This window comes from Sciurus carolinensis, chromosome 19 (genome assembly GCF_902686445.1).
Source record: "Sciurus carolinensis chromosome 19, mSciCar1.2, whole genome shotgun sequence".
Lineage (NCBI taxonomy): Eukaryota > Metazoa > Chordata > Mammalia > Rodentia > Sciuridae > Sciurus > Sciurus carolinensis.
In genome coordinates, this window is record NC_062231.1 from 8,910,981 (window position 1) to 8,983,069 (window position 72,089).

The window sequence follows — 72,089 nt, forward strand, 5'->3', positions numbered from 1 at the left end:
ACATTCTTAGAGAATACATCCTCATTGTACTGTACAGAGTTCAGTCCTCTGGGCTGGGGAAGATGTTGGATCTCATGTCTCCTTCACATCTACAGGAAACCTTACTAGTATCCTCAAATTCCCTCCTTCCATAGCCTTTCTAGGACCCACCCACATACTAATTCTGAATCTGAAGACACAGAGACACTTACCCAGATGGCTGAGGCAGGGGAGGACTCTGTGCATTGAGAGGAGTCCAAACTGCTGTAAGTTTTAAGGAAAGGATGTCTTTAAGTCCTATCTCTGCAGCCCTTATAATTATAATGTGTGTGAAAAGATGACAACTCTTGTAGCCAATCTTAATATCTTTTCCACAAATTGTTATTATTGTACTGATTATCACTGGGATGAATGTATATATAGCTCTACCAAGAGGAAGTGTTCATACTGAGATTGGAGATATTGATTTCATGAGGAGAATACTCCTGAGAAAAGGCAGTGGGAATATCATACCAGTTGATTTTTGGATAACCTTAAGGAACTCATTTTCTCTCCCTGAGTCTTACTTATATATTCTGTGCATGGATTGATCATAATTTTGAGCACCTATTCAGTGATAGGGGTCCCAAATATTAACTTGTATTGAACACATGTAGTAATATATTCCCTGTGGTAAAGATAAAGGCAATGATGACAAGCAAGTCAAATTTAGAATGCTGCAAGGTTTAAGACTCAAGGTTAGTATTCTAGTCAATAAAATAAATTATGTAACTGAGTATTGTGATATCTAATAATTTTGTATTTATTGAATAACATTTAAAAAGATATGCAGATAAGTTCAATTTCACCTTTTTCCATTGTCATCTGAAGGCCATACCTGTGAGTTAACCACCCTTATTCATCCATTTAATATACTTCAGACATTTCCCTCCATTTATATCCATATATGCATATTTAGATTGCATCATGCATGAAGAAAGTCACATTTTATGTATATGAGAGTTTTGAAGACAGAATCTAATGCATTATACACAGAACTTGAGTGAATATAAAACATCTGAAAGAGCTTCATTGTGACATAATTCAATTATTCTAAAATTCAACAGTTAAAATTGTACAGTTCAACTTGTATTATTCACAGATTTTTGAAATCATCTCATATCAATTTATGAAGGATTCCATTATTTGAAAAAACATGTCCTTTGTTCATGTTCACCTAATAGTATGCACAGTGGAAATCAGTTGCCCTCACTTTCTATAGATTTTCCTGTTCTGGCATTAAATATAATAAATTGTGGGGTCAAAATATTCTCAGCAGCACTGTCCCAATGTGTGACAGACTCTAAGATGCAAGGGACTCGGGTCCTACCTCTCATATATGTGGACACAGAAGAGAGCTAAAAGAGTTCAATGGAAATTTAATTTTATTACCTTTTATTCATGAATAGCACACACAATAAGTTAATTTGACCTTAAAATCAAAATTAAATGCAAATATCATCCTGGTTAGTCTAGATCCAACTACTGCAAGGAAACCCAACATTAAAATAGCTGCAATCTGAAGCTCTGGGTTCAATTCTTAGCAACTCAAAAGTGAAACAAACTGGACTGGGGATATAGCTCAGTTGGTAGAGTGCTTGCGTTGCAAGCACAAGGCCCTGGGTTCAAATCCCCAGCACCACAAAAAATAAATAAATAAATAAAATGAAACAAACAGAGAAATAATAGCCAGGTGTGGTGGGGTGTGCCTGCTCTCTCAGTGACTGAAAAGATTGAGACAGGAGACCACTGTGGTGATGCACTCCTGTAATTCCAGTCACTTGGTTACTGAGGTAGGAGAATTGCAAGTTCAAAGCAAGTCTCAGAAACTGAGCAAGGCCTTGAGCGACTTGTCAGACAAGTCGTCTCTAAATAAAATATAAAAAGACTTGGGGATGTGGCTTAGTGGTTTAGCATCCCTGGGACCACTCCCTGGATGCTCCACCCGCCCGCCCCCCCCTCAAAAAAAAAAAAAAAAACCCAGCATTCCCATAAGACCGGAGATCAGAGACATTATTTGGAATTTAAAGTAATTTTCCATTATATCATTTCCATTCATGAGCCATATGTACATACATAATTCATAAGTCATTATGACCATATATACATTATAACCATATATACAAAGATAAATACAAATTTCCACTACTGCAAGAAAACCCTGCCTTAAAGTCGCTGAAGCTGAAGTTCTGGGTTCAATTCACAGCAAGTGAAACACAAAAACTAAAGCCAGGTGTGGTGGTGGCATGCCTCTGATCCTGAGGACCAGCCACGCAAATTCATGAGACCCTGTCTAAAACATTAGAAAGGAGTGGGAATTTGCTTCAGTGTAAAGTGCCCTTGGGTTGAGTCCCTAGTATAGCAAAAATCAAAAGCAACAGCCCAAAGTCTGTGATCTGTTCTCATTAATTCCTGGATTGGCCACATTGGACTGTCACTCAGAGGTGGTTCACTAGGCTCAGAGTCAGGGGGCAGGACCTGAGCACCTGTCCAATCAGAGGCACCTGGGTGAGAACTGCCCAATCCCCATGCAGCCAGTGAGGAGGGCGGGCTTCTGAAACCTAGCGCTGGCCTTGGTCTTGGAGCCGCCATTCTCCGGATCCACTTCTGGCTTTTCCTCCTGTGCTCAGGAGCCCCAGGTTTCTGTGTGACACAGGGAAGGAGAGACTCCAAGGGAGAACATGGGGCAGAGTGAAGAGCAGGAAATGGTGAGTGTGCTTCAGGCAGCTGGAGACGGGGTGAAGCCCAAGTCCTTGGGACTGTTGGTGGCGGGAGTGGAAATGGCGGCGGGGCTGCTCCTGGTCCTCTCAGTCAGTGGTCCATTGTCTTCCTCTCTGGGGCTCAGCCCTCAATCCCCATGTCTACATCTAGTGAGTCTGGTAGGTGGACCCTGTGCATCTTGTCACATGAGTGCATGGTGTCCTCAGCCTCGGCCTGAAGCCCCAAGAGAACATCAGGGTGCTGGCAGCCCAGCGTCTCCTGGAGTTCAGAGCAGAACATGTGGAGGATCATTAGAGGAGGACGAGGGTGTCCCTGTGCTGGCAGCCCAGCATCTTCGCAGGCTTTGTGCTGTAGACTGAGAGGATGGTGAAAGGAGGACCCCAACTCCATGGTGTTCCTGCATGAAAGGAGCTGTGGTCTCTAGAGGCCTGGGTTCCTCCTTCCTGCTGAGGTAGCTGAATATTCAGGAAGCAGCATCTCAAATTCAGAACCCTGGGCTCCATCCCAGCTATTCAGTGGTCTGTGAGTGAGTTACTGAATTTTATTTTTTTAATTGGTTCTTTTTAGTTGCACATGACAATTCATTTTGGTATAATTTTTCAAGTATGGACTATATCTTTAATTATGTCCCATTTCTTGTAGATGTTCATGACTGTGAAATACACTATCATATATTCATGGCTATATATAGGAAAATTTTTTAAATTTTCAGCTCCAGTTCGTATTACCAATGTCAATTTTCCAACTCAACATTATCAGTTTGTTTCCCAGGCTAGGTTTCAATTTGACAAAATATTTTTTATTTCTCAACTACCATGTGGCACATGTTGAAGTTTTTGTTTCATATTTGTGAACAATTTATGTGAGAGGGAAGCAGAGAAATATCACTTGACCATTTGAACAAACTTTGTGCCTCTCATCCACCTGTCTTCCAAGGCACAGACACATTATCACAATATTTTGTGTTAAGATTCACCAGTGAAAAATTGACTGTGTGATCCTTGTTATCTCAAACTCTCATGTCTTCCTAATCCTGTCCTTCAGAATTGACCGATATAAGATACCCACATCTGCTGCATCCATAACTCCATGGGGTATGTAGTGAATTTCAGCCTCTGAGTCTTGTTCTCTTGGAAAGCAGTTTGAATTGTTGGTGGAGTCTCTCAAGAGAGTAGCTGGATGCCCTAGAGCCTGGAGGAATCTCTTGACATTAAGTGACTCTAAATATAATTCCAGTGGCTCAGGAGGCTGAGGCAGGTGAAGCACATTTCAAAGCCAGCTGCAGCAATTTAACCAGGCACTGAGCAACTCAGCAAGACCCTGTCTCTAAATAAAATGGAAAAAATGTGCTGGAGATGTGACTCAGTTTTTAAATGCCCCTGGTTTATTCCTCTATAGCAAGAAAAAATAATTCTTCTAAAAGACTTTTGTTTTTAAATTTTTGCTACCATGAATAGTGCTGCAATGAAATTGAGTTCAGCTATTTGACAGAATGATTCCAAGTCTTTTAGATGTATACTCAGAATTATTAATGAATCACATATTTCTGTTTTAATTTTTTAAATGATTTTGCAAATTATTTTTGAAAAATTGTTACCAAATTTATATTCTCATCAACAGTTGTACAAAGGTTTCCTTTTATCCATTTCCTTAAAATCTAGAGCTTGTTTATTTTTCATGTGTTTTATAATATCCATTCCTACAGCTATAGTCAAGCTGCAGGAAATCTGTTTCCCTGTTATCTTTAATCCCTGATACAAGTTTGTTGGATCCTAGGCTTCCAAGAAACCACTGTACACTGTAAATAAAGAGGAATCTGTGATATTCAGATATTTCAGATATGCAGATATTTTTCTGCAACTGCTTTTGGGTATTTTCATCCACCTATGTGCTTGCAAGACAATGCTAATTTATTTGATTGTAATCTGTGGAGATTTGAACATGTTCAGTCACATTTACTCCAGAGATTGGAGTTTAAGGTTGTAGTCCTTTGAAGGAAAGGTGTTAAAGTTAGACTTTCACTTCCTGTACAAATCCTAGGAGTAATTGTTAGACCAGGAGATATTAGTGGGTTGAGTAGTGGAAGGATAGTAATCAGGAAGTGAAATGTCACCCAGGCTATCAATGGCATACTGTATTTCCCCCTATTAAATGCATGAATCAAGCTAGATAGAAACTCTGGTATCAGCAATAGCAGGTGGCAGAATATTCTGTCAAATTTCTTGTAAGGAAAAACTCACACCTTTGACATATAAGTCCACTTTCCTGATTCCTGTTGATGAACTCCATGGATATTCTTGAATACTCATAGAAAAATCTGTACTTTTTATCATTTGATATTGTGTATACTAGTTGCTTCTCTTTTCTGATAAAGGGTCAAAGTTTCAATACTAAAGCTGAGAAGGGGAAAGCAAAGATAAAGAATTGTTGAAACTTGCAGAGGAAAAAGAGAATAGCAGCATTTGGCAACAATTCAGAAATCAGGATACTTCCAAGTTTCTTTAGAAAATACCCCCAATGACTCAGTTAAACCAAGGCTGATTTCTTGGTCACACTAATTATTTGGTGTGTGTTGGGAAAAGGATCTACTTCTTGTGGTCACCCAGGCACCTAATGTGAGAAAACTCCATCTTAGCATAGCTGTTTCCAATACGGAGGCAGGAAATATACTGTATGGAATGATCTAGTCCATCTTGATATTATGGGCAGTGGCACACATCATCCATTCATTGTTTGATTGTCAAATAAGTCACAGATCACTGTCTTAACCTCTTTCATTTTCTATTTTCAAAACCCCTTATTTGCATCTTTGGAGATTTGAACATACTCAGTGAACTTTGACCCCAGAGCTTGGGAGTTTAGGATGTAGTCCACAGAATGAAAGATGATAGAGATGAGCTATCCAGTGAATAGAAAGCCTTCTTCCAAGAGGAGTTGGCAGGGCTGCAGTTACTGTAGAGGCAATCTGGGAGAGGGAGCTCAGGAAGTGCCAAATACCCACTAAGGCTGCAAGTGTGCCGTGGATTTTCCCTTTGAACTCTTTGATGCAGGAGAGGACAGAGAGTGACCCAGTTGTCATCTACATTAGTTGCATAAGTACCCTAACAAATCTCTTTAGGCATATAACATGTCCCTTGTGATTTAACTTCCCCTCTCCCCTGATCCCAGATGTTGAAGTCCGTGGAAGTACTTGCATAACCATAGAAGACCACCACTCTTTCTGTGGTCTTGATACTTATTACTGTCTAGATTCTTCCCCTTAAGTACTAGGTAAATTGAGATCTCTACCACAGGAAACTTTAGATTTTGGGTGTGTATATATGGTCACAATGTTTCTCTCCTCAGGGTGACAGTGACTATTGGTGATTCGGTTCCAATTATGCAGTATTTGCTAATCCTGGGCTAATGCCCAAGGTGACCCTAGGTTTTCTTCCACATTTGATGGCACATATTTTCTCTGTGGTCCAGTGTACCTAAGTCTATTGACCCATTTATTATTTTGAAACACTATGTTTATGCAATGTGTTCCTGGAGGAGGAATGGTCACCAGCATCATATGGCATTTTATTTCCAATGTCATCCTCCCTCTACTGTGAGCATAAGGCTTTTATTTCTGTGCTGAAGTTTGAGCCCATCATCTTGCATATTCTGTACACACACTTTCAGTGAACTGTGCCCCAGCACAAACATCTACCTTTAGATTTGGTTGTATCATGCCTCCACATTTTATGTTAGTCTCAATGTCATTGGATTTACAAAGTCCCTTCTATTTCTATTTAAAATACAAATAGTTTTTATATACCTATGGATTTCTGTGTTTCGAGATTGCTTGGTCTTTCATTTTTTTATTTTTTCTGGTGCTGGGGATTTGAACCCAGGGCCTTGTACTCGCAAGGCAAGCCCTCTTTGGTCTTTATTTTGGCAAAATTACACTTTAATAATACACATTGGTGTCAGGAAAGGATAATGAGTTTTTTTTTTTTTCTTGGAATTGAAGGTTTCTTGGATAAGCTTATTGCAGGATCTTCCATCTCTGGTTTGATGGTGCCCAGACCCTGTGCAGTTTGAGGGTTGTAACATGTTGTGGTACTACTATGATCTGTGTAACAGTAGATTATGTATCTTCAAGTTTCCATGGCTACATCAACACAAAGGGAAGAGAAGCATTTATGAGCATAAGTCAAGGAGTGCTAGTAGTAATCAGAAGGTAGAATGATTCTCTCCTGAGTCTCTGAAGGCAGTGTGGGTCTGCTAACCCTTTGACATTAATCTACAGCACCAAAACATACATTTGTGTAAAAGAATAAGCTTGTGTTACTTTTATCTCTGATGTTTTTGGTGTTGTCTTTCAGAAAATATAAGACTAGAAAATTTTCTGCACTTTAGACTATGTGACCAAATTGAAATGTGTTAATGTGGTAAATGTCAAAGATAAGCCATAGTTGTCCAGATTTTGCAAATATTTGGTCATCATGATGGACAGGTGACTACTTAGTATCAAAAATAGCAACACCTTGGCCAGGCAAATTCTTCAGTGTGAACTCTTAATAAATTTTGATCCTAAACTGCAGTTTCCTCATATGCCACCCATTCTGGGCATCAATATATCTCCAGAGTTTTTGTAGAGTGACTAAAAAAGTCATGAGGCAAGATTCCAGATAGGCATGTGCTTCCTGTGTAAGAGAAGCTGTGCTCCCTCAGGACCTCAGTTCTTTCTCCCCAGGTGTCACCACTTCTGTGAGACTTTCACAATATCAGAAGGGTCTCAGAAAGCATTCCCCCTAAAAACTGGAACAAGGCGGGGATGCCCTCTTTCACAACTTCTTTTCAATATTGCCCTTGAAACTCTAGCCAGAGCAATTAGACAGACCAAAGAAATTAAAGGGATACAAATAGGAAAAGAAGAACTCAAACTATCCCTATTTGCTGATGATATGATTATATACTTAGAGGAACGAGAAATTCCACCAGAAAATTTTTAGATCTCATAAGTGAATTCAGTAAAGTAGCGGGATATAAGATCAATGCATATAAATCTAATGCATTTTTATACATAAGTGATGAATCTTCAGAAAGAGAAATTAGGAAAACTACCCCATTCACAACAGCATCGAAAAAAATACAATACTTGGGAATCAATCTCACAAAAGAGGTGAAAGACCTCTACAATGAGAACTACAGAACACTAAAGAAAGAAATTAAAGAAAACCCTAGAAGATGGAATTATCTCCCATGTTCTTGGATAGGAAGAATTAATATTGCCAAAATGGCCATACTACCAAAAGTTCTATACAGATTCAGTGCAGTTCTAATTTAAATCCCAATGATGTACCTTACAGAAAGAGAGCAAGCAATTATGAAATTCATCTGGAAGAATAAAAAACCCCAAATAGCTAAAGTAATCCTTGGCAGAAAGAGTGAAGCAGGGGGTATCGCAATACCAGATCTTCAACTCTACTACAAAGCAATAGTAAGAAAAATGGCATGGTATTGGTACCAAAATAGAAAGGTGGATCAATGGTACAGAATAGAGGACATGGACACAAACCCAAATAAATACAATTTTCTCATACTAGACAAAAGGGCTGAAAATATACAATGGAGAAAAGATAACCTCTTCAACAAATGGTACTGGGAGAATTGGAAATCCATATGCAACAGAATGAAACTAAACCCATATCTCTCACCATGCACGAAACTAAACTCAAATGGATTAAGGATCTCGGAATCAGACCAGAGACCTTGCATCTTATAGAAGAAAAAGTAGGTCCAGAGCTTCAACATGTCGGCTTAGGACCTAGACTTCCTCAACAGGTCTCCCATAGCACAAGAAATAAAAGCAATAATCAATAACTGGGATAGATTCATATTAAAAAGCTTTCTCTCAGCAAAGGAAACTATCAGCAATGTGAAGAAAGAGCCTACAGAGTGGGAGAAAATCTTTGCCAATCGTACTTCAGATAGAACACTAATCTCCAGAATCTATAAAGAACTCAAAAAACTCTACACCAGAAATGCAAATGATCCAATCTACAGATGGGCTAAGGAAATGAATAGACACTTCACAGAAGAAGATCTACAAGCAATCAACAAACATATGGAAAAATGTGCAACATCTCTAGGAATAAGAGAAATGCAAATCAAAACCACACTAAGATTCCATCTCACCCCAATTAGAATGATGATTATCAAGAATACAAGCAACAACAGGTGTTGGCGAGGATGTGGGGAGAAAGGTACACTCATACATTGCTGGTGGGGCTGTGAATTGGTGCAGGCACTCTGAAAAGCAGTGTGGAGACTCCTTAGAAAACTTGGAATGGAACCACCATTTGACCCAGCTATCCCACTCCTTGTCCTATACCCAAAGGACTTAGAATCAGCCTATTACAGAGATACAGCCAAATCAATGTTCATAGCTGCTCAGTTCACAATAGCCAGATTGTGGAACCAACTTAGATGTCCTTCAATTGATGAATGGATAAAGAAACTGTGATATATATACAATGGAATATTACTCAGCCATAAGGAATGATAAAATTATGGCATTTGGAGGCAAATGGATGAAATTGGAGAATGTCATGCTAAGTGAGATAAGCCAATCTCAAAAAAACAAAGGATGAATGATATCGCTAATAAGTGGATGATGACACATAATGGGGGTGGGAGGGATTAGAGTTAGGTTTGGAGTTAGGATTAGGGAGGGGGGCAAGAATGTAGGAAGGAAGGACTGTATAGAGGGAAAAGAGGGGTGGGAGGGGTGGGGGGAAGGGAAAAATAACAGAATAAAAAAAAATCCAATTAGAACCCATCAGCATGGGCCAGGGGGACTTGGAGTTGTATGGCAATGTGGACTTGAAAGTCTGATGTCATTCTGTTGTCTTTTAAAAGTCAAGAGGTGAACCTGGGTGGAACTCTCTGGAAACTTCTCTGGGATTCCCAGTAATACTGGAGTTCTGATCCCCTCTCTCCAAGAAAACCCCCTCTCTTTCTTGAGAGTGTCCCTTTTCCCTTTTCCTATCTCTTCAAAAAACTCATGCCTGTTACTCTGAGCAACTGTCAGAAATCTTTCTGACTTGGTTGTAAGAATTGGTGTTTTAAGGGAGCAGGGGGCTTTATGCTGCCTCAACTTCCCAGAAGACCCCAGCTCTGTAAGAGTATGGACAAGCAAGTTCAGTTCCTTCTTCTGATGAAGTGTCCTGAGAGCTTGGGAGAGCCTCCTTAATATATCTTTTCTGGTTCTTTTTTATGCATGGATCTAAAATTAAGCACAGTGCTTTTTTTGGTGATAGTGCATGCCAGGATGACATATCAGAACATTTCATCAGAGCAAACTTGAGACACATCTGTTCTAATCAATTAATTTATTACCAACTTGATTGACAAATTTAGCAGGACTAAAAAATTTAAAAATCATCATATGGATTGAAATACATAATCCCTTTGCCACTACAGTATTAAACTTTTCTTATTATTCCCCAGCATAACATGTGCTAACTTACATCAGGCATTTTGTGAAACTTGTGAATGCTGGGGATTATAACAAGTAAAAGATCATGTGACAAAACAGTTCTTCAGCACATTAAGCACTGAATGACTACAAAGGGAATGAAAAAGTGAGTATTTTTCAAATTTTTTTTTAGTAAACTTAAAAAAAATTCTCAAAAATGTTATTTGCTCTTTTTAGATATACATGATAGTTGAGTGTATTTTGACATACTATACATACATGGAATGTAACTTATGCTAATTGGGATCCCATTTTTGTGGTTGTACCCAATGTGGACTTTCACTGGTCATGTATTCACGTATAAACATACGAAAGTTATGTCCCATTCAATCTATTGATGTTTTTATTCCCGTATCCCCACACTCTCCTTCATTCCCCTTTGTCAAATTCAGTGAACTTCTATTCTTCCTACGGCCCCCCTTAGCATCTGAATATCACAGAGAATATTCTGCCTTTGTTTTTTTGGGATTGGCTTATTTCACTTAGCATGATAGTCTCCAGTTCCAACTATTTACTGGCAAATGCCATAATTTCATTCTTCTTTATGGTTGAGTAATATTCCATTGTGTATATGTGTGTGTGTGTGTGTGTGTGTGTGTGTGTGTGTACATTTTCTTCATCCATTCATCTGTTGAAGGGCATCTAGATTAGTTCCATAGCTTAACCATTGTGAATTGAGCTACTATGAATATTGATGTGGCTGTGTCACTGTGGTATGCTGGTTTTGGGTCCTTTGGGTATATACTTGGGAGTGGGATGGCTGGGTCAAATGGTGGTTTCATTCCAGGTTTTCTGAGGAATTGCCACACTGCTTTCCAGAGTGGCTGCACCAATTTGCAGTCCCTCCAACAGTGTATGAGTGCACTATTTCCCCACATCCTTGCCAACATTTGTTGTCGATTGTATTCTTGATAATTGCCATTCTGACTGGAGGGACATGGAATCTCAGTGTAGTTTTAATTTGCATTTTTCTAATTGCTGGAGAAGTTGAACCTTTTTTCATATATTTGTTGATCTATTGTATTTCTTCTTCTGTCAAGTGCCTGTTCAGTTCCTTAGCCCATTTGTTGATTGGGTTATTTGTAATTTTGGTGTTAGGTTTATTGAGTTGTTAATATATTTTGGGAGTTAACTAATGCTCTATCTAAGGATCAGGTGACAAAGATTTCCCCTCATTCTGTTGGCTCTCTCTTCACGTTCTTGTTTCCTTTACTGTGAAGATGCTTTTTAGTTTGACACCATCATATTTATTGATCCTTGATTTTACTTCTTGTGCTTTAGGAGTTTTGTTGAGGAAGCTGGTTCCTAAGCTGACTTAATGGAGATTTGGGCCTACATTTTCTTCTAGTAGGAGTAGGGTCTCTGGTCTAATGCCTAGGTCCTTGATCCACTTTAAATTGAGTTTTGCACAGGGTGAGAGATAGGGGTTCAATTTCATTCTGCTACATATGGATTTCCAGTTTTCCCAGCACCATTTGTTGAAGAGGCTATCTTTTATTTTTAGTAAAATTCCTGACCCTTGTTATTCATCTACTTATTGTCATCATAAGCATGTTATACAAAATAAAATTTTGAAATTTAGGGGATGACTTTTCTTCTGTCTGTCAGCAAAGGTACCAAGAAGGTAAGCTAGCAATTCGCAAGTATATTTGATGGTATAATATAGTTGTATGTCATAAAAAACAAACAAACTGTTGTCTTCATAGTAAAAGTGAAAGAAAGCACAATTCAACTAAATTAGCATGCTTATGGGACTGTGACTCTGAAAACCCGCCTTCCAAGTCGCAGAGTGAGGTAGGTAGTGTGCTTTTTGTGTTTACTAAATGTAACGTGTTTGTTTTGGTTCTCCATTGTGGTGCAACAGATGACAACTTATTGACTGAAGATGACACACATCATCTCAGTCTCAGTGGCTCAGGAACCTGGGCGTGGTTTAGCTTGGAGCCTCTGGCTCCGGGTTTCTCATGAGCTGCCATCAAGCTGTGGGCTGGAGCTATAGCAGCTTCACTACCTGAAGAGTGTGTGGCTGTGGGCAAGTTTCAGAAGATCCATTGCTGAGTTTGACCACGTGGGGCCTTCCATAGGGACTGCAGGGAGACACAGAAGTTGGCTGCCCTAAGAGTGCGATCCAAGGAGAGTACCAGAGAGCACGGAGTCCGAAGCCACAGGAGTGACCTGCATCACATTTTCTATTTTCTGTTGATTAGAAAAGACTCAGTAAGTTCAGCCCACCTAAGAGGAGTAAATCACCAGGAAGAGATATTGTTGGGGCCTAATTTAGAGGCTGCCTGCTGTAGTCTGCTATTTTAAATGTAATATTTTGTTGTCGTTGCAGTACTGGGGACTAAACCCATGGACTGGTTGGCATAATCTAGGCAAGAGTTCTATGCACTGAGCTACATTTCCAACCTTTAAATGTAGAATTTTAAAATAGAAAATACATTCCCTTGGTTAAAGATTTAAACTGTTCAAGATGATATGTAGGAAGAAGTTTTCCTCATACTCCTATCTGCCAGTCCCCTCCTTGAGCAAATTGTTATCATTTTCCTGTGTATCCTTTCAGGAACATTCTGCCAAACTTGAAACTGGAAGACAGGAGCTCCATGGATATGAGCACAAAGCCACTTTAATCTTCCCTTCTCTCTTGCCAGTTCAAACCTGCTTTGCAAAGATAACTCTTTCCTACTTCTTGGATACAATCTGAGGTGAACACTGTGACTTTTCATCTCCTTGTCAGGGAAAGAGTTCTCCAGTCATTTTCAGTCATAACAGTTTCATTTCAGAAAAAAAAGATCTAGTCCTGAGCAATACATAGTCAGACTTGGAACTATGGGCCTCTCCCCTTTCTTTTTCTACCTCCTTTCTCAGTCTATCTTTATCAGGCTGGGGATGGGAATTCCAGGACTTTCTTTTTCATTTTAGCTCTTTAGGCTTCTTCAGAGATTTTCTCACAGAAAGACTCAACTGTGACTTCTTCGTGTTTGCAAATTCTCTTCTTCATTAGTATTTTCTTCCAAGGACAATTCTCTAGCTCTTTGGAGGTATTGTCACTTCAGCCCTGGAAAAACCTCCTGAGACAGCCCCATGAGAAGCTCCCTCCCTCTCATCCTCCTTCTGGCCCTGGGAAGCTCTCACTCAACCTTGGTGAATCTTAGATTCTTTGGAACACTGGTGCAGACTGCCCTTGCTCTTTGAGGGTTTTTAATTTCTCGAACTACTTTTAGTAATCCTTATGTCCTGGGAACAAGGAATGTTTACCATATCTCTACAGGACTTAAAATCCAAAAGAAGAGATGTATCTGCTGGTTGATCAAATGCTTGTCTTGTATGGGTTGGAAGTGAAAGAGTTGTCTTGTAGAACTTATTTCCCACATGTTGAGATACCTTTGAAGACAAAATAATAACAGTAATTAAGTGTGTGAATTCATTCAATAACCCAGCACTAACCACAGATGGCAGAGAGACTGAAGTGATTTCAGACATGGAGCCTGTACAGGGTTTGTAGGATCACAGTGCTAGAATCTGTTGAGCTTTTTCTTTCCCTTGGAATCATACAGTGTTTTCATCCATAAAGCTGTGTGTCAGCATGGCTCTGATTTTCCAGTTCCCCTTCCTGGTTCTGCTGTGGTTCACAGGCACTGACCGTGACTCTACTCCCAGTGCACACCATCTTGACCTTCCCTAGTGGTTCCATGAGAGGGTCCCCCCCCAACACCTCCACCAACAGCCAGTCAGTCCTTCCCCTGGCTGGTCACTGGCTAGACAAATGAAGCTGCTCTGAGGCTTGGTGCCCTGTCACTGACTGGGACCCTACTCTGGACTTCAGCTGATCTTGCTACAAACCTGACCCTGGATGGAACCCAGACCACACTGTCTCAGATCAGACCCCAAACTACTTTTCTTCTGATAATATATCTGAGTTCCAAGTCCCAGTAGCTTTTTCTCTTCCATCCATCATTTTCATTGTATGACTAGTTCAGATCCACTTTCTAAGTTTCTGGGCTTGGGGGTTGTGCTGGCTATTATGGGGCTTTCCTTTGATCTCCATTTTGGATGTGGAGACCTGTCGGGGTACTGCAGACCCCCAGCCCTTCGGCGTGGCCAAGATGGCGCCTGGCAAGATGCCAAGGAAGTGCTGAGAACAAAACCAGGTACCTCCAGCAGACTAATACTCTCTGCCAACAAGTGGCGTATTTTGAGGAAGTTAATGTGATTGGCCATGGGTCCTCGTGGACACTGCATGATTGCTATATCCACACTATTGTGCTCCATTACTGTCCATGCTTTTCCCTCGTGATCTATAAGCTGATTGGTTGTTGTATGTAATGTAAGGCGCTTGCAAGAGCGGCCCGCCGCTGCCGGCCAGCCAGAAGAAGCAGACTGCAGAAAATAAAGAACTTGCCCTGATCCAGTTTCGTGTTTCTCTGCGGGCAGGGGAACGCGATAGATGGTGCCGAAACCCGGGACCTTTTATTTTTTCTTTCCTATCTGTTGACCCCTTTTTGTTCACATTCTGATACAACTCTTATGAAATTTTTGAATTTAGATAAATCACTCTATTTTAATAAGATTAAATATTTTGTTATTTATAGTACTCTTAATTGAAACACAGGTGAAACTTTTGGGACCCTTTATATATAGAATTCCACTTGTTAGGACATAACTTCTAATAACCTTGTTTTTAGTTTAGTGATGACACAAAGCAAGTTTAAACCCTTTTTATTTACCAACGTATGAAAACACCAATAATGTTTAAGTATGTTACCCCATGTAATTTAAGAAGTTAAAAGTACTTGATGTTATTTAACAATTAGCATTTTAACTTTGTAAATTAACCAGACGTCTCTACAAACACATTTGAGTAATCCCATACATGTTAACTCCAATTTATTTATTTTATAAAAACCAAGATATCAGACAAGTGTCCTGAACAGGATCCGTTGCCTCTTTCCTGCTGAAGAAAAGTCCTAGAAGCAATTGATATTAGACATTGTTTAACATTAACATTTCATTAGTTTGACCACCTGGAGACTTGCAAGTTATTTTCAAAGATATTTTACTTTTATTAGTTTACCCAATTTAAATTGAACCTTTTTAAATCACGTGAATAAAAGTATTTGGATCCATTTTTAAATTTTAATTTTAAGAGCGCTCAGTTTTGACAAAACATGACATTAGACAGCACGACATACAGATAACATAAAATCAAAGGCCTTGTAACTTTATAGGTAAATGTTCATTGCAATGAAACAGATGTTTAAAAATTTCAGTTGAATAAAAAATAGAACTGATCAAAAAGAAAAAAAAATCATTAACCTAGGTATGCAGGATCAAAATTATGAGCTCAAAAATACAGCATTAAAGAAAAACAAAACAAACAAAGAATCCTAGAAAATAAGTTAGTTAAGTTTAAAACGGACACCTTTTTTTTTTTTTCTTCAGGTTACCCCTCCTCCTTCCCGCTGAGACTGCTGTAATTTATATTCCATTGTAGGCTTTGACAAGGCCAGGCAGGGGGGAGGGAGGATCACCCAGGACTTTTTAACCCTTTTTTTACCTGGTTGAGAAATCAGATTAGGTTTGAATGCAGAAAATCATGAAACAATTATCTCCCAATACTTGTGGGGACTATGGCTACTATATTATGTTCCCACTCTTTCTGAAGTCTGAGAACATGATCGTTCCTCTTTAATTTCTTCTAAGATCTGACTTCCTTCTTCTAAAGGCCCCTTTAAATCCCTAAAAGGGTTTTTTGATTTACCTTGCTGCATCAAACAAGATTTAACAAGTGACCATATTGCCAGAGTTCCCATTGGCAAAGGCTCGCGTCTCTCCGCGTCGCGCAAATCCTCTCCTAGCTGTTCCCACTGAGGAAGATTTAATAATCCCTCGTCTAAAAACCACGGAGAGACTTTCTCTACAGTATCTAGGAACTTGAAGGCCGTGTTTGCCTTCAATGGTGTTCTGTGATTTTTTAAAAGTTCTCTAAGAGGCCGCTGCATTCTAATCTTAGACAGATCTGTTCCCATGACTACGAGGTAGTTTACTAGTTTAAACACACAAACAAAAGACAGGCGCGCGCACGCACACACGCTCACTCACACACGCACACAGTTTGGTACCACTTGACTCGTCCCTCCCACGGGGAATCTTTTGTGATGAATCGTCCCTCCCACGGGGATCCTTTTGTGATAAATCGTCCCTCCTGTGGGGAACCTCTTGTGATGAATCGTCCCTCCTCTGGGGAACCTCTTGTGATGAATCGTCCCTCCTCTGGGGAACCTCTTGTGATGAATCGTCCCTCCTCTGGGGAACCTCTTGTGATGAATCGTCCCTCCTATGGGGAACCTCTTTTTATGACTCGTCCCTCTTACGGGGATCCTTTTGTGATAAATTGTCGCAGCTCCGCGAACCTCGAGACGTCTCACCTTTTGAACTCTCAGACTAATTTTTCTTGATTTGAGAACTTATGTGAACTTACCCTTATATTTTTTCTCGTTCCCGGTCTTGATTCGGCACCATCTATCGCGTTCCCCTGCCCACAGAGAAACACGAAACCGGATCAGGGCAAGTTCTTTATTTTCTGCAGTCTGCTTCTTCTGGCTGGCCGGCAGCGGCGGGCCGCTCTTGCAAGCGCCTTACATTACATACAACAACCAATCAGCTTATAGATCATGAGGGAAAAGCATGGACAGTAATGGAGCACAATAGTGTGGATATAGCAATCATGCAGTGTCCACGAGGACCCATGGCCAATCACATTAACTTCCTCAAAATATGCCACTTGTTGGCAGAGAGTATTAGTCTGCTGGAGGTACCTGGTTTTGTTCTCAGCACTTCCTTGGCATCTTGCCAGGTGCCATCTTGGCCACGCCGAAGGGCTGGGGGTCTGCAGTACCCCGACAGCTCCCCCTTTTTTATTTATTAAAAGTTTTAAAGCAGGAAATTTATCAAGCTGCTATTCTCCAGATAAACTTGTCTGTAATGGTAATTTTAAGCTTATAAAGAGTAAATTTCATTGGGGATTAATTTCTATCATTTAGTGTTCTACTAGAGGACCTGTTATCAATAGGATATATGTAAAATTGGTTATATTTTACACTGAGATAAAAAATTTCAAATGTAAATGTATTTCTAAACATTAGAGCCTGACTTGTTTAAAGGTTAATTTTGTGAAACATGAAAATATTTTGCCACTTTGACACACAAAAGGAAAGTTAAAAGCTCTCTCAGCCTTTCTTTGATTCATGTTTTAGATACAATGTTAAATTGTGTTAATTATAAAGTTTGTATAGACTCAGGAAACAGTATATGTAAACTACTTAATGATATTTAAGGAAGAAGCAAAGATCAACATCAGAATTAGAACACTTAAGATCTATAAAGAGTCACGCCTTACCTGAGATAAGGCTCTGCCTCCCACCTTACTGCATGTTAGAGTGACTCCAAAATAAGTCAGACTTCAGCTTATTTAAAGTTATAATCAAAAGATTGGTTTTTGTTGTAAAATTACTATGATCTCAAATAGGAAATATAATGTGGTTCTCAGTCAAAATTCAAGATAGCTATTATACAAGCAGAATATATTTTTACTCTTGCTAATTTCATTTTGTAAAACTGTTACCTGTTAATGTTTTACAAAAGTAGCTGCTTCAAAAACACGCAACCTAGGTAACTTATGATAATAAGCCATCACCTATAGAACAGATAGTGGTAACTTCCAGAACTAATGCAGACTCCAATTAGATAAAAGGGTAAATAACTGTAAAGTTATGAACATTAAAGTTAAAGCCCAGTACTCTCACTTTATGACTGGTGAAACTGGCTTGCTGGATGATTAAGATCAAACTTAGAGATTGGAATTAAATACAGAAGGCAAGATAGGCCAGTATTTGGATCTTTTGCCCTCAGTCAGCCTGAACCCAGGGAATAAGAGGACTTCTCTAAGGAGTGCTGCAACTCTGGGTCACACAACCTCCTGATCAAGGAGATTGTTGAGACTAGAGGATGAAGAATCGCTCAGTGCATCTGCTGCAGAGGAGGGTCATGAAAAAAGGGAGACATCCCTTAATGCTTCCTAAGGAAGTCACCTCATCAAGGAGACCCTGCCTAACCAATGGTACTGGAGGAGCTAAGAAGCTGCTCTTCAGTTCTCTACAAGTGGCCCCTGTGGGAACTCAGCTGACTCTTTAACAAGATAGGAACCAGGTCAATTTGACCAGCTTGGTCCTAGACACCCAGCAAAACAGTAAAAACCAAAATATAGCCATTCTTGGGCATTGAAGAGAAATAATAATTAAATGTAACTTAGGATGTACACTTATGTTAGTCCACTAGAATGAAGACTAGAAGCTACAAATAAAAGAAAGATTCTTCAGCAAATGTGCCTGATAACTATCAAGAGAAACTGCCAGAGTCAGAAGTTTTTAGTCAGTTTAAGGCCTGCAGATCTTCCTAAGCTACACAGGTAGACTTAATCTATGTTTGCTCGTATGATTACCTAGCCCTAAGTAACAGAAATATAGAGCTCTCTACTAAACACAGGTTATACCAATAAAGGGATATTTTACACAATCAGATGACTTAAGTAGCTTAACTATATTTTTGGGGATATCTATGACATTAAAAGTTACATGTTGTGTTTACATTCCTGATAACCTGGACAATGTTAAAGTTCTCAAATAAAGGCCTTGTCCTTTCCAGCCTTTGCTAGGTCTAGTTATGGGAACAATTTCTCAGTTCTTCCACCTCCTGGTGAAAGATTGACTTCTGTCATTTTCATGATACTCAGTGGCATGTTCCAGATGCTGCAACATTTACTTTGTACTAATTTCATTTCAGTACTCATGTCTTTTTGTTCTTCTATCATAGAAGCACCCACCCCCAGATGACTTCAACCTGCTCCTCCCCAATCAGACTTCTACCTCGGACCCCTCGATTGACCCGATTTTTAAAAAAGGAACTCCAAACTGCTTGCCCCTCACTGCCCCCTTTCAGCTTCGAAGCAGCCAGAACGACCGACGCCCCCTTTTCCTTGAAGCAGTTGGGAGTTCCTATAGCTGAAGCGGAGAATGAAGCCAGAATTAAGGACAGGTAGTTAGTGTAGAAATAGGGAATCGGGTCAATTCGAGGAAATGAAGCCATGAAGCCATCTGCCTTTGCAAATGTCAAGGATCTCCGGAGCCCATTGATTACCAAATTTACCTGCCTATAGGGGATGTAGGGTGCACTCACTTCTCGGGACTTTCAAAATATCAGCTTTCTCCCTGCCGGGAGAGGTCTGTATTATTCCCTTTAAACAATTCAAACTATGGTCCTTACTCAACAGTACCAAATGATTAAGCAAACTGATAACCGAGGCAGGATAGACAAATGGATATAAGATTCTATCCATGATAAACAAAAGGGGGAATAGAGGAGACCTTCAGGTCCCCTAAAGATAAACTTTCTCTTTGTCTCTTTGTTTGGATTTTTTTTTAACTCTGGGTAATAAGGGTAACCCGGTGCTTTACTGGAGCTGCGGCTCAGTTTGTGTGTTTCCACGGAATAAACTAACTTACAACCTCTTTTTAGTCTCTTAGGAGGAACAGTTCAACTATGTAAGAAAACAACTGCTTCTCTCAATTGTACTTCAGATTTGTGCTATCTCTCAATGTTAAAATGCTTCTAGGTTCCTGCTGGCAGACTTAATGTGTGTTCCTACCTTCCTACCAGTCCCAGTCTCTGTTACAGATGATGAATTGCCAATATTGCTTTCCAGAAATAAGAGGGACTTTGGAATCACCGTAGCAGTCATTACCACCATAGTTGCATCAGCAGCAGCAGTCGCCGCAGCAGCTGTAGCCTTGACGACATCAGTACAGTCAGCAACTAAGCTTAATGAAGTGGTCCAGCAGACAGCTACTGCTCTGTCTACTCAACAAACAGTGGATCAACACCTAAAAGCAGGACTACTTTTGGTGAACCAGCGTGTGGACTTACTTCAAGAACAAATGGACCTTTTACAAGAACTGTTAAGCGTGGGGTGTATTTATCATCTGCCGGGACTGTGCATTACACCTGTAGCTTATCATAATCTTAGTTATGCAGCAAATTTGTCTAAAATCATATCTACTCAGCTACGTGCCAATTGGTCTTATAAATTTGATAATCTTACTGCCATTCTTAGATCACAAATTGTTAGCCTTAATTCTACTAGAGTTAATGTAGCCCCTATATCTGAAATGCAAAATTGGTTATCTTCTTCCTTCAGTTTTGTAAAGCAATGGGCAGGAATGGGAGCATTGTGTGTGTTAATGATCATTGCAATTATCTTCCTCACACGCTTTATCATGCGTATACGCCAAGTTCATGCCAGAGATCGCATCATTTTCCATCAAGCCATGATGGCCTTAGAGGCTGGCAGCTCTCCTCAAGTCTGGCTGAGCATGCTGGATCGGTAGTCAATGACGGGTAAGGAAGGAGGTAACCGCGTACCGACCTAAGACAGGAGCTGTAGCATGCTCTGCAGTTATCCGATGATGGGTAAGGACGATGGTTGACCACTCCGCCTAAGACAGGGACGATCCCGAGCCAGCATTCTTTTAATAAATAAAAAAGGGGGAGCTGTCGGGGTACTGCAGACCCCCAGCCCTTCGGCGTGGCCAAGATGGCGCCTGGCAAGATGCCAAGGAAGTGCTGAGAACAAAACCAGGTACCTCCAGCAGACTAATACTCTCTGCCAACAAGTGGCGTATTTTGAGGAAGTTAATGTGATTGGCCATGGGTCCTCGTGGACACTGCATGATTGCTATATCCACACTATTGTGCTCCATTACTGTCCATGCTTTTCCCTCGTGATCTATAAGCTGATTGGTTGTTGTATGTAATGTAAGGCGCTTGCAAGAGCGGCCTGCCGCTGCCGGCCAGCCAGAAGAAGCAGACTGCAGAAAATAAAGAACTTGCCCTGATCCGGTTTCGTGTTTCTCTGCGGGCAGGGGAATGCGATAGAGACCTTGTTATCTTAACCAGTGATGAACTTTGGCTGTTCATCTTCTAGATCTTCCACATGTTACTTAAAGTCTTCCAATTCTGCCACTTCAATTCCCAATCCCAAGGACTTTATGACCATCCTTCCCCTGATCTTCTGAGGGAGCCCTGTCCTCTTATGCTGGCACATGGTGCCTGAGATATAGTAGCTCAGTTGGGCTTCACAGAGGTATATATACTAAAATATATATTATAATGAATGATATATATATATAAATGATATATATTATATATAACATATAATACATAAATTATATATATATTAAAATGAATGATATATTAAAGCCAAAGAATATTTGACTTGAGGAAAAAATGATGAAGTCATAAGTATGCCAAGAAATATAATATCCTCACTAAAGAAAAGTAAATAATTTAAAAATGAATGCCATATTGTTTCAATGTAAATTTCTTAGTTTTAACAAATGTACCATGTTGATAAGATGTTAAAATTGGGGAAAACTAGGTAAACTAAGTACAATCTTTATAACCTCACTATCTCTAAAATCATTCCAAAATAAAACGTTGAAAAAGAAAAAAAAAAAAAGAAGGATCTCCAATCTAAGATACTCTTTCTTCATTGTATTTGCTCATGGGTGTAATAAATTCTCACATTTTGAGTTCCCTCACCACATTTGCCATTGTCCATTATCCCTCTCTAGTTCCCAGGATCATCAACTATTTTTCCCATGAACACTGAAACAGACACAGCATATTCCCATTTTTCTCCAAGTAATGAATGGTAGTTTAAAAAATATTTATATTCAGGTGATTACAATTTCACATGGGAGTTTAGGAGATAATCATTGCCTGACTCTGTTGCAAAAAGATTTTGTACTCTCTTCCTTCAATCTTCTATAGGCACAGTCATCTTATCAGAATGTATTTGGAAACTGTTCTTATATGAAACTGGACTGTCCCCCAAATTATTTGCGTTGGTAACCTAGTCTCCAGGGCAGCAAGACTCAGAGGTGGGACTTTTAGGCTAATATAGAATCACAAAACTTCTGCATCTTCAGTAGATGAATGTGTCAGTATCTCCCTGTTGTCCTGGGACACAGAATATACTTAGAAGAAAAGGGTCACTGGCAGGTTCACTGCACAGGTTTATCTTCTTCCAACATCTTCCTTCTCTCTGCTGCCTAGATTCCATGAGCTCAGCAGATTTTATCCATGTCTTTCTTCCATGTTTATACCTTGGAGACAGCCTAGCATGGACTGAATTCTTTGAAAGTGTAATTCAAAATAAAAAAAAAATCTCTTTTAAGTTATTCTTCTCAGGTATTTTGGTCTCATAGATGAAAAGTTAACTAATACTGAAAGAATACAAACTAATGTCCTCATCCACCATCATTTTTTTCCAAGCAATAAATATCACAGTTGCCAGGGTAATAAACTTGATGTCCACAGCTGTGATTTCTCTTAGTTTTATAGAGCCTTATTGGTGTCTGGTCATCTCTTCTTAGATGACAGTCAGAGGAATGCGGAGATGATTATCAGGAGCATAGCCTGTTATCTATGGCTTAGAAGGATTTCCTATTATCCCTTTGGTCTACATAGGTAACCTTTTGGGAAATGAATATATAAAGATTTTTCTTCACTACCTCCTTTTTGTGGAGATTTTTGGTAATCTGTAAATTGGTATTGAAGGGAAAATAGAGAATTTATTTTTTGCTCTGATATGTGAAAGAAGGAAAATTAAAACAAAGTATAAGGAAAACTCAAACATGTACATGTGTTCCAAAATAAACAATGTCCCTCAGTAAGTAAAAATAGGTGTTGCATAATAGCGCAGGTGACACAATGAGTAGACTTGAAGAGTAGGTCTAACAATTAATACTGTTCATTTCTTGGTTTGACCTTCAAGATTTGTTCACTTATTTAAAGTTCCATTTTTAGTAATTGCAAAATGGATTTTGTTATTAGAGCTTAAAACACTAAAGATGTATCCAAAGAAGAAGGATAGAGTTGAATTTCAGAAAAATTACTGTCCTTATTTTACATTAACCAAAATTTTTCTTCACTATTTTCTTTTTCCTGAATGCTGATAGCAAGATTATCACATCTTTTCCAGTTTCAGAGGTGATTTTAAATCAGATTCCAGAGCTTAACTTTGTAAAATCTATCAGAAAAATTAAAAAAAAAATTTCCTCCATTGTGACTGCATAAATATCAATACATTTCCTCAAGTTTGTGTGTCAGATAAGTTGGTGAGTTATGGCTTTACCACATCAAATTTTCTCTCCTAAGATATTGTGACTGTCAATCATATATCCTATTCTGGATATTGCAGTTTAATGTAAATTATTATATTTTGCTTTGTATGTAAGGTGTCCCCCAAAAGCCCACTTTTGAGACAACGTGAGAAGGTTCAGAGAAGTGATTGGATTGTGAGAGTCTTAACTCCATCAGGTGTTTAATGCCATGATTGGAATTAACTGTGGTAACTGAAGGGGTAGGTAGAGTGTGGCTGGAGGAAATTGGAATTGGGGCGTGCCTTTGGGGTATGTATTTTTATCTGGAGAGTGGAGACTCTCTTTTTTGCTCTCTGATTGCACTGTGAGCTGTTTCCCTCTGCCACACTCTTCCACTGTGATGTTCAGGCTCACCTCAATCCCTGAGGAGTGGAGCGAGCCTTATATAGACTAAGACCTCTGAAACCATCAGCTCTTAAATAAACTGTTCTTCCTCTACAATTTTATTTTCAGCTCTTTAGTCACAGCAGCAAAATAGGTGACTAAACCAGTCATATATATCATAGTGCTTTGCAAATCCTGAGTTGCTCACATAAAATTCACCATCTACTAAGTCATTATTACTATGGAGATAGCAACAAAATCACATATACATTTTCTGAAAAATGTTGATGCTTGTGCTTTTCCTCTTGAGGAATACATTGTAAGCAACCTACACATGTTTTTCCTCTTGTACACATAAACATTAAGTTTGGGCAGGCATGATCATGCACACCTGTAATCCCACCTACTCAGGAGACTAATGCAGAATTAAAGTTTGACATTAGCCTTCACAATTTAGTGAGACTCAGTGTCAGAATAAAAAACAACAAAATAAGGAGAGTTGTCAGTGGTAAATGAATTTTCCCTGAGTTCAATACCTAGTACAAAAGTACATAAGCAAAATCCCACTGAATTTGAATGTTCTTACTCACATCACAGTGGGCAGTTTCTCTTTCAAACTGTATCAATACAGTGGGGTACAGGGATGACCTGAGCTCTGTGACTTCCAGCTAAAACTAGTCTTGAGAATACAAAAGGAGTTCTAGAAAGGTCCATGTGTTCTGATGCATGTAGAGTCAGATTATTAAGAGATAGATTTGAATTGTAGGTAATCACTCCTGAGAAAGAAGACCAGGGAAGAAGAAGAAAGCAGATGTAGCTGGTTTTCAGGTGTGTTTCATGTCTAGGGCTGCATTTACCTTCCAAAATATCATGTATTTTAAATTTGCAAACTTTCTTCCCTACTATTTATTTTTTTTGATAGCATGACTTAAACTACTTTATTTCCTTTATAGAAGATAATTTGTAGCTCTTTATTATAGGAACATCTCCTCATTGTGCACACTTCAGTATTATTCATGTGATGCATTCATGACCTATAGTGTTGAACATATTTCTTTTAGATATTTAAAAGTGTTAGTTCCATAGATTTGCATTTGCTATTGTAGAGTCATTAGATATTGCTAAGGAAGTAAACCATACTTAGTTTTTTTAACATTCCATCTGGATGCTCCATCAACTTAGAATTAACAAAATGCACATTAAAAGAGGATTCCATTCATTGCCTGTGGTAACAAAGTTTTGAAAGAGAATAATTAGAAGAGGATCACTCTCCATTGCATTCAAGAGCCCAAATCTGTCCTCCTTGGTCCCCTTTCATCCACATTGTAAGGTATAAAGCCACCTTTCTCTCCCGTTACAGGAAATCTGACCTTCCAATCACTTATCAGTCTGCGTTCCTCTAACCTCTCATGTTACAGGAATTTCCGGCTTACATTGCAGTGATCCTCCTGCCTCCCACATTACGTTCAAATATGTCATTGGTCCATCAGTCAGTCTGTAATAATTCTCCTCCACGATTGGTTCCTCCCAGCCTGTGAAATTCCAATATCTGAGAAGAAACCATGCGCCATGCTCTCCTTTTCTTCTTTCCTTTTCCCCCAAGCGGATGTGAATCGTCCGCATAAAATAAAAGTTCCTCGTGTGAGACCTGTGTCTGCGGAGCATTTTTCTGGGAGCTAAGGATGAACCATAACTGCCCCTAACACACATGAGTCTTAGCAAGGCCTATTTTTTGTTTTCCCTGCCTAGAGGAGTCAGGATGGAACCACCTCATTGGGCAAATTAGCCCAAATTTGGAGCATTGAATCATGGTTCATATCAGACCAGGCATGGGCTCTGAAGTCTCTGGAAATCCACATCCATCCACTCCTCAGCTGCTTTCTCAAGGAAGCCATCCCACCCTACCACAACTTCCAAGTCTCAGATGAAGATTTCCAAAGATTTCCAAAAGATTCAAATGATTTCCAAAGATTTCTCAACCAGTAAGTTGTCCTGCAGCTCTCTGCATGTCCGAAGACTTTGAGGGATGGAGATGAACCAGCTCACCTCAGAAACAAGATGGGTCCTGTCTGTCATGCTGTCCTGAACAAAATTGGGCTAACCTGACCACACTCTCCCAAACTGCCCACCTTGTGCTTTTAATGGGGCTGTGTCAATCGCACGCACGTGGATGACAGATTAGACATGTTCTTGTCTTGGTACTTCCCCTGACTCAGGCATGATGAGGTTTGGACTGCTGTCCCTTGTGTGGGCATCACAGACTGTCATAGCCATAGGAGTTTCTTGCCCTCCAGGCATGTCCTGCCACCTGGGCCTCTTGCTCCTCTGAACTTCCCAGCACCCTGTTCCAAGCCCTCCCTTGGTGCCAGCACCTCTTTCCTCTGTCCATCTGCCTTGGAGCAGCTCTGGACAAGTGTGACATGGGAAGATTTTCAGCACTGCCACTGGGTTCAACCCATCACTTCCTTTACTATGACAAGCATGATGTGCACCATATTAACCTTGAGTATCAGTCTGAGAGGACTGGGAGAAAAAGTTGACATAGGGAGCAAGGAACAGATTCCAGCTGGAAACCCATGTTCTGAGAGTTCGTCTTCATCTTTCCCATCAATGTCTGTAGACTTGACCCTTACATCTCCCCTGGGGACAAAATTCTTTGAGCCCAATTCAGTGGTCTTCCCCTTAATTTTACATGCTCATAATGAATGATGACATTAATCTTGAATCTTTTGGCATCCCTTCCATTAAGCCAGAATTGCTTTCTCATAGTTCATAATAGAAAGATGGTCATTATACTAAAGAAAACCAGGAAAAGAAGAGACTCATAGTCTACAATATTAAAGTGTCTATTCAACTACCCTTTAGCACTTCTATAACATGGAACACGTGCACAGATAAAATGTCAAGTAAAACTTTTATCAGAAGAAGATTGACATTTTGCTCTACTTTTTATTTTATTTTATTTTGCTTCATTGTGGCCACTCCTATCAAAATCATGATGCTGTCCTTTTACATTAATTGCTATTTTATACAAAATCTATCTGCCATAATGATAATATCTATATCCCATAATGATAATAGATTTCTCTTTATTAAGTATCTCCTTAGAATGTTTTAAAATATTCTATGTAAACCATCTTGTTTTATACAGAAATTGTTTTTTTTTTAAATTTCTCTTTACTTGTGACTTGCTTTGGAGAACAAAAACTCTCACGTTTGTTTATTAGACATTGGCTTTGTAATTGGAGGCTTGAAGGAAACCATAGCTTTGTATGTCTTCATTTTATTCCACCTCAAGTTCAAAGACATACACATTCTAATCTCCTTGCATTTTCAATAGAAGAAACAGTTTTAAAAAAGCCTTTTTATCAGTACATTAATATTCAAAAATGTAGTTCATAGATGATAAGTGAAAAGTATCAAAAAGAATAAAAGACTCAGAAATTTTAACTCTTTAAATCTGTTCTTCAATGTTATATCTCAGTAATGTCATAAAAAAACAAAGCATCAATCCCAAGTTGAATTATAATTTTAAGAATTGAATGCTTTTACTTTCATTTACATGAAAGGTTTTCTGTGGTTTTATTGCATTAAAAAGTTGCTGTTTTTGCATAGGACCTAAAATGAAAATTTAATCAATTTGATTTTATTGCACTCAATATGTTTGCATTACTCTTCTCAGTTATAATAACTATCAATAACTGCTCTGAAAATTCTGTAATTTCAGACTTTATTTTGACATTTATGTTCCTTTTTATGAATTGTAGGCCAAGTAGACTTTGAAAAACCCAGGAAAGCATTCATTGGATGTTTGACCACATGTCCTCAAAGATTACCAAAAAAAAGAAAAAAGAAAAAAGAGAAGTATTACACTGTCAATAGATTATTTTGGGTGTATGCATTAAGATATGAGAAACTCTTGGAGTGAAAGGTATATATTTGAAATGATCAAAAAGGATTCTTGTTGCTATTTGATATTGTAGCAAAATGCACAAAGTGCTGAAAATATTTGAATTCAGATTTATTAATGAACTCTTCTTTAGTGTTCTACCTCGTTATTCTTGGACCAGTGCCACTGGCATTAATAATAGAGAGCTTGCTACATACTCAGAAACCCAGCTCCTATCCCAGGAGTACTGACTTCATCTATGCATTAGCAACACATCCAATCCTTGTCTGTGCTCATTACAATTTGGGAAGCAATCATCTAACTCAGTATGAGTGTCTCATCTGAGAAATATATAAAATTCATTTAATAAAATAAAAATGTAGTCCTTAAATATAATCTTGTTTATTTTAATTTTACATTTCATTTCACAAATGTGTAGAATATACACATTTTTTGAACTTCTGTCTTCCTCTTTCCTCAGAGTTACATAATACATTAGACATCAAGCATTGTAAAAAAGTATCTTATTGAATCATCTTTGTCAGAACCAGTTCTCTTAACTCTCATTGGGTTAAGTTAAAACGTCTGTGAATGATCATGAGGTCAAAGTGTCATTTAGATATTTATTCTTATTTCAGGAACCATTGACATTCATGGATGTGGCCATTGATTTCTCTCAAGAGGAATGGGAATACCTGGACCCGGCTCAGCAGAAATTATTCAGAGATGTGATGTTGGAGAACTACAGAAACCTGGTCTTTCTGGGTGAGTGAGCTTCCCTTCAGAATCTTGATTCACTATCAATACTGAATGTCCTTCCTTTGTAGAGTATCTCTTGGTAGGTTCCACTGTGCATGAATGAGTTTCAGATACTTACTTTCATGGAAATATATTGGGAAATTGTTGATATAGACAGGAAAATATTAATTATATTTCTTTTTATGTTTAACCCCATTCTTTCTTGATATGATGTACACCCCTCACTTCAGATTTGTCAAAGAAATTCAACAGAATCATATATTGTGACCTACCCCTTAAATGTATTTCCTTATCTTTGATTCATTCTCTTTACTGTTGACATTTGGAAATTGTGCTCAGTATTAGAAGAGTGCAATGTTTTTTATATATTCTAATGGGTCTGTCAGGAAACAATATTTGGGGAAATAATTTTCCAGAATTTGGTCTTACTCTAATGAAAACAGTACTAGGACATAAACATCAGTAATTACATGGAGGATTCCCAACAGTAATTCCACTTTACAGTAAACAATCCTCACTGTCTCCAAGCCATTCCTATTCACATTTATGGACCAAAGGAAAGATCCATGTAATCTAAAGAGACAAGAGACACTAGTTGTTTTAACAGGTTTTTTTTTTTTTCTGCTGTGACCAAAAGATCCGACAAGATCATTTTAAGGAAAAAAAGTTATTTGTGGTTCATGGTTTCAAAGGTCATTGTCTATAAATAGCCAGCTCCATTTTGGGGGGCTTGACAGGAGGCTGAACATTATGCTGAAAGGTTTTGGTGGAGGAATGTGGTTCTCATGATGATTAGAAAACTGAGAGGTACAGACTCCAGAGACCAGGTACAGAGACGCACTTGAGGTGTGCCTCCAATGACCCACCTCCTCCAGCCAACCCTACCAGACCACAGCTACCTAGAGCTCAGTTAATTTTATCCAAGGACCAGTTCTCTGATTGGGTAAATGCTCTCATAACCCAGTCACTTCACCCTCAACCTTTTCACTTCATCTCACACATGGGCTTTTGGGGATACTTTACCTCCAAAATATAAGAGCAACCATATATACAGGTGGGTACATATGAATAAAACCAAAGATTAGTGAAGATAGGTCCCAATATGAAGGAGGAAACCACACTTAAATATGTAAATTGAGAAGCTCTAATCCAAAAAAAATGAATTTTCAGAAACCTAGTTTTATCTGTCTTGCAGTCATTAAAGGGCATGCCCCTCCCTATGCTTATCATAATTTCAAATCCTTTAATAGTTCTTCTTCCCCTTAGTGATCTCTGAGTACATTCAAAGTAACAGCCAAAGTACTCCCCTTTGTCTATTAGGATCTGCATCATCTGACATCTCTTTATTGATTTTGAAGGCCACTAGAATACCTGTTTACATTTGTGACTGTCTCTAGGTTAAATCATTGCAATATATTGGTATGCTGAAACAGTTTCTCTAATATGATTTAAATATTTATTCATTTAACTTTTCTCCTCAGGGCTCTTTATTGATCTGGGTTTTCTGTTACTATTCTCTGCCATGTAATGAATGTTCCTTACAATTCCAGTTCTTTGTGAGTGCATAGTTATGACTGAAAATTATTATTGTAAATAGGATTTTTCTAATAATATGGTTATTGATGATTTTATGGATTAAATTTTCTATCATTCTCATGCCCATTTGTGTGTTCCATTGTTTAGAATAGGTTCCCTATTGAGACATAGATGGGTTTCCTCCCATCAATGAATAATGTGTTTATTTTTGTAATGTATACATTATGATTGAAAGTAAACTGCCTTTACTTCACACTTTTGAATAATGTAAGTTGAAATATGCATGAACTATGGGCCTGTTCCCTTAGAATGACATGCTTTACATGGTTTTATAAATATTGCTCCTGTTTTGTTTATGATTGTATATTGTGTCTTGTTTGTTTTCTCCATCTAGGTATTTGTAGAATTTATCTAATTAAAATATGCGGATATATGTACATGTACTGAGGTTTGTACCCAGGGGTGCTATAATCCTTAGTTACATCTGTAGCCCCATTTTATTTTTATTTTGAAATAGATTCTTGCTAAGGTGTTCAAACTGGCTTCAAATTTGCAATTCTTCCTCAGACTTTCTCACAGTCAGATTTACTAGCGTGCCTATCATGTTTATTGATAAAATGCTACCTTTGTCCAAAATAATGATTTTAGCATTTTAAAGTAAGACTATCAAATATTTTTACATTTCTGTTTATCTTTTATGTATTTTTAAAATTTAAATGCAATCAAACCATATAAAATTAAACCTACTGTTTCAATATTTCAAGTAGTTTATTAGCTTCAATTCAGGTTGTTTTGCAACATCTTTCTTAGAAATTTACATCTTCCAAAACAAAGTTGGATTTTCCCAAAAATCAAGTGCTCCTTGTTTCCCATCGCAAACACCATTCCTTCTGTGCAAAGGTTTGATTTCTTTAGATCTCTCATATCAGTAGAATCACACAAGATTTGACTTTTGATGAATGGTTATTTCAGTAAGCATAATGTCTTTAAGATGAAACTTTATGATAGATGATATGCAGTTTCTCATCTATATAATGTTGGAAAACATTTTGTCACTTTTTTTTCCAAATTGCCCTCATTCATGCATATGAAAGGACATTTATTTTTTGCTACCCCTGTTGGCCCTCTTGAATGATTTAATGATTGCAAGTATGTAACTATGTCTTAAATCACAAATATAAATGAAGATTTACTCTGTTGTTTTCCATATGGCTACTTTTCTGAGCTCATTTCCATATTAATCTATGGAAAACTGTAGCTTTTATTTCCTGTTAAATGAGAAAGCATTATTCAAATTTGTTTCTGTTTTGAATAATTTCAAACCATTTATAAGCTCTTGTAATTGCACAGGATTTTAAACACAGTCTTTCTGTGTTTGAAAAAATATAATATTGGAATATTGATAGCCTATACCAGGCATCTCTAGATCATTTGGTTAGTATAGACAATATCTAATTTTATCTTTCATTTCTTGAATGAGCCCATGTTTAAGAGTGCAGCATTGCTACATATCTTTGGAGTTTTAAATGTCACTTCCCCTTTTTTATTTTTGTTATTTTTATTTAGATTTTATTTTTTTACAGACTGCATTTTGCTTCATTGTACACAAATGGGGTACATAATTTTGTTTATATCATTGTACACAATGTAGATTCATACCATTCACGTAATCATACATGTGCATAGGTAATGATGTTTGTCTCTTTTCACCATTTTTTATACCCCCCTGCCTCTCATTTCCTTCTACTTATTCCAAAGTTCCCCCATTATTCTCTCATTCCCCACTTCCCATACCCATTAGATATCATCTCCACTTATGGGGAAAACATTCGACCTTTGGTTTTCTGGGCTTGGCTTATTTCACTTAGCATGATATTCTGCAATTCCATCCATTTATTTGCAAATGCCATAATATTATTCTTCTGTATGACTGAATAGTATTCCATTGTGTATATATAGGAGAGTTTCTTTATCCATTCAACAGTTGAAGGACATCTGGGTTGGTTCCACAATCAAGCTATTTTGAACTGAGCTGCTTTAAAATTGATGTGGTTGTGTTACTGTAGTTTGCTGAGCCCACCCCAACATCAATTCTCCTTTTGATTTCTAATTTCCTTAGTATGTTAGTATGTGTATAAAGTCATTTAAATATTGTCATTTCTTAAGGTATTTTCTGCTTTTAAGCTGTTCAATCCAGAATGCTTCATGAGCTATTGAGAAGGTTGGATCTGTAAGTCTAGTTGATTTATACTACTTCTTGAAGTCTTTTAGTCCCTGTTTAGCTTTCTGCTTGGTTTTATTTTCTGTTTCAGTCATTGGGGATTGGTGTCTCCAAATATTACTGTGCCACTATTTCTTTCAATTCTTTCAAGGTGGCCTCTCTATATTTGGAAGTATGACGTGAGTTAAACATGTATTTACTAGTATTTTAAGGTTTTAGAGAGTGGTGTCTTCTATCTTTATAAAATACTCTAGTTTGTCTCTTTTCAAAATATTTTCACTTAGAAAACCTTTTATCTCACAAACTTTTTGCTTAATTGTTTTACATAATTATTGTCATCTGATTTCTTTTTTTATCTTTGCATGTAATATACTTTTCATCATTTCACTTTTATTAAAACTGACCCTAAATTTAAATAAAATGTCATGTAGAGACCAAACAGGAATTTTGAGATTTAATCCTCTTAGTCATGTTTTGTGTTCTGATTGGTGTTTAATAATAATTCATTTATACTTAGATAAATTACTGAAAATAATGAACTTATTACTGTTACTTTGAAAGTTTTCTCTAGTTCTTATAATTGTTTTCCCTACTTTTTTATTTGTGTTAATTTTTGGTTCATAGATTTTTATTGTGACAAGCTTTGAAGTCTGTCCATATTCTCTTTACATATTTCATGGTTATTATGCCATTAGATTGGGATTATATGAAATGATTTAAGTTTAAACTACATTATGTATTGATACTAAATTTACTTAACTTCCATATAAAAATCAACATCTTTCATGTCCTCTTTAAGTTGTTATTGATTTCACAGCTATTTTGTACACTAATTAACAGGTTTATGAGAGCCTCACTTTGTCTTTGAAATCCTATAGCAAAATTGTGTTATGTATCATCATTACAATGTAATAGAATTCATATTTGTGTGTATTTGATCTTTTACCAGAAAGTTTTGAGATTTCAAATGATTTGTTTTGTGAAGATTATCTTACATTCAATACTATGGATTCTCTATAGAATTTCTTGTAGGAGAGGTCTAGAAATCAGAAAATTTTTAGCATTTGTGTATCTTCATATGCTTTCTTTTTCATTATTATTGAAAAATAGTGGTTTTGGATACAGTATTTATGGATGTCAGTTTTTTTTTTCTTTTTTCATTCATTAGATTTTATATTCCAATTCTTTTCTGGAAGTCTTCCAGTAAAAAATCAACTAATAATTATATAGATGTCCTTGTAAGTGATACATCTGTTATCTTTTGATCTTCTCAAAATTTGTATGTGAATTTTGAAACTTTGATTACATGTGCTTTACTTTGAATGTTTTTGTGCTTATCCTTGGAAATGCTTGTGTCTCTTAATGTTTGATAGCTTTTCTTCCTCACATTTTCAATTTCTGTGACCTTATTTTTTAAGGAATATTTTCTGTACATAATTTCTGCTGATTTCTATTACTAATATTTTTTTGTTTTAATTTATTTTTATTTTAAACAAATGGGATACATCTTGTTTCTGTTTGTACATGGAGTAACAGCATACCATTTGTGTATTCATACATTTACATAGGGTAATGTTGTTTGATTCATTCTGTTATTTTTTCCTTTCCCCCAACCCTCCCACCCCTCTTTTCCCTCTATACAGTCACTCCTTCCTCCATTCTTGCCTCCTCCCACCCCCATTATGTGTCATCATTTGCTTATCAATGTGATCATTCATCCTTTGGTTTTTTGGGGATTGGCTTATCTCACTTAGCATGATATTCTCCAATTTCATCCATTTGCCTGCAAATGCCATAATTTTATTCTTCTTTATAGCTGAGTAATATTCCATTGTGTATATATACACAATATATATATATATATACACAATATATATATGTATATATATATATATATATCACAGTTTCTTTATACATTCATCAATTGAAGGACATCTAGGTTGGTTCCACAGTGTGGCTATTGTGAATTGAGCAGCTATGAACATTGATGTGGCTGTATCTCTGTAATATGCTGATCTTAAGTCCTTTGGGTATAGGCCAAGGAGTGGGATAGCTGGGTCAAATGGTGGTTCCATTCCAAGTTTTCTAAGGAGCCTCCACACTGCTTTCCAGAGTGGCTGCACTAATTTGCAGCCCCACCAGCAATGTATGAGTGTACCTTTCTCCCCACATCCTCTCCAACACCTATTGTTGCTTGTATTCTTGATAATCACCATTCTAATTGGTGTGAGATGGAATTTTAGTGTAGTTTTGATTTACATTTCTCTTATTACTAAAGATGGTGAACATTTTTTCATGTTTGTTGATTGCTTGTAGATCTTCTGTGAAGCATCTGTTCATATCCTTCGCCATTTGTTGATTGGGTTATTTGTATTCTTCATGTAGAGTTACAGTTTTCATTCAATTTCATTTACTTCAATTCTTTTTTTAATTTATATTTTTAATTTTTATTAATTCTTCAAAATTTTTACAGACTGCCTTTGGATACATTGTACACAAATGGGGGTACATCTTTTTCTTTATGTTTGTGCACAATGTAGATTTATACCATTTCTGTAATCATATATGTACATAGGGTTGTGATATCTGTCTCATTCCCCTATTTTTCATACACCCCCCTCTCATTTCCTTCTACATAATTTAATGTTTCTCGATTCTTCTTTCTCCCTCCACCTCCCCACCTCCATATATATCATCATCGCTTATCAGGGAAAATATTCAGCCTTTGGTTTTGGGATTGACTTATCTCACTTAGCATAATATTCTCCATTTCCATCCATTTATATGCAAATGCCATAATGTTATGCTTCTTTATGACTAAATAATATTCCATTTTCTATATACATTACAATTTTATTCATTGATCTATTGAAGGGCATCTAGGTAAGTTCAACAATCTAGCCATCAGGAATAGAACTGCTATAAATGTTGATGTAGCTGTGTTACTGTAGTATGCTAATTTTAAATCCTTTGGGTATAAACCAAGGATTGGGATAACTGGGTCAAAAAGTAGGTCCATTGCAATTTAAAACTCCATCAGCAATGTAAAGTGTGTTTTTTTTCTCAAATCCAGGGCACCATTTATTATATATATATATATATATATATATATATATATATATATATATATATATAATATGTATATATTATATATATATTTCTTTTTTTGCACGGTGCTGGGGATTGAACCCATGGCCTTGTGCTTGCAAGGCAAGCACTCTACCAACTGAGCCATCTCCCCAGCCCTATTATTTATATGTTTGATCATAGACATTCTAATTGGAATAAGACAATATCATACAGTTGTTTGAATTTTCATTTACTTTAATTGTTGCTCAGCACATTGAATATGATAAAAATGGTTATTTCATCTTGTTTAGTAAATTCATAACTTTCACATTCTTATTGTCTTTTCCTAGTTTTTTCTATTGTTGCTTTGATTGATCCAAGTTTCCCTTCTTTCTTTGTGTGCTATTATTTCCACTGAGATTTTTCTACTTAAAAACAAGCTTAGAGTAGATGATTATAGTTATTTTGAAAATGTTTGGAAATTACTAAAGAAATAAACAATAGGTAATATAAACAGACATATGCCTATAGTTCCAAAAAAGTGGGAGTCTGAGGCAGAATGAATGCAAGTTTTTGGTGATATTCTGTCTCAAAAGTAAACAGTCTAGAAAAGACCTGGGGGGAATGTGGTTGAAGCTCAGTGCTAGAGCAGTTTCCTACCATGTGTGATCTTGTGGTTTTATCCTCAGCACTCCATAAAATCTAAGAAGAATAATTAAAAATAAAAAGGTAAAAGGGACTGGGGAAGTATCTCAGTGGAAATCTGCCCCCGTATTCAATCCCAATTACACTCCCCCGATAAAAGAAAAGAAGAGGGAATAAATAAGGTAAAAAGTCAATTGTTACATCACTTGACTCATATGTGAAATCTTAACAAGTTGAATTTTGGAGCTATGATTTGGGAGATATTAGAGTAATGTCAGTCAAAGTTTTTATTTTATTTTATTTTATTTTCATGTTACTGGTGATTAATCCCAGGGCCTTTAGTTGCAAGGCAAGCACTCTGCCAACTGAGCTATATCTCCAGCCCTGCAAGTTTTTATTTTAATGGGCAAAAGTCAAGTTTTCTGTACAACATTGTGGATGTAGTTTATTATATTATTCTTTTTATTTTGTATTGGGAATTGAGCCCAGTACACTTTACCCCTGATCGATACCATCTGCTGTTTTTCTTTTTACTTTTTAGTTAGTGTCTTGCTAAATTGCTGAGGTTGGTCTTGAATAGGCACTCCTTCTGTCTCAGCCTCCTGAGTCACTGGGATTAAAATTATGTGCCAACCACCATGCCTCACTAATGTATTGAATCCTTTTTTTTTTTTTAGGTATTTATAACTATATTATTAGTGGTTTTACTTAAGTCTGAATGCAGAGAATACAAAGAAATCAGCACTTAAAAGGAAACATTAATCTTTAAAACAGTGTAATATATTTACATATATTGACCAGTTTTGTATGTTGAGAATTACAAACAAATAAAGCTTTCATTCTGAATATACTTTGATTTTGAGTTTTTCTTTTTTTTTTTTTTTGCTGTAGTTATACCAAGTATGATTAATTTGGTTTTTATCTAACCTAAAAGCAATACTTTGCAAGATGATCATGAAACAAAACAGTAAATCAGAAATTTTAAAACCACTTTTTAGTGGAGGATAAAGCCACACAAAAGAATAAAGTTTCAATACCAGATAGATAAAAACAAAGGATGAAAACCAGGGAGCAAACAGAATCACAAGTACAACTTTTACTCTAACTGTGATTTCTAATTCTAGCAACAATTCAACCAGCAGTAACTTAGATGCTGTTGTTCTACAAAATAAAACCATTAATTCTTTCACTACAACTTTCAGACTTCACACAAACAATCATTAAGCATTCAGATTCTTTTGTATCAACAGAAGAAATAATTTATACATATAGAAACATTAACAAAAGAGGCCTTCAAGCTCTGCTGAAAGCCACCATATACTTTGGGGGCCATATTTTAATGTACATAATGTTATAAGTCATAAAGAACGTATGACAGTACAGTACGACTCAGGACTGTTGACTGAGTACTCCAACTCTTCCTACCATCCAAGTGTCACTGATGTGGATGGGAATGCAATGGCAACTCTGACAGGCCTCTAAACAGGACTCCCTTTTAAATAATTATGATACAACTGTGATGCACAGCTAGATTACAGACCTGATGTTTCCACTATAATAGCACTACAGAATTCTAGTGACATAAACTATTAGAATTATTTCTCCCTGCTAAGTCTTGAGCAGAAAAAACAGTTTTCTGACTGCATATTTGATGAACAGAACAGCTCTAAAGTACACAGAAAGGAAAGTAGAAAGTGAGCAAAGTGAACTCCCAAAGCTGATTTTTCACAGATACTAACAAGCAAAGCAGTAAATCAAAATTACCAAGGTTATCAAGATGGCGGACTAGAGGGCGGCTGTATTTTATATTGCTCCAGGATGCAGGATTCAAAAGAGGAGATAGTGAGAGCCTTGGGACTAATGCAAAGCTGCTGGGTGAGTCTCTCCCATTGGGGAGGTGTCCCGGATGGGGCATTAGCCCCGGAACACAGGGGACTTTGTTAAGTGGAGTTGCTCAGCGAGACACCCCTCCCCTCCACCCCCCGCTGGAGTGGAAAACACAAACAACTGGGATCATCATAGAGGAGGTGGTTCAGCACAGTGCTTGGACATGGAGCAACCACTGGGACTCCAGGTGGCTGCCTGAGGAGGAGCTGCATGGCGAGCTGTTTGGACTCAGAATGACTGCTTCTGAACACCGGGTGGTTCCCCGGAGGAAGAGAAGCGTGGCAGGTCACTTGGTCTAGGAGTGACTGCATCACAGCCACAGGCGGTTGCCAGAGGAGGAGACAAGTGGTGAGTTGTTTGGACACAAAGCTACCGCTCCTGAACACTGGTGGCCTGCCTGGAGGAGAAGCACGGTGGGTCACTTGGTCTCCGAGTGACCACTCCTCAACACCCAGGGGGCTACCCTGAGGAGGAGGAAGAACAGGGTGGGTCACTTGGACTCAGAGTGACTGCCTAGGGCTATGGGCGGTTGGCAGGAGGAGGAGACGCAAAGTGAGTTGCTTGGACTCCTAGTGACTGCGTCAGAACACCGGGCGGATGTCCGGTGGAAGAGGTGTGTGGCGGGTCTCTGGGTCTCAGAGCTATTGTACGGGGCTCCAGGTGGCAACTCAGAGGAGTGGTCGCATAGCCAGGCGATTAGGTGCAGAGCAGAATCCCAGGACCGACTTCTTGGTGGAAGAGCCGCACAGAGACACGCCTAGGGGTGGAGCGAAGTTTCCAGGACTGCGGGCAGATTCTCTGAGGAGAGGCAGTCTAAGGAGACTCATCTGTGAAGGGTGAGGCTCGCAGGTTCAGGAGGTAGGTCCGGGCCCCTGGGAAAATTGCAGAGGAAGGCAGCCCAGCCCAGGCGGTAGTTGTAGATTGAGGGGAACCTCTAGGAGGGGAACTGACCAGTGAGAACTCCCCACCGGGTGAGTCCTCCCTGCCGGGTGAGGTTTTCCCACAAGGATGGTAAAACCAGAACACAGGCTCAAACAGGCCTTGCCTCAGCCCACAGCCTAGTTCCCCTTTGAATGACCATTGGTCAACAAGTGGAGGCACCTCTGCCCACTAGCAGGGAATATACCCAACCTGAGGGTCACCAACCCTACAGAGGCAGCTTCCTAGTGGAGCACCGCATTATCAACTTCCTCCAAGACTACTGGCTACTGAAGGATAACAGGGTACATACTAGCAATCTTCAGGGACATTATAAGTCAATAGAGGAAATCTGCAATATCTTAATGACCCACTGATTCCCGAACAATATGAGAAAACAAGGGAAGAAAATGCCCCAAACAAATCTAGATGTTACATCAATAAAATCCAATGACAGCATGGCAGAAGAAATGACAGAAAGGGAGTTCAGAATGCACATAATTAAAATGATCAGAGAAGCAAACAATGAAATGAAAGAGCAAATGCAGGTATTGAATGATAGCAACAATCAACAGTTAAAAAAGCAAATACAGGAAGCAAAAGATCATTTCAATAAAGAGTTAGAGATATTGAAAAAAAAACAAACAGAAATTCTTGAAATGAAGGACGCAATAAACCAAATTAAGAACTACATAGAAAGCATAACCAGTAGGATAGAACACCTGCAAGACAGAACTTCAGATATTGAAGAAAAAATATTTAACCTTGAAAACAAAGTTGAACAAACAGAGAAGATGGTAAGAAATCATGAACAGAATCTCCAATAACTATGGGATACCATGAAAAAGACAAATTTGAGAATTATTTGGATTGAGGAAGGCTTAGAGAAACAAACCAAAGGAATGAATAATCTATGCAATGAAATAATATCAGAAAATTTCTCAAATCTGAAGAATGAAATGGAAAATCAAGTTCAAGAGGCTTATAGGACTCCAAATATACAAAATTACAACAGACCCACACCAAGGCACATTATAATGAAAATATCTAACATACAAAATAAAGACAGAATTTTAAAGGCTGTGAGACAAAAGAACCAAATTACATTCAGGGAGAAACCAATACGGATATCAGCAGATTTTTCAATCCAGACCCTAAAAGCTAGAAGGGCCTGGAACAACATTTTTCAAGCTCTGAAAGAAAATGGATGCCAAACAAGAATCTTATACCCAGCAAAACTTACCTTCAAATTTGATGATGAAATAAAATCATTCCATGAAAAACAAAAGCTAAAAGAATTTATATAAAGCAAGTCAGCATTACAGAATATTCTCAGCAAAGTATTCCATGAGGAAGAGATAAAAAACAAAGAAGCAAATCAGCAAAGGGAGGAATTATCCTAAAGGAACTGTCAAATAAAGGAGGAACCAAGGTGTTTCAAAAAAATATATAAATTAATAAATAAAATTTTAAAAATGAACCAAATGACCGGGAATACAAATCATATCTCAGTAATAACCCTGAATGTTAATGGCCTGAACTCATCAATCAAAAGACATAGACTGGCAGATTGGATTAAAAAGAAAGATCCAACAATATGTTGCCTGCAAGAGACTTGTCTCATAGAAAGAGATGCCCATAGACTAAAGGTGAAAGGATGGAGAAAAACATACCATGCACATGGACTCAGCAAAAAAGCTGGAGTATCCATCCTCATTTCAGATAATGTAAGCCAATGTTAGTCAGAAGGGATAAAGAAGGACATTTCATACTGCTTAAGGGAAGCATAAATCAGCAAGATATAACAATAATAAACATCTATGCCCCAAACAGTGGCTCATCCATGTATGTCAAACCAATCCTTCTCAATTTTAGCAAACAAATAGACCATAACACAATAATACTAGGTGATTTTAACATGCCTCTCTCACCACTGGACAGATCTTCCAAACAAAAATTGGAGAAAGAAACCATAGATCTCAATAACACAATCAGTAATTTAGACTTAACAGACATTTATAGAATATACCTTCCAACCAAGAGTAAATAAACTTTCTTCTCAGCAGCACATGGATCCTTCTCTAAAATAGACCATATATTATGCCACAAAGCTAATGTTAGCAAATACAAGAAGATAGAGACACTACCTTGTATTCTATCAGATCATAATGGATTGAAGTTACAAATAAATGAAAGAGTAAAAAACAGAAACTACTCCAACACCTGGAGATTAAACAATATGCTATTATATGATGAATGGATAACAGAAGATATTAGGAAGGAAATTAAAAAATTCTTAGAGGTAAATGAGAATAAAGAAACATCATATCAAAATCTCTGGGACACTATGAAAGCAGTATTTAGAGGAAAATTTATTTCATGGAGCACATTTAATAAAAGAAGTAAAACTCAACAAATAAACGACCTAACACTACAGCTCAAAGCCCTAGAAAAAGAAGAACAGACCAACACCAAAAGTAGTAGAAGACAGGAAATAGTTAAACTCAGAGCTGAAGTAAATGAAATTGAAACAAAAGAAACAATACAAAAAATTGACAAAAGAAATACTTGGTTCTTTGAAAAAATAAACAAAATTGATAAACCTTTAGCCACACTAACAAAGAGAAGACGAGATAAAACCCAAATCACTAAAATTCGGAATGAACAAGGAAATATCACAACAGACACAACTGAAATACAAAACATAATTAGAAGCTCTTTTGAAAATCTATACTCCAACAAAATAGAAAATTTTGAAGTTATTAACAGGTTTCTAGAGACATATGAATTGCCTAAACTGAATGAAGAGGACATACACTATTTAAATAGACCAATTTCAAGTAATGAAATAGAAGAAGTCATCAAAAGCCTACCAACAAAGAAAAGTCCGGGACCAGATGGGTTCTCAGCCGAGTTCTACAAAACCTTAAAGAAGAGCTCATTCCAATACTTCTCAAAGTATTCCATAAAATAGAAGAGGTGGGAACCCTCCCAAACTCATTCTATGAAGCCAATATTACCCTGATACCTAAACCAGACAGAGACACATCAAGGAAAGAAAATTTCAGACCAATATCCTTAATGAACATCAACAAAAAAATTCTCAAAAAAATTTTAGCAAATCGCATACAAAAACATACTAAAAAGATAGTGCACCATGATCAAGTGGGTTTCATCCCAGGGATGCAAGTTTGGTTCAACATCAAGAAATCAATAAATGTAATTCACCATATCAATAGACTTAAAGTCAAGAATCACATGATTATTTCAATAGATTCAGGAAAAGCATTTGATAAAATACAGCACCCCATCGTGCTCAAAACACTAGAAAAAACAGGGAGAGTGGGAACATCCCTTAACATTGTAAATGCCATCTATGCTAAACCCATGTCTAATATCATTCTAAATGGCTAAAAACTGAAAGCATTCCCCCTAAAAACTGGAGCAAGGCAGGGATGCCCTCTTTCACCACTTTTCAATATCATCCTTGAAACTCTATCCAGCACAATTATACAGACCAAAGAAATCAAAGGGATACAAATAGGAATATAAGAACTCAAAGTATCCCTATTTGCTGATGATATGATTATATACTTAGAGGAACCAGGAAATTCCACCAGAAAACTTTGAGATCTCATAAGTGAATTCCGTAAAGTAGTGGGATATAAGATCAATGCACATAAATCTAAGGCATTTTTATACATAAGTCATGAATCTTCAGAAAGAGAAATTAGGAAAACTACCCCACTCACAATAGCATCGAAAAAAATAAAATACTTGGGAATCAATCTCACAAAAGAGGTGAAAGACCTCTACAATGAGAACTACAGAACACTAAAGAAAGAAATTAAAGAAAACCTTAGAAGATGGAAAGATCTCCCATGTTCTTGGACATGCAAAATTAATATTGTCAAAATGGCCATAATACTAATAGTGGTATACAGATTCAATTCAATTCCAATTAAAATCCCAATGATGTACCTTACAGAAATAGAGCAAGCAATTATGAAATTCATCTGGAAGAATAAAAAACCCAGAATAGCTAAAGCAATCCTTGGCAGAAAGAGTGAAGCAGGGGGTATCGCGATACCAGATCTTCAACTCTACTACAAAGCAATAGTAACAAAAATGGCATGGTATTGGTACCAAAATAGAAAGGTGAATCAATGGTACAGAGTAGGGGACACAGACACAAACCCAAATAAATACAATTTTCTCATACTAGACAAAGTGGCCAAAAATATGCAATGGAGAAAAGATAGCCTCTTCAACAAATGGTGCTGGGAGAATTGGAAGTCTGTAGCAACAGAATGAAACTAAACCCATATCTCTCACCATGCACAAAACTAAATTCAAAATGGATTAAGGACCTTGGAATCAGACCAGAGACCTTGCATCTTATAGAAAAAAAAGTAGGTCCAGAGCTTCAACATGTCGGCTTAGGACCAGACTTCTTCAACAGGACTCCCATAGCATAAGAAATAAAAGCAAGAATCAATAACTGGGATAGATTCAAACTAAAAAGCTTTCTCTCAGCAAAGGAAACTATCAGCAATGCAAAGAAAGAGCCTACAGAGTGGGAGAAAATCTTTGCGAATCATACTTCAGATAGAGCTCTAATCTCTAGAATCTATAAAGAACTCAAAAAACTCTACACCAAGAATGCAAAGAATCCAATTGACAAATGGGCTAAGGAAATGAATAGACACATCACAGAAGAAGATCTACAAGTGATCAACAAACATATGGATAAATGTTCAACATCTCTAGTAGTAAGAGAAATGCAAATCAAAACCACACTAAGATTCCATCTCACCCCAATTAGAATGGCGATTATCAAGAATACAAGCAACAACAGGTGTTGTTGAGGATGTGGGGAGGAAGGTACACTCATACATTGCTGGTGGGGCTGCAAATTAGTGCAGCCACTCTGGAAAGCAGTGTGGAGACTCCTTAGAAAACTTGGAATGGAACCACCATTTGACCCAGCTATCCCACTCCTTGGCCTATACCCAAAGGACTTAAGATCAGCATATTACAGAGATACAGCCACATCAATGTTCATAGCTGCTCAGTTCACAATATCCAGATTGTGCAACCAACCTAGATGTCCTTCAATTGATGAATGTATAAAGAAACTGTGACATACATATAGAATGGAATATTACTCAGCCATAAAGAAAGATAAAATGATGGCATTTGCAGGCAAATGGATGAAATTGGAGAATATCATGCTAAGTGAGATAAGCCAATCTTAAAAAAAACCAAAGGACAAATGATATTGCTAATAAGTGGATGATGACACATAATGGGGGGTGGGAGGGGTTAGTGTTAGGGTTAGAGTTAGGGTTAGGGAGGGGGCCAAGAATGGAGGAAGGAAGGACTGTATAGAGGGAAAAGAGGGGTGGGAGGGGTTGGGGGAAGGGAAAAATAACAATGAATCAAACAATATTACCCTATGTAAATTTATGATTAAACAAATAGTATGCCTTTTCGCCATGTACAAACAAACAACATGTATCCCATTTGTTTACAATAAAAAAATAAAAATAAAAAACCCTCCAAAAACAAAACCAAAACACAAAATCACCCTAAAACAAAGATTAAATCAATCTGTTTCTGAAGAATATATAGCTCATTTTGAAAGTTTTGTTTGGTTTGTTATTAGACTTCAATATATTGAAAGAAACCAAACAGATTCTTACCATATTAATTTGACATACAGGAGTTCAAAGGTTTTGTCCTCTCCCAAGATAAAGTAAATCAAATGAAAAAAGGAGCTCTTGCAAAAATAAACAAAACTGAACCCACTAACCAAAAGATTTATAAAGGAAATATTTATATTTATAAATATTTATATTTAAAAGGGCTTTTTTCTTTTTGGATACTTCAGTCGGTTCGAGATAATGGTAAGGTTTCTATCCTAAGGACTTCTACTCTCTTCCTTTAGCTTCTATTCTTTAGTCATTTCTGTGTTTTTATCACTCAAGGTTATGGGTAGATTTTCTTAAGAAGTCAGGTTGAGTCAGAGGTAGCATTAGGATGCACTATAGTTGACTACAGTATGAAGTTCAAATGAACACATTATTCTTCTAAAGGATTACAATAAGTGAAAGTGCCTAAAGAAAAATGTTCAGCCCTCACTGCCTTGCACTAAGCAAAATTTTGAGAAAAAATTTAAGAAAGTAGGAATCAAGGTTGGGAGCCAAGAAATAGGCATTGGCCTCACCTCTTTGAGCTCCTTTAATGCACCAGTTCAGGCTGGTTTTCCATGAAGTGCAGCACTCCACTCACATAGTAGGCAATGCCAAGAGACAGCAAAGCAATGGCAAAGATCAGGAGCAGGACCCTCCACAAGCCCAGGTCCTCTACAAATTCCTGCCAAGTGGTTTGAAAGCTGGACAAGACCCCTTCACCTGGCTGTAGAGTGGGATAAGGAGAGAATGGCTTTCTGTGGTACTTTCGCTCTTAGCCATCTGCATGGCATCCAGTTTTGAGTGGGAACTTCTGTGAAAACCTTTTACCTCCTGTTCTTCCAAAGATTCCAGCAATCAGATGACATCTTTATTCACTCCCCTGCACTTTGTCAGAACTAAAGGAGTTGCACCTTGATGATTGCATGTATCAATTCTGGAACTCATAAGAATTGAATGGAATCCACATGGCCACAGAGGTGAAGAGCTGTGTTTCCTTGATAATCTGTGGCCAGCAGTTCAGCAGTCATCATATGCAACAGTTGGCAAATGGCTACATTCCCTCGGGCTGCTGCAAGGTGAAGGTTCTGTCCTGCCTCTGCTGTCATGGATATTTGAGTCAAAGTCACTTTCCAGAAGTCTCTTAGAATAGGTAAGATCTCCATCAATACAGGCTTTTAGCAATGGCATATTAGTTTGAGAAGAATCATTTCCAAAACCTAGGAATTTGTTCTAATGTGTATGGAATATGGGTCAGCTGTAAGATGAGACCTTTCCTCTAGTGGTCACTCAGCAGTTTCTCTCAATTCTGAAGCAGGTTCAACAAAGCATTCACTAATATATCAGCAAGAATTTGCGAGACAAGCAGCAGTGATAGCAGCAGCTCCTCTCTGCAGGTTGCAGATGGAGTAGGCCCAGCCACTTGTACATTGTGTTTTTAAGGAGTGCTACTAGAATGTATGTAAAGTTTACTAAAAATACATCTAATTATGTAAAATAATGCATGTATTAATTAGTTATATTTTGTCATTTGTGTGCCATAGAACATGAAGTACATAAAAAGTTATTAGTGTCATCAGGTAATAAATAACAAAAAGTATGAATATTAAAAAAATCAGACCTTTCTGTTGATTTCTATGCTTTGACTTCATTCAAGTCCTACTAAAATCAACTGTGATAGGCTTTTGTTGCCCCTCAAACCAGTTTTTTGCTGTATCTTCTCTAGATGTGTGTGTACATTTCTCCCGCTGTAAATGCACATATTTCTTCTTAAGCAATAATTGTTTAAACCCATGATGAATCATTCTTTGGCACTGTCATCCAAAATTTACCTGTTATCTCCAGTTCTCTGCGGAGACAAAAACTAATTTGCATAAAGTTGTCAAGAAAGTCATAGCTGTTTGTTTGTTTTACACTTCCCTTTTGCTCATGGGAGAATGGGGGTTGATAGTTTTTTCTTATTGCACAATGTCCTACTGTTTTTTGGGAATGACTGTGTTGATCAAAGTAACACATTTTCCTTTTCTTTACTACGTGACTCTCCCTATTGTTCTCATCTGTGGTTCTGTAAAATCAAAGAAAGTTTTGGAAGCTCTCACAAGTCAATTTTTTCAGTGACATTTTATGAAATTTCTTTATTTGTTCTTAGTAATATATGACATTCACATTCATTTTGATAAAATTTTACAAGCATGGGATATATGTTATTCTAATTAGGACCAATTCTTGTGGGTGGTCATGCTGGTGAAATTCACTTATGGATTGTCATATGTATACATAGAAAAATTATGGTAGATTTATTCTACTGTCTTTTCCATTCCTACCCTCCCTCTGCCACAATTTCTTTATTCATTCATTTGGTGATGTGCTTCTAGGTTTGTTCCATACCTTAGTTACTGTGAATTGTGCTGTTGTAAACATTATTGTGACTGTCACTGCACTATGCTCATTTTAAATACATTGGATATGTTGAATTGGCATAACTGGGTCAAACACTGGTTCCATTCCTAGTTTGTTTTTACCAGGAATTGAACCCAGAGGTGCTTAACCACTGAATTGCCTCTCCAGCCCTTTTAATGTTTTATTTAGGGACAGGATCTCACAGAGTTGCTAAGGGCCTCACTATGTTCCTGAGACTGGTTTTGAACTTATGAACCTGCTGCCTCAGTCACCAATGCTCATCCCTTATTTTTGAGGAATCTCCATTCTGCTTGCTCCAGTTTTCCATCCTATTTTTCCCCTCATCTGTGTCAACATTTGTTGCTACATGTATTCTTGGTAATTCCCATTCTGAGTGGAGTATGGGGGAATCTTAGTATCTTATTTTGCATTTCTCTACTTACTAGATATATTGTCCATTTTTTAAATATATTTGATGATCCTTCCTATTTCTTCTTTTGAGAAGGACATGTTAAAATATTTTACCCATTTATTTATTAGGTTTTTGGTTTTTTAATCTATCAATTCATTACAATCTTGAATTTGCTTTACTGTTCCCTTTCTGATAATATTAACTTCTCTTTTTTTGCAAAGTATATTCACAAAGTATAGCAAGTAAAATAATTTATTTCTTTGATTTATTTCAGTGATATATTCTCATCAAACCCAAGAATTTTCATCAGAGCTGGGAATAAAATGTTCATTCCATCAGGTGATAAAGGGAAGGTATGGAAACTGTGGCATTGAGAATGTATTCTTAAAGAAAGAATGGAAATGTGTGGAGGAGAGTAATGTTCAGGACAATTGTTATGGTGAATATAATAGTTGTGAGATAGCTACAAAGTAAATTTTTTTATCACAAATCGATATCAAGAATATATGAAGTCTCAGAAAATACCTTAATTTTGTTAATCAGTTTTGCGGAAGGTTTTGAATGTCTTGAAAATTTATCTCCATTGAATTTTTGATAACATAGCCTTTTGAAATGATGAGGATGTGGGGAAAATGGTACAGTCACACATTGCCGGTGTGCAAATTAGTGCAGCCACTCTGGATAGCAGTGTGGAGACTCTCTAGAAAACTTGGAATGGAACCACCATTTGACTCAGCTATCCAACTCCTTGGCCTATACCCAAAGGACTTAAAATCAGCATATATTAGAGATGAAGCCACATCAATGTTCATAGCTGCTCAATTCACAATAGCCAGATTGTGGAACCAACCTAGATGTCCTTCAATTGATGAATGGATAAAGAAACTGTGGTATATAAATACAATGGAATATTACACAGCCATAAAGAATAATAAAATGATGGCCTTACAGGCAAATGGATAAAATTGGAGAATATCATGCTAAGTGAGATAAGCCAATCTCAAAAAATCCAAAGGACAAATGATCTCCCTGAACAGTGGATGATGACATATAGTGGGGGGGTGGGAAGGAGGTAAGAATGGAGGAAAGAGGAACTTTATAGAGGGAAAAGAGGGGTGGGATGGGTGGGGGGAAGTGAAAAAATTATGCAATGAATGAAACACTATTATCCTGTGCAAAAGTATGACTACACAAATGGTATGCTTTTACTTCATGTACAGAGAAACAGTATGTATCTCATTTGTGTACAATAAAAATAAAGTAAAAAAAATAAGTAATAATAAAAAATAAAAATGGGAAATAAAATTTGGAAAATATGAAATAAAATCTATTGCATGCTTCAGTTCATAACAATGAACATTTGAAATGTACAATTTGTTTAAATTCTTACTCAAATATTTTTGTAGAGAATAGATTTAGTATTATAAATCTATATTACTGAATATAAAATAAATTACTAAGTATGATCAGTTTTTTTTAACATAACAAAGCATTAGTTGTTGTACATTCAACCAACATTCCTTTGTTGTGTCCAAAGGTAACACTTTGATGAATGTAAGAAGATCTTTAGTTATACCATATTACTTGGTAAACAATCCAGGTCTATCTATTGGGTGATAATTCTATATTTATCATAAAACTTTCAAGACCTTTTAGCTAGTACAATACCCTAAATAAATATGAGTGCATTTTTATTGGTGAAAAATATAAGAAATGCAGTGAAACTCACAAATATTTAATATTTTTTAAATTCTAGAAAATATCATTGTGATCATATTACAAAGAAGCTTTACAAAGGCAACAAATGCAAACAAGTATGTCATCAGTTCTCAAAATTTATCATTCCAAGCATCCATATTCACGGACAGGATTGCAAATATCAACAATGTGGAAGAATTTTAAATAAAATCACAAGAATTAATCAGTGCAAGAAAATTCATGTAGGAAAAATGCCATACAGATTTAAGAAATGCATTAAAGCATTTAAAGATTTCTCAAGACTTTATCACAGTATTGACAAACCCTACAGATGTGAAGATTGTGGTAAAGGTTTTAATCGAAGGTCATGCCTTACTAAACACAAGGACAATCATGCTAGAGAGAAGGACTATACTTGTAAAGAACGTGGAAAGGCATTTATTTCCACCTCAAAACTTACTAGGCATCAGAGGATTCATAGTGATGAGCGACCATACAAATGTACAGAATGTGAAAAAGGTTTTAAATACATCTCAGGCCTTATTCAACACCGGAGGATTCATACTGGAGAGAAGCCCTACAAATGTACAAAATGTGGGAAAGAATTTACACAACTTTCAAGCTTCACTGGACACCAGAGTGTTCATAGTGATGAGAGACCATATGAATGTAAGAAATGTGGCAAAGGCTTTAAGAGTATTAGAGCCCTTATTGTACACCAGGAGATTCATATGGATGAGAGACCATATGAATGTAAGGAATGTGGCAAAGGCTTTAAGTGTAATAGAGCCCTTATTCAACACAAGAATATTCATACTGGAGAGAAACTGTACAAATGTACAGAATGTGGGAAAGCATTTTTTTACGTTTCAACCTTGACTCGACACTACAGGATTCATATAGATGAGAGACCATATGAATGTAAGGAATGTGGCAAAGATTTTAAGTACAGTGAAACCCTTATTAGACACCAAAGGATTCATAGGGATGAGAGACCATACAAATGTAATGAATGAGGCAAACATTTGAAATTCATCTCAACTGTTACTCAACAGCACACTGTTCATACTGGAGGGAAGCCATATATAAATGCAAATAATGTGGAAAAGCATTTATTCAGAGCTCACATCTTATTCAACACCACAGGATTCTTAATGATGAATGTAAAGAGTGTTGCAAAGGCTTTAAGGACTGCACAACTCTTATTAAAAATCACAATGTTTATAGTGATGAGAGATCATACAAATGTATGGACTGTAGCAAAGATTTTCAACGCAACCCTTTCTTACTGCCAGAGAATTTATATTGGAGAATATTCCAATGATTGTAAAGAATGAGGCAAAGCTCTTAATAGGAGTTCATTTTTGGTTTTGAACTTGACTTGGTTTCCCCTTTGATTGACTTTTTCTGTAGTGTAGTTTCTCCCTCTGCTAACTCATTGTTTTTCATTTCCTCCTTGTGGAGTAATTTTCTTAGAGTGTTCAGTAGTTCATGCTTTCAATTTGTAAATTCTTTTAACTTTTGTTTATCATGGAAAGATTTTATTTCATCATCAAATCTGAATGTTAGTTTTGCTGGGTATAAGATTTTTGTTTGGTTTCCATATTATTTTAGAGTTTGAAATATGTTGTTCCAGAACCTCCAAGTCTTTAGTGTCTGCATTGAGAAATCTGCTAATGATCATATTGGATTCCCCATATATGTAATCTGATGGTTTTTTTGCACAGGCTTTAAAATTCTATCTTTATTTTGTATGTTAGACTTTTTCTTTATAATATGCCTTAGTGTGGGTCTGGTGTAATTTTATACATTTGCTTTCCTGTAAGCCTATTGTAATTGATTTTCCATTTCATTCTTCAGGTTTTGGAAATTTTCTGACAGTATTTCATTGAACAGATTCTTCATTCATTTGATTTGTAACTCTGGGTCTTTCTCAATCCAAGTAATTCTTAAATTTGGCCTTTTCACGTTATCTCATAATTCTTGGAGGTTCTGTTCATGATTTCTTTCAATCTTCTCTTTGTAGTGAACTTTATTTTCAAGATGAAATATTTTGTCTTCATTATCTGAGGTTGTGGGGAAAAAGGTACACTCATACATTGCTAGTGGGGTTGCAAATTAGTGCATCCACTCTGGAAAGCAGTGTGGAGATTCCTCAGAATGCTTGGAATGGAACCACCATTGGACCCAGCTATCCCACTCCTTGGTCTATACCCAAAGGACTTCAAATCAGCATACTACAGAGACACAGCCACATCAATGTTCATAACTGCTCAATTCACAATAGCCAGATTGTGGAGCCAACCTAGATGTCCTTCAATTGATGAATGGATAAAGAAACTGTGGTATATATATACAATGGAATATTACACAGTCATAAGGAAAGATAAAATTATGTCACTTCCAGGCAAATGGATGAAATTGGAGAATATCATGCTAAGTGAGATAAGCCAATCTCAAAAAACCAAAGGACAAATGATCTCGCTGATAAGTGGATGATGACACAAAATGGGGGGTGGGAGGGATTAGTGTTAGGTTTAGTGATAGGTTTAGGGTTAGGGTTAGGGAGGGTGGCAAAAATGAAGGAAGGACTGCATAGAGGGAAAAGAGGGGTGGGAGAGATGGGGAGGGAAAAATAGCAGAATGAATCAAACATTATGTAAATTTCTGATTACACAAATGGTTTGCCTTTACTCCATGTACAAATAGAGAAACAACATGTATCCCATTTGTTTACAATAAAAAAATTATAGGAATCTTAAACAAAATATTCCTTCTTAAAATATTAAAAGTTTTGTTACAATAGGCAAAGGTGATGTGTTCAATTATCTACAACATAAATATTAGGTTTTCAAGAAGGTCTATGATTTCTAATGGTGGATAGAGAACAGGAGAGGGTGTAGGATGTGATATTAAAGAGGTAGGAGGTGAGATTATAGAGATGTTTGATCATAGAAAATGTGAAAGAGGAAACAAAAGAAGTTGGTTGTTAGCAGAAGAAATGAGAAAGAGACTCCAAGGAAACAAATAAAAGGAAGGTAGAGTGAGTGAAATAGGAAAGAGAGAAACATGAAAAAAATAAAAGATTATACAACCAAAGTGTAATACGCCACTCAAATTCCAATCCCGAAGAATGAAAAGTAGTTTATTTCACAAATGTTGGGGATGTGAGCGCAGGGAAAGAAAAAAAAATAGGCATTAAAAAGGAGCCTAGAAGAAAGAGTGAACAGTTATTTCCATTGGAAATCAATATCTTCTGTTTCCCTTCTCATCTGATAAGTGTGGATTTCTGAAGTTTGTTGGTAACTCCACCCTAGGATGGTAAAAGTTACTACAGTGGGAATACTACACTTGGAGGTCAGACTCCTGGAGGTGTGGTATAGCAATTGCCTGTCCTACTGGAAGATTTCAACCAAGGACTCTACTTTGGGGTCCACTCATGTGATTCAGGACCCTGGTCTTTGCCTTTTACCTCACTTGTGGGCTCCACAGTTCCTGGTCTCTAATTTAGTCTCTAAATTGTATCTCTCCTGCCTCTACCCTTTTGACTTACTAATCAGGAACTTCTCTCCCTAGAGGTCCTGGGGGCTGAGTGCTGGAATCTGGGTGCCTGTTCAGGAAAATTTTTCTGTCTTGGGCAGATCAAGACCAGGTATTGAGAGCTGTGGACCAGCCATGTAGCTGCAAGTGCTGGGCCATGTTACTGGCTATGGGGTGATTGGGAGCCTGGTGATTGAGGAGCTGCCTGGCCTGGTTGATTGTCAAACCAGTCGTACCAGGAAACCAGTGGATGCTCTATGAGGGAAGAAGCTGTGGAGCAGGTTCATGTCAGGTCCCAGGAAATGCTCCCATGTTGTCTGAAATCCCAGTGGTGCTGGGCAGGTTGTTTGGGTGAGCTGGAATCAAGATGCCCTGATATCCCTCTTCCAACCTACTGACCCCTTGCAAGGCTCTCTCCTGCCTCTGTGACAAGATGTTGGCTATTGGCACACCTAGCAGAGATATCTCAGAAATAACATTGCCTCCAGGGACCTTGGTAATATTATATCAGATCTTGTTATCCCTAGATGAAAGCAGCCACATTCTCTGAAGTCCCTGGAATTACAGGTATATACCCCCACACCTATTTTGTTTCTTTTAAACTTTTTCTCAGACTTAATTTTTAAAATTTTTTTTGTATTTAGCTTGGTATGTAGGTCTGTGTAGAGGCATTGCCTAGCCTGTGCATAACCCTTGGTTTCAGCCCCATCATCACAAAAACAAATCAATAAATGCAATATAAGATAAAAAAAATCATTGATTTGACTACATCACTGTAGTATTCTGATTTTAGGTCCTTTTGATATAAACTGAGGAACAGAATAATTGAGTCAATTTGTGGTTTCATTCCAAGTGTTCTGAGGAATATCCAAATTGATTTCCACAGTGCTTGCACCAATTTGTATTCCTACCAGCAAATGTATGAGTGTACCTTTTCTCCCTCATCCTCACCAATATTTATTGTTGCTTGTATTCTTTATAATTGCCATTCTGATTGAAGTGAGATGAAATCTTAGAGTAATTTTGATTTGCATTTCTCTACTTGCTAAGAGATGATGAACATTTTTTCAGATACATGTTGGTCAACTGTATTTCTTATTCTGTGAATTGTCTATTCAGTTCCTTTGCCATCTTATTAACTGGGTTTATTTTTTGGTGTTAAATTTTTTGAGTGATAGAGCCACATCAATGTTTATAGCAGCTCAACTCACAATAGCTACACTATGTAACTATCTTGGTGTCCTTCTACACATGAATAAAGAAAATGTTGTGTGTGTGTGAAGGAATATTATGCAGCATTAAGGAAAAATGAAATTATGGCATTTGCTGGGAAATAGATGGTGTTGGAAAATATCAAGCTAAGCATAATACATCAAACCCAAAAAACCAAAGGTTGAATGTTTGCTTGAACACGCGAATGGTAATACACTATAAGGGGACTGTGCTAGGGAAAAACAGTTTCTTTAGATTAGGTAGAGGGGACTGTAAAGCAGGGAAGGGGTATGGGGTAGAAGCAACAGTAGAGGGTAACACATTATTACCTCAGAATATGAGAAATTATACTCCTTTGCTTATGATTTATCAAAATACATAAATGCATGCTGCTGTCATGCATGACTACTTAGAATAAAAATTTATAATAAATTTTGGATTGACCCATAATACTAGCACCTATTTATGGTCAGCAGTATGATATTTTCATACATTCATACACTGTGTAATTGTAAAACCAGAGCCATTAGTACATCTAACACCTTAGGTGTGAGAAAGTGGATAGAGATTGATAAATGTATCCCACATATTCTTATAGGAGTATTGTAGATTCAGGTACCACACGTCAATCTTTAATTTGTCTTGATGTCTTCTTTAGTATGATGTAAGTTAAAGTTCTAATTTCTTCTGTATGTGATATGAAGTTTCACGAGCATCATCTGCTGAATAGACCGTAAAACGAGTAAAAGGCTCATCTTTCCCATTACAGATTCTTGCCATCTATAATGAAAGGGTGATTGTGTATGTATGGATATATTTCTGGGTGAAATAAATTAAAAGAGTGAGGGTTTGATGTTGTACGTATGGACTTCTTTCTGGGTTTTCCTTCCTGTTTCATTTGTCTGTATGTTTACTCTTTTTCCAGAATCACAATGTGTTAGTTACTACATGTATGTAATACCCAAGAAATTTGATGCCTTCTTTGTCCTATAGAAGTCTTCATGGCCTCCTTCTGTAGATTGCTTTGAATAGTATGGATGTTTTAACAATATTGTTTCTCTCAATCCATGAACATAGGATGCTTTTCCAACTATTTGTAACTGATTTAATTTCTCTCAACATAGTAAGATATTTCAGCGTTAATGTCTTTGACATCCCTTGTTATGTTTATTCCCATGCATTTGACTATAATTCATGCTTAAGTTCTTATTTACAGTTAAAACTTTTGCTCCTGGGAATTGAACACAAGTATGCTTTACCACTGAGCTACATCCAGTGTCATGTTATTATTTCTATGTTTATGACAGAAAGAATATATGATGTAAGAGTAAACATTTTAATTTTTAGTGGTATTAACTGCGTTCATATTATTTTGAAACTATAACTACCAGCCATCCCCAGTATTGTTTATTTTTCAAAATCTAACTATGTCAATCAAGCCAGAATTTCCCATTGTCATTCTTTCTTTCTGAGTCTCTAAAACCTGCCACTCTGTTTTCTGATCTTATAAATTAGAAGAATCTAACTCTATTTTGTACATGTGAAATATTACAGTAGTTTTTTTTCTTTTGTGATACATTGAACTTGACACAGAGTCTTGATGTCTCATGTGTGGTGAACCATATGCCATTATTTCCTTCCTGGTGAAAGTCAAATAATTCCAGGCCAGACATTAATTATAGATTTATCTACTTGGGACATTGTGTTGTTTTTAACATGGGCAACTGTAAATGACCCAACTATAAGAATAGGAATACAAATACTAGTTTCAATCCCTGAATTCATTATTTTTCCTGCTGAGCACATGGAAATACAGTTAATGGACCATATATTAATTTATACTGATAAATCTTAAAATATTTAATTAGGTAAAAACAGACTACTGAGACTATTGACTTATAATAGGTGCTGTACATTTTTATGTATATATCAGTATGGGCAAAATTAAGTCATGAAATTTAGAGGCACCTCCCAATTATCCCTTCCTGATATCATGCAGAAATGTAGAATTTTGGGTCAACTCAGAGGTAAATGATTTAACTATCTATTTCATATTTCCAATCCACATGTACCGAGGGAAAACAATTTATCTAAAAATTATAAAACCATGTATGTATTTAACCTAAAATACACACAGACTATGTCATGATTACAAAACTGTTCAGAGGCTCATTAACAGAACTCATCCATCATTTAATAATTATATACTGTAAGGATTTCAAAAATTCATAAATCATTTCAGTAGTGATTAACAACAAAGAACTAATTGTGGATAGCTGCTAACCACCATGATGCAGTTAGAATGATAGACTGGGCCATTGTTTTGCATAATTCTTGAAGAGGAGATAATTCAGTCCTAACTGTACAAGAACATAAATCCATGAACAACAAAATGGGCTGTGTGTCTCTTTGTTCTGGGGATGCAGTTAAAGAGAGGATGGTACTGTGAAGGTGCTGAGACTACCTCTTACACTTGCACAAGAGGTTCACCGTGTACCCACACAAGAGGTCCATGAGTCCCATAAAAGACACATCACTGAATATTCCCAATGTAGAAAATAAATGCTGAAGAAAATAAGTTATGGGTAAAATTGTGTAGGATACAGTAATAAATATAAGACCATGCATATTGACCATGGAATTTTTAACAGCAGAGTGAGAATTGAGCACTGACTGACATGTAGAAGACCCACAGGAAAAGAAGATACATGGTTTCTGTTGTGGACTTCTGTTTGAGCTTTGCCAAGCAGGAGGTTTTCTGGAGCTGAGGTTGAACATCTGGGGTAAAATCTGCTGGCAGGTGACACAAATTGAGAATCCCCTCAACAACCTGTGCAAGTAGACTACATTTACATTTACATTTGATGTCTTCCCCCAAATACTGAGACAAAAGAACATCTGTAGCTATGAGTTCCATGATGAGCAGCACCTCTAGGTGAAATGGAGCCATGAGACCAATGGTCAGATCGGTGGATGTGAGCCTGTGCTGTAGAATAAATGTGAAGGTGTGGAAGAGAAGAAGAATGGTGTTGCCCGAGATCTGAAGGACAACATCAGAGAAAAATGCATATCTTACTTACAGTAATTTATTGGTCAAGGAATCAAATGGCAAGGAGAAAAGCAAGAAAAATTCTTTGCCCACCCACACAGCCAGCTTCTCCAGGTTCTCGGAACAGAACTGGCCCACTAGGGAGAGACTTTCTGAACAGAGCAGGCTCCGAGTCCCGGAGCTGCCGCAGCGCAGTGTACTCCTGCAAAGAACCAGCGGAGAACCTCGATCTGCAAACAGCCCCAGGGATAAGGGCAGGGCAGCCGGAGACCTCTTCAGGCGGCTCTGCCCACTCCGGCTGCGGGCTCTCTTCACGGGGCGATCCAAGATGGCGGCCTAGAGGGAGACTGCACCCCCATTCGCTCCAGATCGCAGGAGTTAAGAAGGGGAGGCATTGAGAGACTCGGACTGAAGTGGAGCCACGGGTGAGTCTGCCCACTGGGTAAAGCTCGGCCCGGGTGGCAGGCCCAGATAGAGGTGGCTTATCGGAGCCGGGCAGGGCAGCTTGAGTCTTCCCAAGGTAGTCTTCCACACTCCGGCAGTGGGCTCTTCCCACACGGCCAGCTGCACGGTGCAGGCCCACAGTGAGAGCATTTCCGCACAGAGCCAGTTCCAAAACGTGGAACCAGTAGGGGGCTAGGGGAAGTATTCTTCGAATGAGCTGCTTTATCAGATTCCTCCAAGACATCAGGCTACTGAAGGCTGGGAGGTGATACACTGGAAATCAACTGGGACACTATAAGCCAATAGTGGAAAACTGCAATATCTCAGGGTCCCACTGACAACTGACCATTATGAGAAAACAAGGGAAGAAAATGTCCCAAACAAACCTAGATACTACATCAATAAAACCCAATGACAGCACAGCAGAAGAAATGTCAGAAAGGGAGTTCAGAATGTACGTAATTAAAACGATCAGGGAAGCTAATGAGGAGATGAAAGAGCAAATGCAGGCATTGAAGGAGGAGATGAAAGAGCAAATGCAGGCATTAAATGATCGCACCAATCAACAGTTAAAAGACCAAATACGGGAAGCAAGAGATCATTTCAATAAAGAGTTAGAGATACTGAAAAAAAACCAAACTGAAATCCTTGAAATGAAGGAAACAATAAACCAAGTTAAAAACTCCATAGAAAGCATAATCAATAGGATAGAACACCTGGAAGACAGAACCTCAGACATTGAAGACAAAATATTTAACCTTGAAAACAAAGTTGAACAAACAGAGAAGATGGTAAGAAATCATGAACAGAATCTCCAAGAACTATGGGATATCATGAAAAGGCCAAATTTGAGAATTATTGGGATTGAGGAAGGCTTAGAGAAACAAACCAAAGGAATGAACAATCTATTCAATGAAATAATAACAGAAAATTTCCCAAATCTGAAGAATGAAATGGAAAACCAAGTACAAGAGGCTTATAGAACTCCAAACATACAAAATTACAACAGACCCACACCAAGGCACATTATTATGAAAATACCTAACATACAAAATAAAGACAGAATTTTAAAGGCCGCGAGAGAAAAGAATCAAATTACATTCAGAGGGAAACCAATAAGAATATCAGCAGATTTTTCAATCCAGACCCTAAAAGCTAGAAGGGCCTGGAACAACATATACCAAGCCCTGAAAGAAAATGGATGCCAACCAAGAATCTTATACCCAGCAAAACTTACCTTCAAATTTGACGATGAAATAAGATCCTTCCATGATAAACAAAAGCTAAAGGAATTTACAAAAAGAAAGCCAGCATTACAGAACATTCTCAGCAAAATATTCCATGAGGAAGAGATGAAAAACAACGATGCAAATCAGCAACAGGAGGCGCTAGCCTAAAGGAATAGCCAAATAAAGGAGAAACCAAATCATGTCAAAAACAAATATGAGTCAATTGACTGGGAATACAAATCATTTCACAATAATAACCCTGAATGTTAATGGCCTGAATTCATCAATCAAAAGACACAGACTGGCAGATTGGATTAAAAAGAAAAATCCAACAATATGCTGCCTGCAAGAGACTCATCTCATAGAAAGAGACACCCATAGACTAAAGGTGAAAGGATGGGGAAAAACATACCATGCACACGGACACAGCAAAAAAGCTGGAGTATCCATCCTCATCTCAGATAATGTGGACTTCAAACCAAAACTAATCAGAAGGGATAAAGAAGGACATTACATGCTGCTTAAGGGAAGCATAAATCAGCAAGACATAACAATCATAAATATCTATGCCCCGAACATTGGCTCATCCACGTACGTCAAACAAATCCTTCTCAATTCCAGAAATCAAATAGACTACAACACAATAATACTAGGCGATTTTAACACACCTCTCTCACCACTGGATAGATCGTCCAAACAAAAATTGAATAAAGAAACTATAGATCGCAACAACACAATCAGCAATTTAGACTTAACGGACATATATAGAATATACCATCCAACAAAGAATGAATACACTTTCTTCTCAGCAGCACATGGATCCTTCTCTAAAATAGACCATATTTTATGCCACAGAGCTACTGTTAGTAAATACAAGAAGATAGAGATACTACCTTGTACTCTATCAGATCATAATGGATTGAAATTAGAAATAAATGACAGAATAAAAAACAGAAACTTCTCCAATACCTGGAGACTAAATAATACACTATTATATGATGAATGGATAACAGAAGACATCAGGAGGGAAATAAAAAAATTCTTAGAAGTAAACGAGAACAAAGACACATCATATCAAAATCTCTGGGACACTATGAAAGCAGTACTTAGAGGAAGATTTATTTCATGGGGTGCATTCAAAAAAAGAAGTAGAAATCAACAAATAAACGAGTTAACACTACAGCTCAAAGCACTAGAAAAAGAAGAGCAGACCAATACCAAAAGTAGTAGAAGACAGGAAATAGTTAAAATCAGAGCCGAAATCAACGAAATCGAAACAAAAGAAACAATCGGAAAAATTAATAAAATAAATAGTTGGTTCTTTGAAAAAATAAATAAAATGATAAACCCTTAGCCACACTAACAAAGAGAAAGAGGGAGAAAACTCAAATTACTAAAATTCGGAATGAACAAGGAAACATCACAACAGACACGAGTGAAATACAAAACATAATTAGAAGCTATTTCGAAAATCTATACTCCAACAAAACAGAAAACCTCGAAGACATCAACAAATTTCTAGAGACATATGAACTACCTAAACTGAACGAGGAGGACATACACAACTTAAATAAACCAATTTCAAGCAATGAAATAGAAGAGGTCATCAAAAGCCTACCAACAAAGAAAAGTCCAGGACCAGATGGGTTCTCAGCCGAGTTCTACAAAACCTTTAAAGAAGAGCTCATTCCAATACTCCTCAAACTATTCCATGAAATAGAAGAGGAGGGAACCCTACCAAACTCGTTCTGTGAAGCCAATATCACCCTGATACCTAAACCAGACAGAGACACATCGAGGAAAGAAAATTTCAGACCAATATCCTTAATGAACATCGATGCAAAAATTCTCAACAAAATTTTAGCAAATCGCATACAAATATATATTAAAAAGATAGTGCACCACGATCAAGTGGGTTTTATCCCAGGGATGCAAGGTTGTTTCAACATTCGGAAATCAATAAATGTCATTCACCATATCAACAGACTTAAAGTTAAGAATCACATGATTATTTCAATAGATGCAGAAAAAGCATTTGATAAAATACAGCATCCCTTCATGCTCAAAACACTAGAAAAAATTGGGGTAGTGGGAACATTCCTAAACATTATAAAGGCCATCTACGCTAAGCCCATGGCTAATATCATTCTAAATGGTGAAAAACTGAAAGCGTTCCCCCTAAAAACTGGAACAAGGCAGGGATGCCCTCTTTCACCAGCTTCTATTCAACATCGTCCTTGAGACTCTAGCCAGAGCAATCAGACAAACCAAAGAAATTAAAGGGATACGAATAGGAAAAGAAGAACTCAAACTATCCCTGTTCGCTGATGACATGATTATATATTTAGAGGAACCTGGAAATTCCACCAGAAAACTTTTAGAACTCATAAGTGAATTCAGTAAAGTAGCAGGTTACAAGATCAATGCTCATAAATCCAATGCATTTTTATACATAAGTGATGAATCTTCAGAAAGAGAAATTAGGAAAACTACCCCATTCACAATAGCATCGAAAAAAATAAAATACTTGGGAATCAATCTCACAAAAGAGGTGAAAGACCTCTACAATGAGAACTACAGAACACTAAAGAAAGAAATTCAAGAAAACCTTAGAAGATGGAAAGATCTCCCATGTTCCTGGATAGGCAGAATTAATATCGTCAAAATGGCTATACTACCTAAAGTGCTATACAGATTCAATGCAATTCCAATTAAAATCCCAATGATGTACCTTGCAGAAATAGAGCAAGCAATTATGAAATTCATCTGGAAGAATAAAAAACCTAGAATAGCTAAAGCAATCCTCAGTAGCAAGAGCGAAGCAGGGGGTATTGCAATACCAGATCTTCAACTCTACTACAAAGCAATAGTAACAAAAACGGCATGGTATTGGTACCAAAATAGACAGGTAGATCAATGGTACAGAACAGAGGACATGGACACAAACCCAAATAAATACAATTTTCTCATACTAGACAAAGGTTCCAACAATATGCAATGGAGAAAAGATAGCCTCTTCAACAAATGGTGCTGGGAAAACTGGAAAACTATATGCAATAGAATGAAATTAAACCCCTATCTCTCACCCTACACAAAACTCAACTCAAAATGGATCAAGGACCTCGGAATCAGACCAGAGACCCTGCATCTTATAGAAGAAAAAGTAGGTCCAAATCTTCAACTTCTTGGCTCAGGATCAGATTTCCTTAACAGGACTCCCATAGCACAAGAAATAAAAGCAAGAATCAACAACTGGGATAGATTCAAACTAAAAAGCTTTCTCTCAGCAAAGGAAACTATCAGAAATGTGAAGAGAGAGCCTACAGAGTGGGAGAATATCTTTGCCAACCATACCTCAGATAGAGCGCTAATTTCCAGAATCTATAAAGAACTCAAAAAACTCTACACGAAGAATACAAATAATCCAATCAACAAATGGGCTAAGGAAATGAACAGACACTTCACAGAAGAAGATGTACAAGTAATCACCAGACATATGAAAAAATGTTCAACATCCCTAGTAATAAGGGAAATGCAAATCAAAACTACCCTAAGATTTCATCTCACCCCAATTAGAATGGCGATTATCAAGAATACAAGCAACAATAGGTGTTGGCGAGGATGTGGTGAAAAAGGAACACTCATACATTGCTGGTGGGGTTGCAAATTAGTGCAGTCACTCTGGAAAGCAGTGTGGAGATTCCTCAGAAAGCTTGGAATGGAAACACCATTTGACCCAGCTATCCCACTCCTTGGCCTATACCCAAAGGACTTAAAATCAGCATACTACAGAGATACAGCCACATCAATGTTCATTGCTGCTCAATACACCATAGCCAGATTGTGGAACCAACCTAGATGTCCTTCAGTTGATGAATGGATAAAGAAACTGTGGCATATTTATACAATGGAATATTACTCCGCAATGAAGAATGATAAAATTATGGCATTTGTAGGCAAATGGTCGAAATTGGAGAATATCATGCTAAGTGAGATAAGCCAATCTCAAAAAACTAAAGGACGAATGATCTCGCTGATAAGCGGATGAGGACATATAATGGGGGGTGGGACGGGCTAGCATTAGGTTTAGGGTTAGGTTTAGAGTTAGGCTAAGGAGAGCGGTAAGAATGAAGGAAAGAAGGACTGTGTAGAGGGAAAAGAGGGGTGGGAGGGGTGGGAGGGGTGGGAGGGGTGAGAGGGGAGGGGGGGAGGGGAAAAATATAATAAACATCATTACCCTATGTAAACGTAAAAAAAAAATAAATAAATTAAAAAAAAAAAAGAAAAAAGAAAAATTCTTTATCACAGATCTGGACATATCCATCAATCTCAGCATACACACAGCTACTGAGGATTCATATGGATCCTCTTGCTTCATTCCTTCCTCACACACTCCAGAAGGCATCACCTCACTTTACTGATTAGAGAATAATTTTTTTTCTCCATTCCTGGTCTGCCACATTGTATCAGGTTTCCGTACCTTAAAAATCATATGTACGGAGATCCAGTATGGCGGACTAGAGGGTGACTACATCTCCCATTGCTCCAGAACCCAGTATTCAAGAAGGGGAGGCAATGAGAGACTTAGACTAACAAAGAGCCACAGGTTGAGTCTTTCGCACTGGGTGAAGTTCGGCCTGGGTGGCAGACCCGAACAGGTGCAGATTCTTGGAGCAGGACAGGGCATTTAGAATCATCCCCAAGCACCCCTGCTCCCTCCAATGGCAGGCTCCTTCCACAGCCAGTTTCTTGGAGTAGGCCGCCCAGTGAGAGCATTTCCACACAGAGCCAGCTCCAAGCCCCGGACCCAGTGGCAGGTCCCGGCCCACAGGTGGCTTCTGGGACCAGGGCAGGGCAGCCACAGATTTCCACAAACAGCCCTGCTCCTCCGGCAGCAATCTCCTTCCACAGTGAGCTTCTTGGAGCAGGCCGCCCAGTGAGAGCCTTTCCAAACAGAACCAGTCCCCAGCCCTGGAACCAGTAGTGAGCTAGGGGCAGCTTTCCTTGGAAGCACTGCATTATCAAGTTCCTCCAAGACTTCAGGCTACTGAAGGCTGGGAGGTGATATACTGGAAATCTACAGTGACACTATAAGGCAAAGAGAAATCTACAATATCTCAGAGTTCCACTGATTCCTGACCAATATGAGAAAACAAGGGAAGAAAATGTCCCTAACAAACCTGGATACTAAATCAATAAAACCCAATGACAGCACAGCAGAAGAAACATAGGAAAGGGAGATCAGAAAGTACATAATTAAAACAATCAGGGAAGCAAATGAGGAGATGAAAGAGCAAATGCAGGCATTGAAGGAGGACATGAAAGGCCAAATGCAGGCATTAAATGATCACACCAATCAACAGTTAAAAGAGCAAGAGATCATTTCAATACAGAGTTAGAGATACTGAAAAAAAAATCCTTGAAATGAAGGAAACAATAAACCAAGTAAAAAAACTCCATAGAAAGCATAACCAATAGGATAGAACACCTGGAAGACAGAACCTCAGACCATGAAGAAAAAATATCTAATCTTGAAAACAAAGTTGACCAAACAGAGAAGATGGTAAGAAATCATGAACAGAATCTACAAGAATTATGGGAATCATGAAAAGGCCAAATTTAAGAATTATTGGGATTCAGGAAGGGTTAGAGAAACAAACCAAAGGAATGAAGAGACTATTCAATAAAATAATATCATAAAATTTCCCAAATCTGAAGAATGAAATGAAAAACCAGATGCAAGAGGCTTATAGGACTCCAAATATACAAAATTACAACAGACCCACACCAAGGAACATTATTATGAAAACACCTAACATATAAAATAAAGACAGAATTTTAAAGGCCGTGAGAGAAAAGAATCAAATTACATTCAGGGGGAAACCAATAAAAATATCAGCAGATATTTTAATCCATACCCTAAAAGCTAGAAGGGCCTGGAACAACATTTACCAGGCCCTGAAAGAAAATGAATGCCAACCAAGAATCTTATATCCAGCAAAACTTACTTTCAGATTTGATGATGAAATAAAATCTGTCCATCATAAGCAAAAGCTAAAAGAATTTTCAAAAAGAAAACCGGTATCACAGAACATTCTCAGCAAAATATTCCATGTGGAAGAGATGAAAAACAATGATGCAAATCAGCAACAGGAGAAACTAGCCTAAAGGAATAGTGAAATAAAGGAGAAACCAAATCATGTCAAAAAACAAATATGAGTCAAATGACTGGGAATACAAATCAGACCACAATAATAACCCTGAATGTTAATGGCCTGAACTCATCAATCAAAAGACATAGACTGGCAGATTGGATTAAAAAGAAAAATCCAACAATATGCTGCCTGCAAGAGACTCATTTCATAGAAAGATATACCCATAGACTAAGGGTGCAAGGATGGGAAAAAACATACCATGCACATGGACACAGCAAAAAAGCTGGAGTATCCATCCTCATTACAGATAATGTGGACTTCAAGCCAAAACTAGTCAGAAGTGATAAAGAAGGACATTACATACTGCTAAAGGGAAGCATAAATCAGCAAGTCTTAACAATCTTAAATATCTATGCCCCGAACATTGGCTCATCCATGTACATCAAACAAATCTTTCTCAATTCCAGAAATCAAATACACCACAACACAATAATACTAGGCAATTTTAACATACCTCTCTCACTACAGAATAGATCTTCCAAACAAAAATTCAATAAAGAAACCATAGATCTCAATAACACAATCAACAATTTGGACTTAACAGACATTTATAGAATATGCCATCCAACAAAGAATGAATACATTTTCTTTTCAGCAGCACATGGATCCTTCTCTAAAATAGACCATATTTTATGCCACAAAGCTACTGTTAGCAAATACAAGAAGATAGAGATACTACCCTTATTCTATCAGATCTTACTGGATTGAAATTAGAAATAAATGACAGAATAAAAAACAGAAAATTCTCCAGTACCTGCAGATTAAATAATACACTATTACATGATGAATTGATAACAGAAGACATCAGGAGGGAAATAAAAAATTCTTAGAAATAAATGAGAACAAAGACACATCATATCAAAATCTCTGGGACACTATGAAAGCAGTACTTAGACGAAGACTTATTTTATGGGGCACATTGAAAAAAAGAAGTAAAAATCAACAAATAAATGACTTAACACTACAGCTCAAAGCCCTAGAAAAAGAAGAGCAGACCAACACCAAAAGTCGTAGAAGACAGGAAATAGTTAAAATCAGAGCCAAGATCAATGAAATTGAAAGAAGAGAAACAATCAGAAAAATTAACAAAATAAAGAGTTGGTTCTTTGAAAAAATAAACAAAATTGATAAACCCTTAGCCACACTAACAAAGAGAAAGAGGGAGAAAACTCAAATTACTAAAATTTGGAATGAACAAGGAAATATCACAACAGACACGAGTGAAATACAAAACATAATTAGAAGCTATTGTGAAAATCTACACTCCAACAAAGCAGAAAACATCGAGGACATCAGCAAGTTTCTAGAGACATATGAATTACCTAAATTTAACAAGGAGGACATACACAACTTAAATCAATTTCAAGCAATGAAATAGAAGAGGTCATCAAAAGCCTACCAACAAAGAAAAGTCTGGGACCAGATGGGTTCTCAGCCGAGTTCTACAAAACCTTTAAAGAAGAGCTCATTCCAATACTCCTCTCAAAGACTTGGCTTTCTGAAAGCTTTGGTTGTACCTAGCACACTGATGGTCACTGACAGTAAAGACCGAATATTAATATTGGTAAAGACCAAATATTAAGCAAGATTCATCATAGCACATTATGCTATCTTTTATGAAATATGATTGTTTTTCTTTCTAATAAGAGATATTAGGTTGTTAAATGAGTGACATAATAGTCTTAAAAGCTGTTAATGCATATCTATGTAAAGAAGTCTTTGTAGATGCTTAATAGTCATCTGAAATTTAATAAATACCTCTTAAGACAAAGATGAAAAAAATTCAATGTAGACTGAGTCAGGAATACCACAAGTTCTAATCCAGCCTTAACAACTTATTGAGGGACCCCAGCAACTTACTGAAACCCTGTCTCAAATTAAAATATAAAAAGGACTGGAAATCTGACTCAGAGGATAAGCATACCTAGGTTTACTCCTTGGTACAATTTATCTTGTGTCATAGTAATATTTTCCCATTTTTACCTCATCTTGCAGTTTTCAGAGGTTGTATCTTATTTGATTTTCATTTTTGTCATCTTATGAATGGTCAGATACATATTCAATGCTCTAAAATTTTTGGTAAATTCAAATGGGAGGATTGCATAACAGTAAAAAAAATTCCAGCATTCCTGTAATGGTTAATTTGAATTATCAACTAGATTAGCTTAAAAGATGAAGATGATTAAGAGGATTTGGGTGTGTCCATGAGGGCATGTATAAGAATGATTGGAATGTGGCATAGTTAACTGAAGTGGAGATGCTCCCTTAGCATGGGCAGAAATACCCAATAGGATGGTAGTTTGGATGGAATAAAAGTTGGAAGAACAAGGAAGCAGATACAGATGCAAGTTTGACTCATCCTGAATGAGTTCTTGATTGCAGCTTCAGTTGTCTGAGGATATTGGACACTTGCTTCTTACTCTTCCAAAGTGGACTCTGTCAGCGATTCTCCAGGTAGTTTCCAGAGCCTTGGTCTCAAACTAGGATAGCACTGTTGCTCCCTCATGTTCTGGGACTTCCACTTCTTGGACAGCAGATCTACAGGTTCTTCCAGCTCTCCAACCTACAGACAGCAATTGTGGACTATTCAGTGTGTAAGCCAATCCCTTTTTACACTTGTACTTTCTGTTGATTGTGTTTCTGTAGAGGTCCCTGACAAATACACTTTCCAACCAATGAGTCTCACTCTAGTAGAAAAAACATAGATGTGTGATTTCAGAGCTGTCTTCATTCAACTTTATTACCAGAGGAAGTATCTTTATATAGTAACTGAGTAAATGTTGATAAATGTGCATTGTAAGGACACCTTGTTTGAATTTATGATCTTCCATTTAGTATGAGTGTGAATATGAACACTCTATGATGAGAAACTGGTCAACTTATCTATAGAATAGGGACAATCAAATTATCTATATCCTAGAGCCATTATATATGACAGAAGATGAAAAATACATACCAAATATACATGCTTTAGCATTGTAAATGGAGAAAAATTGAAAGCATTCCCTCAAAACACTAAAACAAAAGAGGGATGCCCTCCTTCAACACTTGTACTCCACATCGTCCTTGAAACACTCTCCAAAGAAATTAAAGAGATAGGAATAGGAAGAGAAAAACTCAAACTCTTACAATTTGCCAATGACAGAGTTCTATATCTAGAGGATCCAAAAAATTCCACCAGAAAACTTCTAGAACCCAAAAATGAATTCAGAAGTGTAGCGGTATATAAAATTAAAAAATCATAAATTTAATTCATTTCTAGTCATAAGTGATGAATCTTCTGAAAGAGAAATTCAGAAAACTATCTCATTCACAACAGCCTCCAAAAAATAAAGTGAACTGCTTGGGAATCAATCTAAGAAAAGAGGTGAAAGACCTCCACAATGAGAATTATAGAACACTAAAGAAAGAAATTAAAGCAATCCTTCAAGATTGTAAGATCTATCATGTTCCTGGATAGGCAGAATTTATATTGTCAAACTGGCCATACTACCAAAAGTGCTATGCAGATTCAATGTGATTTCAATTAAAATGCCAAGAGTAATAAAAACTACATGGATTGGGAACCCAAACAGGCAGGTAGACCAATGGTACAGAATAGAGAAAACAGAGCCAAATCCACATAAATACAGTTATCTCATTCTAGACAAAAGCATCAAAAACATATATTGGAGCAAAGGTATCCTCTTCAACAAATGGTGCTGGCAGAACTGTAAATCAATATGCAGCAATGTAAAATGAAACTACTCTCACCCTGCACAAAACTCAAAGTGGATGAAGGACCTAGGAATTAGACCAGAGACCCTGCACCAAACAGAAGAAAAAGTAGGCTCATATTCATCATGTTAGCTTAGGACAAGTATTCCTTAACAATGTTCCCAAATTGTAACTAACAAAAACCAGAATCAATGTGATCGATTCAAACTGAAAACCTCTTGTCAGCCAAGGAAACAAAACTGTGAAGAGATAGGCTACACAGTGAGAGAAAATCTTCAACACACACACTTCAGCTAGTGCTTTAATCTCCAGAATATATAAAGAACTCAAATACTTTCACAAAAAAATTATACATAACCCAATCAATAAAAGAGTAAGGAACTGAGCAAAAACTTCCCAGAGGAAGTTAGACAAGCGATCAATGAACATGAAAAAATGTTCAACTTCTCCAGTAGAGAAATGCACACCAAAACTACCCTAGGATTTAATCTCTCTCCAATTACAATGACTATTATCAAGAATACAAGCACCAATAAGTTTTGGTGAGGAGGTGGGGAAAAAGGTACACTCATACATTTCTGGTGGGATTGCAACTTGGTGCAACCACTCTGGAAAGCAGTATGGAGATTCCTCAGAACACTTCGAACGAAAGCACAATTTTACCCTCATATCCCACTTCTTGGCCTATACCCAAAGGACTTAAAATCAGCACACTACAGTGATGCAGCTACATCAGTGTTCATAGCAGCCCAATTTCCAATAGGTAAGTTATGGAACCAACCTAGATGAATGGATAAATAAACTGTGGTATATATACACAAAGGAATATTACTCAGCCATAAAGAAGAATAAAATTATGGCATTTATTGGTAATTGGATGGAGTTGGATAATAACATCCTAAGTGAAATGCCAATCCCCAAAAGCAAAGGTCAATTGTTATCTCTGATATGTGAATGCTGATGCATAATGGGGGAGGACAAGAGAAGAATGGAGGAACTTTGGATTGCATAGGGGAAAATAAGAATAGAGGAGGGGAAGTGGAAAGGAGAGATGTTGCAATGAGACAAACATCATTACCCTATGTACACATATGATTACATGAATGTTGTGATTATTCATCATGTGCAACCAGAGAAATGAATAGTTGTACTCGTGTACAATGAATCAAAATTTATTCTTCTGTCATATATAACCAAATAGAGCATACAATAAAAAGGTACGCTTAAATGGAAAAAAAAAACTGTTTCAGAGCAGGGTGTGGTGGTACATGCTTCTAATCCCAGTGGCTTGGGAGGCTGATGCAGGAGGATTGTAAGTCCAGGTCAGTCTCAGTAATTTAGAGAGGCCCTAAGCAACTTAGCCAAACCCTGTCCCTAGTACAATATAAATACTGGCTGGAAGATGTTAAGCACCCCAGGTTAAATTCCTGATACACCCACACACACACACACACACACTCACACACACTCACACACACTCACACACAGAAAATATCCATATCAATTAAACCCTGTAACCAATAAAGTAAAAATAATGTTCTAGATATCTGATAAAATTTATGATAATTCACCAGGACAATTCATGTAACTCAGGAATGCCCTTCAAAAAAGTAATTGTGTCTGATACCATAAACATTTGTTGATATTTAGACTAACTAGTATTTGGCTTTTGGGATAGTCCCACATATTTCTCTCTTTTCCTAATGATGTAACCTTCTCCCTGTGGTTTATCCATTTCTGAATTTTGGTGGTGAATGACACTATCAACCAGAGACAGGAATAAGTGCCTGTGAATCAGTTCTGGTCAACTCAGCTCTGTCTTCACCACAAAGTTAGCAGCAAAGATGTTCCATTTTGGGGGTTCTAAAGTTGAAATGAGAGAGTCCTGGGGGGATGGCATCCATGGTTCTTACAGTACCTACTCCTGGCTAAGCTCCAATCTACAGAAGCTGCAGAAAATACTTCTATGAAGAGTCATGGCCCATAATACTCCTTGGTGGATTTGTGTTCAATAATAAAACAGATCTGCAAATTCAAGCTTGACTTGAATGAGAGAATTGGAGGAATGGACTAAAATGGGAGATTAACTGAGGACTCACAGTTATTGAGGGAAGTTACAATCATCTGAATGCACAGAAATCTGGCTCACTCATGAAGGAAGCCTCTTTAACATGTCTCATGCTCAATTATAGATGTCCTATTACTCATGAATTATTTCTTTACTTCCTAATTTCATTCTGTCTTTTCTCCCACCCTGTTTTACTCCCTACCTTTCACTCTAGAAGTAGATTTTCCAGTTCAATCTTCATATTTTCTTCTCATGACCAAGGTATTTAGAACTAAAATCTTACTGTAAGCTACATGAATTGTTCATGGGTGCCATTACTATTCTCTGTTTTCAGTAGATACATCTCAAAAGTATATCATGTAAATGTATTCACAACAAAAAAAAAACATTAAACAATGTTCTTAGTACTCTTTATGATAGGTCCTACACATTTGGGTACATGTGAGGTCATCAATTCATTTGTTTTGATGGGTACCCAATTAAAACCCCAGGGTTATTACCTTGAAAACTGAGAGGTATAATCAAAAAGTTTGTTACCAGATGGTGCTTGTTTATTATAGTCTGAAAATGGAAATATTTCCTCTTTTCCAATGGGGAGTACTGTTCTGCCTATAGCAAGACTGGTCTTGTCAAACATTAGATACAATAACAAGATTACCAGTATACTGAGACACTTTGTCATTATAAAGAGTAAGATAATTGGAATAGCATTAGGGTAAGAAGGTCAAAGCAATTCTAGCCCCTGTCATAAAATAAAAACTAGTTTTAATCTGATTACCAAGGGGTATGGAAAGTATTTGAGATATTAGTAAGTAACATTCCAGGTGCATGAAATTGCTGCTACAAATCACATCACCCATGATTATTCACAATTAACTACCATTATCTACAAGTCACTGTCAAGCAGTCCCCAGGCTGCATATGTTCACTGACAGGGCCATAAAGATCACAATTGCAGCTTTCACACTGCTGTGGAGAGTACAACAAGCCTAAATGGAATCTGACAGTTTATTACCATCACAAGCAGCAAAGAGAAGCATGATGTCAGCTCTGCAGACACCTGGTCCCATAGAATGACATCACCCAGTGGCTACAGGTCTTGGTTTATTCTGCCACCTAGAAGCTGATTCTGCACTACAGCCAAGTAGTGAACTCACATTAACTTTCATGATCTTACATAAAAGCTGAAAATATGTTCATCACAAACATTTTTCTTCTTGAAAAAAAATTCTCCAGAATTTAGTGTTTAAATTTTTAACGCAAACTGTAAATGGTAATAGTTCATATTGTTTATATATTTGAAGAAATCTGTGCTTCCCTTTTCATATGATTCTGTTGCTTATGCACTGTATTGCAAACTACAAAATATGCTCCTACAGTTTGGAGGTATTACTGAATTTATTTCCCATAATTTCTCAATATACATCAGAGCCCTTTTGGCTGTCACATGGGAGTGCTCTGGAGTTTGGTGTTCTGTTTCACTCTTTGTTGTCTTTGGCTACAGGTATAAAGAAGATGTTGATAGTTTGGATCTTCATCAGCCCCAAATGTTTTATGGTCAAGGTTTGGTTTCCAAAATGGAGCTATTGGGATGTGGGGGAGCCTGTAAGTGGCAAGACCTAGGACATGAGCATG

At 37.3% G+C, this 72,089-nt stretch overlaps 1 protein-coding gene and 1 pseudogene across 1 annotated transcript; one reads left to right on the forward strand and one right to left on the reverse strand.

Annotated features, from left to right (window-relative positions):
- The first annotated feature begins 2,617 nt into the window (after positions 1–2,617).
- Positions 2,618–29,073, forward strand: LOC124970973 (zinc finger protein 610-like). The gene is made up of 3 exons (XM_047534585.1): positions 2,618–2,726; positions 28,381–28,507; positions 29,030–29,073. The coding sequence occupies exons 1-3, from the start codon at positions 2,700–2,702 to the stop codon at positions 29,071–29,073; spliced, it is 198 nt and encodes a 65-aa protein (XP_047390541.1). The 5' UTR covers positions 2,618–2,699.
- A 15,947-nt stretch (positions 29,074–45,020) lies between these two features.
- LOC124971189 (ankyrin repeat domain-containing protein 46-like) lies at positions 45,021–56,246 on the reverse strand (annotated as a pseudogene).
- Between the last annotated feature and the right edge of the window lie 15,843 nt (positions 56,247–72,089).

Excerpts from the sequence above, each read along its gene's own strand:
- LOC124970973 (XM_047534585.1), top strand. The coding sequence starts at position 2,700 with ATGGGGCAGAGTGAAGAGCAGGAAATG. Across the intron at positions 2,727-28,380 it reads AGAGTGAAGAGCAGGAAATG|GAACCATTGACATTCATGGA; the intron begins GTGAGTGTGCTT and ends TTCTTATTTCAG. Across the intron at positions 28,508-29,029 it reads CAGAAACCTGGTCTTTCTGG|CCATTCCTATTCACATTTAT; the intron begins GTGAGTGAGCTT and ends ACTGTCTCCAAG.